The sequence below is a fragment of the Tursiops truncatus genome, chromosome 2, assembly GCF_011762595.2.
Source record: "Tursiops truncatus isolate mTurTru1 chromosome 2, mTurTru1.mat.Y, whole genome shotgun sequence".
NCBI lineage: Eukaryota > Metazoa > Chordata > Mammalia > Artiodactyla > Delphinidae > Tursiops > Tursiops truncatus.
The window spans coordinates 135241276-135313364 of NC_047035.1; the positions used below are offsets into that span (position 1 = coordinate 135241276).

Genomic DNA, 72089 nt, shown 5'->3' on the forward strand with positions numbered 1-72089 from the left:
TCTGTTTTGTTTGTTTGTTTTTTAGATAAAGACTTAGTGACAAGAGCTGTGAAGTAACATGCTCAAGGTCACACAGCTAGAAAGCAGTGGAGGTCACAGCCTTGTGCAAGGACTCCAGAAAGAAAGCTGACAGCTGAAGGGTCTGCCCAGCAAGGCAGTGAAGGGTACACAAGGATAGTAAAGATGAGTTTGGAGGTCTGCACAAATTTGTATGTCTCATTCCTAGAGCTGTGGTTGTGAAAGCATCCAGCTCATTCCTCTGCTGCAGGTTCCCACTTTTCCTCCACTTTAAGCTATCTCTTTACTCTAAAAGGGGTGATGAAATTCTCAGATATGGGAAACAAAGAGCAGTCATGGAAATTTCCTCTGGTTTTGCCCAATAAAAGTGGCAAAGCGTTGGGTTGCTTGCAGGTATTATAATCTGGGTCACCAAGCACTTCTCCACCAACCTGTCATGGGGCTGGAAATTCCCCATGAGAAATCCAGTCTTTGAGTCTTGAAGGTGTCTGGGCTTTCCTGTTAAAAGACAAACATCTTTATAGAGATGATCCTGCTCTCAAATACCTTCAGGGGCAAGGTAGGTAATTCACTTTCAAAAGGGATGGGGTAAAGTGAATTCGTTCCTATGGCAACCTGGGGACTGCTTGTCCTGCCCACAAGCATTTACAACATGGCATGGCCTATAGACTACGGACTTCCTGTCAAAGGGTAACCTGTCTTTTTTCTTCTTGATTGTCAAAGTTCATTGCAGAGGATGTGGAGATTAAAAACTACAAAAAAGTCTAAGTCTAGTCTAAAAAAATCCAAAGCAAATAGAATCATCAATATTTTCCTCCCTCATAAGTACTATTGATATCTTGGCATATTCCCTTCATTTTTTTATTCTTTCTTCATGAATGTAAAAATCTGCTGCATCAGTGGGGTCTGCACTAAAGAAAACATTCGAACCTCTGTGAAGAAATACCTGGGGTAAAAATAAGGAGAGCGCAAGATCACATTTTAGATTGAGAATTAGCTACAAATATGACTTCAGGAGGATAAAATCTGGAAAGTCAGGTAGAAAGAGTAGAACTTAAGAGGATAAATTGGAGAGGACAAGGATGCAGATTTGCCACAGGAAAACTGGCCAGATAAGAACTTCAGCAGGAGGCTGCCAGGGAGGGGCTGATGGAGACAAGGGGGCATGGAGAGCGCCTTTGGATGGAGAAGGGGGTGGAGGTGAGCTGTTAAATTAAAGGTCCTCAGAAGTCCTCTCTGTCCATTCCACCCCATCCTCCAACCAGTTTAACATAAACCAATCTGTTTCGGAAATTTTTTTTAAAAATTAAGGAACAGGAACTCTTTTTCCAAGGAAATCTTAGGAAGAAGCCATTGACATGAACAGACTAAAGTAGTACGGCTGGTCTGGGGATCTTCTCTGGCCTCCAAACCCTGAGCTCACCCAAAGGAATGTATGAAACCCCACATCTTCTCCTTCCTATGTGGCCTCCCAGAGAGAAGCACTGTCCTCCCCTCAGATCTTCTCAAACTCCTGCAAGTTGCAGATCCCGGTGACTCTCATTTCATTCTTTGGCTCCCCTCTACATTTGTTCAGCTTGATGGATCTCTTGTCGGGTTTCAGGCGCATATTGACTTCTGCAAAACTCCCAAGCCGTTCACGGAGAAAGATTGACTGATTTAGGGTAGGGGTTGGGGGAGGAGGTGTAGCTATTTTCGATGTTAGTAAACATGACAGCTTGTTGAAGATTAACAGAAAATGGTGAATAAAATCATTGGGATCTGATAAGGGATTTTTCTCTCAGACAATTAAAGACTTTTTTCTCGTTATCTCCCTCCCCCTCCCCCAGAAATGGGAGATGAAAGTCATGAGGATAACACATTATTAGTCTCATACCCTTAACATAGATAAAAGACAGAAGTTAACCTCCCACTGCCCATGCGACCTCCATGCACTGTTTTTGCCATTCTGTCTTCTTTTCAGCAGGCAATAGTTTCCTTTAATACCTCCTACCTAATCCTCAACTTTCTTTTAAACATCAGATATTGGATAGGCTGGAACCTCATGTAGGTAGTAAAGAAGTCCAGTGCTTTGTGGCCGGGACCAGCCGAGGAGAGAAATATTTTTGATACGAAAGAATAATTCATTAAAGGAGGTAATGAAGGTGATTTCAACCTTCCACAATCACATCATGGAGTGAATAAAGCTCATGGCTCTCAATTTAGGGTCATCGCTGAATGAGATGTTGTAAAAAGTGAAAAAAAAAATAAAACCAACTGCATAAATGGGTCAAAAATTTCAGTGGGGCTCAGTCAAGCCTGACAATTTAGAATTTGACAAACAAGTGGAAGAAAAGGAGAATTCCATTAATATTATGATAAAACCCTTCTGGAATAAAGCACTGAATTTCCATGTTATCGTTTCACTCACGTGTACTTTTATGGTCTTAGGAAAAAGTCTGACTTGGAGCTGAAATTTTGCTTATCCAGTTACAGCTCAGGGGATCTCTCTCTCACATGCTCGGCCAGAAACATAGATTGTCTCATAAACCAGCGTGAACAGTATGGATAATGGAGAAATGCAGTCGTGAGAGGGCAGAGCTGCAAGATGTGGGCGTTTGTTCCGGAGAGTCAGCCTGTTAGAGTTCTTCGGGGTACCTAGTCCACAGGGGTAGAGAGGACCAGGATCCAGAGAGTATCTATCTCCCCATCTACTGGGTAGACCTGAACTGGTCTGTCCGCCAACCCTGTAGGCAGAGGAGTTTAACATGAAAAGTGGTATATGTGGACTCTTGAGAGAGGTATCTTGGACCATTCTTCCCCTTTCTTTCTTCATAATGGAAAAATGAAGAAATCATTCACCCAACAGAGGGGTCTCATGGGAGGTCTCACGCAGGGTCATTCAACTAACAAGGGGTAGTCATGGTGTGAAAGAGGGGAAGGGAACTGTAAGAGCATGCTACTACAGCTCCCTGTCAGATGTAAGGAAGCCCTGTCCTCACATCCCTGCTGGATGGACTTCCAACCTCTTTCTGGATATTTTTGGTGCCACGTTGCTCATTACCACATAGAGACCAGCTCCTTCTTGGGTAGCCTTGAGCCTGAGGAGTTCCCTTCCTGGACGGAGCCAACCCCTTGATGATCTGGCTTCCGTTCTCTTTAGGTAAAACACCCAACGCATCTGTTACACATGGCAGCCTTCCTGACATTATGTCTGTTACTCAGGGTCCTCTCCTTTCCAACCTAAGCCTTATAGTTTGCTCAACCCAAATGACAATATCCCAAGTCTACTGAAGCTTAGGAAAGAGGAATGGAAATCCCGTGGATTTCCCCCCACCTCCTTTCTTCTCTCTCCCCACACACTATTATCCTTTTTCTGAACTATTTGAGAATGTTATAGACATTCACAATGGCGAATTTCGTAAAAACAAGAATATTCACTTACATAAATGTATAATAGTTTATCAAAATCTGACAATAAACATTTATACAATACTATGGGTTAATCTAAACACTTTATTCATATTTTACCAATTGCGTCACTAACGCCTTATGTAGCAAAAGAAAAAAAAATTGTTTTCTGGTCCAGGATCTAAATTATAATTATATATCATACTGACGTGCCATGTCTTTTTAGTCTCTGTTAGCTCAATTCCTGTTTTTTTTTTTTTTGCTTTTCATGACCTTGACATTTTTGAAAAGTATAGATTGGATATTTTGCAGCATGTCCCTCATTTTGGGTTTGCTGATTTTCCTCGTAGTTAACATTTAGGTTATGCATTTTGGGGCAGGAAAATCATAGAAACGATGCTGAAGCGATGCTAAAGGGATGCTAAAGTGGTGCTTAAGTGATGCTAAAGTGATGGTGGGTCTTTCTCGGGGCATCTTATCTGCTGATGTTGACTTTGGTCACTTGATTAAGGTGATATCTGCCAGTTTTCTCCACTGGAAAGTTATTATCATTCCCTTTATGATGGATTAGTATCTTGTGGGAGGTACACTGGGACATCCTCAGGCCGGTATGGCCAGCCTGTGATTGACATTGTCTTTTCCCATTGGTTTCAGAGTCTAACAGCCGCAGGGCAGTGAACAGAGGCTATGTCGCCATCTTGCTCCGGCTGCATCAGGACTGGCACAGCCATGACACGACCAATTCCTACGTGCTGATCCGCAGGGCGCTTCTGCTTTGCCTCAGGCATATTGCCAACCTCCGGTCTGGCAGGGAGGCCTTCCGGGCAGCTCAGGGCATGGAGATCCTTTTCAGCACCACACAGGTAATCAGCATGGGGATTATCTCTGCAGCTGGATGACACCTGGGTGATTCCTGAAGGCTGTCATTTAGGACTGACCTTCACTAAAGTTGGGAAACCTCAATATGTTTCTTGCTTCCTGCTCTGGGCAGATGTTCTGGACTCAAATCCTCATTCCTTCACTCACTCATGTACTGATTGACTCATGTATTCAATACATATTAGTTGGGTACACACTGGCTATTTCAGTGATTAAGAGTGTTGATTTTAAAGCTAGAGAACCTGGCTTCAGATCCCAGCCCTAGCACCTATAGCTGTGCAACTTTAGAAAAGTCACCCACCTTCTCTGGGACTCAAGTTTCTTCTTCTTAAAAAAAATAGAAATGATAAAATCTAGGTTTTTGCGTGGCCTGAATAAGTTAACATAGACATGTCTATGTTAGCAGCGTTCTTGCCATGACTTAACTGCTTTATGAGTGTGAGTGGTTATTGGAATAATAATTAGTTTTGGGGACCTGGTGGTGAATATGATAGACGAGACCCCTGATCTTTTGGGGCAAGCATTCCACCAGAGAGTTGGACACTAAGGAAGCAAAGAATTCAATCTGGAAGATAATTTCATATTGCTCTGTGAAATCAACAGAGGAAGGGCACAGGTCTACAGTGACTTTTACATATGCAGGGAGAAGGTCTTCTCTTAGAGGGGTCAAGTGTTCTCTGAGCAGGTGACACCTAAGCTGAGACCTGAATTATTGAAGGAGTCTGTCATGCCAAGTTTAAGAGGAAGAGCATCCCAGGCAAAGGGAGTGGCACCTATAAGGGCTGTCACTTACCTGCACCCCAGTGGAATAAGTGTCTAGGGTTTCCTGGATTTCAACCAAATAATAAATTCCTTAATTTCACTTGATTAGGGCTAATTTAAACACCATCATGCGAGGCTACCTATACGTTCTCCATGGATGATGTGAGTATCTCCCAAATACCCATCATCTGCTCACCAAACCTCTCCTGGGGCCAAGGCAGCCGTGTTTCACACACATCATGTTCCTTGCTGTCTTCGTATTAGTCAGTCTCTGCACTGCTTTCATTGGTCTTGTTGCTTCTCTCTGGACACCCTCCAATTTCTCTGTACCTGAGTACATCTGAGGTAATGAAGCGGTCAACGAGAGTGCCGTTTTCCAACCACGGCATCTGTAGACTCTAACCATTTTTTTAGAAAAGCTTTTTTCCCCTCCTCTAAACAATAACATAATACTGCACTGCAAACCAGTATCTAATTTTCTGTCTGCTATCGCCTCTGGGTTTCTCTCCATCATTACAGCTTTCAGAGCTTCTCGGTCATGAAATAGCTACATTTTCCATTCTATTCCTCTGGATGAGGAAGTGCTTTGAATTTTTCCATGCTTCACCATACTTTGTGAGCCTGTGTCCCCCAGATCTTGAATCTCTCCCAGCCTTCGTGAAACTCCCCGCGTATTGTTGATGCCTAGAATCCCCCAGCTCTGGCTCGTGTGCTTTAGCCAGCTCCTCTGCCCCCGCCCTCGGCAGTATTGACTGTTTTTCCGATCTGTGTTAAAAAAACAAACAAACAAACCAAAAAAAAAAAAACAATTAAAAGAGCAATACAGGGAAAAGATGGTGATCCCAGAGGTACAGGTCAATGACAAGAAGAGAGTGGAGAAAATACCAAGTGAAGCACAGGCATGAAAGGGGCTGTGAGCCCAGAAGCAGGCTTTTATAAGCAGTTCCTCAGCAGGACAATAAAGACCTCAACTGCTCAATTAAGCAAATTTACAATGAGCTCCTGGCCTCCAATTACTGTTGGGAATGGAAGCAGGATGTGAGCAGAGGCAGAATCTGCACTTGGTGGCCAGGTTTCTCCTGCCTGAAAAGCTTCCCAGCACGCGGGCTGAGTGCTCTGAGCACAGATGCCCTTGCAGCTGTGCTGGAGTTAGAGCTGCCCATCCATTCTCTCCCCTCTCCTGCCAGAGAAGATGTGTGAGTCACAGGATGGCCAACTGGGGAACCTTGGATCTAGGGATGTCATTTCAGTAGCTATTGCAAATTATGCTGCTTCTACTGCTGCTGCTGCAGCTGATGGAGATGACAACGAAAATGAAGGAGAAGAGGAGGAAGAAGAAGGAGGAAGGAGGAAGAGGACGAGAGAATGAGATTTGTCCTGAATGCTTACTATAGCTTAGGGCTGGCATAGCAGTTTATGCAGACTTTCTGATTTCAGCATTTCAAAGGATTTGAAACTGATGGTCTTACTCAACAGTCCGTATTTCTGTCCACTGGACCAGAGGTTCTCTAAGTTAAGTGTGATCAAAGCCACCTACATGGCTGCAAGGGCCCCATCCTCAGAGTTTCTGATTCAGTAGGTCTGGGATGGTCCTGAGAAGTTGTGTTTCTAACAAATTCCTAAGTGATGTTGATACTGCTGGTCTGGGTCACACTTTGAAAACCACAGTCCTTTACTATTTTTATTGGTGCTTGTGGTGTAATTGCAAGCCTACCGGGCATGAGAGTGACTGAGAAAGAACTCTCTTTGAGTCCTTCCCACAGACTTTGCCCATCATATTGTTCTTTGCCTTCCTGCTGAGGCCACTGCTTGCCATGATTCTCTCTCAATAACCCCACCTCTTTGTTTCCTGGGTCCCACAGCCTTTCCTCTGAGCATCCTTTAAACGTTCAGAGGATCAGATTGTCCATAATGCAGTGAGGCTGCTGTGTAACGTAACGGGATCTTGTTGGAGCTCTGTATGAGGAAGGACAAAGAAGGCTGACAGTTTGGATGTAACGTTAAAAACAAACCCCTGCAAGGATGCCCTGAAACAGTTTGAGATCGTTATCAATTCGGAGAAAGGGGTAATTGCAGGTGGAACAAACTTGTATGAAATAATCAGGTAAAGGGGCCAGTCTCTGGAGCTAGAACAGCTTCAGAGACCAAAAACATTGCCAAGATTGGTGGTTTTCAAACTTGACGGTGTGTCACAATCTCTTAGAGGGCTTGTTAATACACAGGTAGCTGGACCCCGCTCCGAGGGTTTCTAATCATTAGATCTGAGTAGATCTGATTCTACATTTCTACCAAGTACTCAGCTGATGTTAATGCTGCTGGTCTGGGACCCTCACTTTGAGAACCACTAGAATGAACTCTGATAGTCTTTGAAAAAGTTGCAGCTACTGTCATATGCTCAGAAAGCATGGCAGGCCAGGTCTTGATTCATCAGGACCCTTTTTGTCCACAGGACTGATTACCCCAGCATTGTGGATCTACAGAAGGAAGGGCTGAGTCCTAAAGGGAATGTCACCCACTTGGGAATCAGGAGCTCGATACTCTGGAGGTCAGGGTAATTGGAGATCATTTACTGTTTATTCAGTCAGTGTTTCCTGAGCTTCTGCTTTGTGAAAGGTATTGGGGTTAAGTAGGGAGTTCAAAGAGGAAGGTGATTAGAGTTCCCATCCTCCTCAGCACACCTGCTGTCCTACAGGGGAAATCAGGATCACTGCAGTATAGGCAGCAAGTGGGATGCCAGAGTGGAACTGGCAAAGCCATGCAGAGGAAGGAGAGCTCTGGGTGGTCTTGGCTGACCAGAGAAGGCTTCGAGAAGGACGTCATTGACATTTGAGTCAAAGCAGAGCGCTTGAAAAACTTGCTTTGTGCACAGAAGTGCGAGGAGTTAGCCAGGAGGTACAGACTGGAGAGGAAAGCAGTGTACAACTAGTGGAACCACTAAGACATTCTGGAGAGTCAGGCAAGAGGGAAATACCTGGACAAGAGTGAACCAGAAGGTCCCAAACCAAAGGTGTTTCCATCTAAGACAGTCCTAAATTGAAGCTACACCACATCTGTTCTGGACCTTAGAATATGCCCGTCTATGTTCAGAGAGTTTCTGGAGAGAGAGGAAGGAGAGGGGCCACTCTAAGGCTGGCATGGAAGAGTGATCTTCAGAGCTGAAACCTGAATGACAAGAAAGAACCAGTGTTGTGAAGGTCTGATATGAGGGCTGCAGGGAGAGGGTAAAAAAGGCAAATGTGAAGGCCCTCAGGTGGTGGGGTCGGGGGTGGGGCAGAAGCATGGGCAGGAAAAGTGGGGAGAAATGATGTGAAGCTGGAGACATAGGTGGGACCAGAGTGTCTAGAGCATACTGAACCATGATAAGGAATTTGAGTTTTATTCCATCAGATTTTAAGCAGGTACAAAGAAGGGGGAAGACAGATTTGGAGAGTTTGGGAAGACCAGATCATGTAGAGTTTTCTAGAACATGAAAAGGAATTCAGATTTTATTTTTTTTTTAGGTTTGAAGCAGGGGAGACAATATGATTTATGCTTTTTATTTTTCATTAAAAATTTAAAAAATTTAATAGGGCAAAATCCATATAACATAAAATTGACCATCTTAGCCATTTTTCAGTGTGCATTTCAGTAGTAAATAGCTTCAAGCTCTTGTATAACTAATCTCCAAAACTCTTCATCCTGAAAAACTGAAACTCTACACCCATTCAAACTGATTTATGCTTTTCAAGGATCGTTCTGGCTGCCCTTTGGAGAGGAGAGTCTCCAAGGGCACAAGAGAAGGAGGGAGAGGCAGGAGGGCAAGGGGAGGAGTCAGACTGTGGGAGCCGAGGCAGGAGATACTGATGGCTTTGGCTCGTGAGAAGCAGAGCTTAAACCCAGGACTCCTGTTTCTTCCTCAGGCTCCTCTTCCACTAGAATGTGTCATTTTTTTACTGTGGGGATTATTGCTAGGACTCTGCCCTGAATTAGCAGTGGTCTGCTAAAGTCCTCTTTTCAGATTCTTATACGGTTTTATGACTCTGATGATGCCTCCTGGCATCCTACTAGCTAAAGCTTACAGAATGCTTACTATTAGGCACTCACCTTACCTGTAACTCATTTAATTCAGACACAACCTTATGAGAGAGGTTCTGGTATGATTTCCTCTTTACAGATAAGGAAGCGGCAGCACAGAGAGGTGTAGTAACTTGCCAGGGTTGTACAGTAATTAGCAATCGTCAGCCCAGGATTTGAATTCAGGTAGTCTTGCTCTGGGATCTGAGCTGCGTGCTCTACTCTGTCGTGCGTATGTATCATGAAAGTAGGGTATTTGTCATCCCAAAGCTAATGCAAAGATGTTAAATGTGAATTGAATATTTTAAGCACTCTTGTATTTTATCATCTTTTCCAAGTAGCAGGTGGGTTATTGGGAATCATGGGAAGAGCGAGCCTACAAATCTCACCTTTGCCCCCAATTCTGAGACATTGGTCCACAGGAATCCTATTTCTTGGAGTCTTGTCATTTTATGATACTCAGCACAGGTGCTGACCCTGCACTCGTAGGAGCCTGAGAGTGAGTGCCTCCTTAAATTTTGTGTCCGGGACACCTCCTTGCCTCACATTAGCCCTGGTCCTGATCCATTAACACCAGGAAAATGTTGGCAAAGGATCTAGGCATTCCTATTAACTTGGACCCAACGATCATCTTTAAATTCAGAAATGTTTTCCCCTGAGTAGAGCAGACACCAGATATAACATTATCCCTAATGCCTAGGTTTCTGTAGATACTAATACTCCCTCCATCCCCCAAATTCAGTTCATGGTGCGGCCCAATCGAAACAGGACGCTTGGACTTGACTCCATCCTTTCACCTGCTTTCCACCTGCACCATCCCACACCAAGTAAAACATTACACTGTTACCATCATCAGCAATAGTACCAATGGCAATCATAGACAGACCTGGCTTCCAAAGTGCTGGCAGTTTTGACTGAGTTCCCTGGCTTGGACTTGGCTCACTGTCTCCTAAGGCTGAGGCTTAGAGCATTATCGCTGATCAGTCATCTACCTTACCATTCTTCATCCTCCATGCTCAGTTCTCTCTTTTTCCGATACTCATAATTTTCAGTAAGCACTTAAAACTATTTGACCAGTCCCAGCGATAAAATAGCCTCAACGAATTTATTTTCCTTGGAGAGTGTTTCCTGCTGTTGGTACAGGATACCTGATTGGTATTATTTGAGTACATGGAAGGGGAAATAGCATTCTTTTTTTTGGGGGCGGGGCTGCTAAGTAACATTTATTTTCCTCTTTTAATAATAGCATTTATTTATTTATTTTTAACATCTTTATTGGAGTATAATTGCTTTACGTTGGTGTGTTAGTTTCTGCTTTATAACAAAGTGAATACATATACATATGTTCCCATATCTCTTCCCTCTTGTGTCTCCCTCCCTCCCACCCTCCCTATCCCACCCCTCTAGGAGGTCACAAAGCACCGAGCTGATCTCCCTGTGCTATTTGGCTGCTTCCTACTAGCTATCGGTTTTGCATTTGGTAGTGTATATATGTCCATGCCACTCTCTCACTTTGTCCCAGCTTACCCTTCCCCCTCCCCATGTCCTCAAGTCTATTCTCTAGTAGGTCTGCATCTTTATTCCCATCCTGCCCCTAGGTTCTTTGTGACCATTTTTTTTTTTAGATTCCATATATATGTGTTATCATACGGTATTTGTTTTTCTCTTTCTCACTTACTTCTCTCTGTATGACAGACTCTAGGTGCATCCACCTCACTACAAATAATTTCGTTTCCTTTTATGCCTGAGTAATATTCCATTGTATATATGAGCCACATCTTCTTTATCCATTCATCGGTTGATGGACACTTAGCTTGCTTCCATGTCCTGGCTATTGTAAGTAGAGCTGCAATGAACATTGTGGTACATGATTCTCTTTGAATTACGGTTTTCTCAGGGTATATGCCCAGGAGTGGGATTGCTGGGTCATATGGTAGTTCTATTTTTAGTTTTTTAAGGAACCTCCGTACTGTTCTCAATAGTGGCTGTATTAATTTACATTCCCACCAACAGTGCAAGAGGGTTGCCTTTTCTCCACACACTCTCCAGCATTTATTGTTTCTAGATTTTTTGATGATGGCCGTGCTGACAGGAGTGAGGTGATATCTCATTGTAGTTTTGATTTGCATTTCTCTAATGATTAATGATTTTGAGCATTCTTTCATGTGTTTGTTGGCAATCTGTATATCTTCTTTGGAGAAATGTCTACTTAGGTCTCCTGCCCATTTTTGGTTGGGTTGTTTGTTTTTTTGATATTGAGCTGCAAGAGCTGCTTGTAAATTTTGGAGATTGATCCTTTGTCAGTTGCTTCATTTGCAAATATTTTCTCCCATTCTGAGGGCTGTCTTTTAGTCTTGTTTATGGTTTCCTTTGGTGTGCAAAAGCTTTTAAGTTTCGTTAGGTACCATTTGTTTATTTTTGCTTTTATTTCCATTTCTGTAGGAGGTGGATCAAAAAGGATCTTGCTGTGATTTATGTCATAGAGTGTTCTGCCTATGTTTTCCTCTAAGAGTTTTGCAGTGTCTGGCCTTACATTTAGGTCTTTAATCCATTTTGAGTTTATTTTTGTGTATGGTGTTAGGGAGTGTTCTAATTTCATTCTTTCACACATAGATGTCCTGTTTTCCTAGCATTACTTATTGCAGAGGCTGTCTTTTCTCCATTGTATATTCTGGCCTCCTTTATCAAAAATAAGGTGACCGTATGTGCATGGGTTTATCTCTGGGCTTTCATCCTGTTCCATTGATTTATATTTCTGTTTTTATGCCAGTACCATACTATCTTGATACCTGTAGCTTTGTAGTATAGTGTGAAGTCAGGGAGCCTGATTCTTCCAGATCCATATTTCTTTCTCAAGATTGCTGTGGCTATTCGGGGTCTTTTGTGTTTCCATACAAATTGTGAAATTCTTTGTTCTACTTCTATGAAAAATGTCAGTGGTAGTTTGATAGGGATTGCACTGAATCTGTAGATTGCTTTGGGTAGTAGAGTCATTTTCACAATGTTGATTCTTCCAGTCCAAGAACATGGTATATCTCTCCATCTGTTTGTGTCATCTTTAATTTCTTTCATCAGTGTCTTATAGTTTTCTGCATACAGGTCTTTTGTCTCAGGTAGGTTTATTCCTAGGTGTTTTATTCTTTTTCTTGCAATGGTAAATGGGAGTGTTTCCTTAATTTCTCTTTCAGATTTTTCATTATTGTATAGGAATGCAAGAGATTTCTGTGCATTAATTTTGTATCCTACTTTACCAAATTCATTGATTAGCTCTAGTAGTTTTCTGGTGGCATCTTTAGGATTCTCTATGTATAGTATCATGTCATCTGCAAACAGTGACAGTTTTACTTCTGCTTTTCCAACTTGGATTCCTTTTATTTCTTTTTCTTCTCTGAGTGCTGTGGCTAAAACTTCCAAAACTATGCTGAGTAATAGTGGTGAGAGTGGGCAACCTTGTCTTGTTCCTGATCTTAGTGGAAATGGTTTCAGTTTTTCACCATTGAGGACGATGTTGGCTGTGGGTTTGTCATATATGGCCTTTATTATGTTGAGGTAAGTTCCCTCTATGCCTACTTTCTGCAGGGTTTTTATCATAAATGGGTGTTGAATTTTGTCAAAAGCTTTTTCTGCATGTATAGAGATGATCATGTGGTTTTTATTCTTCAATTTATTAATATGGTGTATCACACTGATTTATTTGTGTATATTGAAGAATCCTTGCATTAGTGGGATAAACCCCACTTGATCATGGTGTATGATCCTTTTAATGTGCTGTTGGATTCTGTTTGCTAGTATTTTGTTGAGGATTTTTGCATCTATGTTCATCAGTGATATTGGCCTGTAGTTTTCTTTCTTTGTGACGTCTTTGTCTGATTTTGGTATCAGGGTGATGGTAGCCTCGTAGAATGAGTTTGGGAGTGTTCCTACCTCGGCTATATTTTGGAAGAGCTTGAGAAGCATAGGTGTTAACTCTTCTCTAAATGTTTGATGGAATTCGCCTGTGAAGCCATCTGGTTCTGGGCTTTTGTTTGTTGGAAGATTTTTAATCACAGTTTCAATTTCAGTGCTTGTGATTGGTCTGTTTATATTTTCTATTTCTTCCTGGTTCAGTCTTGGAAGGTTGTGCATTTCTAAGAATTTGTCCATTTCTTCCTGGTTGTCCATTTTATTGGCATAGAGTTGCTTGTAGTAATCTCTCATGATCATTTGTATTTCTACAGTGTCAGTTGTTACTTCTCCTTTTTCATTTCTAATTCTATTGATTTGAGTCTTCTCCCTTTTTTTCTTGATGAGTCTGGCTAATGGTTTATCAATTTTGTTTATCTTCTCAAAGAACCAGCTTTTAGTTTTATTGACTTTTGCTATTGTTTCCTTCATTTCTTTTTCTGATCTGATCTTTTTGATTTCTTTCCTTCTGCTAACTCTGGGGTTGTTTTGTTCTTCTTTCTCTAATTGCTTTAGGTGTTAGGTTAGGTGGTTTATTTGAGATGTTTCTTGTTTCTTAAGGTAGGATTGTATTGCTCTAAACTTCCGTCTTAGAACTGCTTTTGCTGCATCCCATAGGTTTTGGGTTGTCGTGTTTTCATTGTCATTTGTTTTTAGGTTCTTTTCTATTTCCTGTTTGATTTTTTCAGTGATCCCATGTTTATTAAATAGTGTATTGTTTAGCCTCCATGTGTTTGTACTTTGTACAGATTTTTTCCTGTAATTGATATCTACTCTTATACCGTTGTAGTCGGAAAAGATACTTGGTACGATTTAAATTTCCTTAAATTTACCAAGGCTTGATTTGTGACCCAAGATGTGATCTATCCTGGAGAATGTTCCATGAGCATTTGAAAAGAAAGTGTATTCTGTTGTTTTTGGATGGAATGTCCTACAAATATCAATTAAGTCCATCTTGTTTTATGTATCATTTAAAGCTTGTGTTTCCTTATTTATTTTCATTTTGGATGATCTGTCCATTGGTGATAGTGGGGTGTTAAAATCCCCTACTATGATTGTGTTACTGTCCGTTTCCCCTTTTATGGCTGTTAAGAATTGCCTTATGTATTGAGGTGCTCCTATGTTGGGTGCATAAATATTTACAATTTTTATGTCTTCTTGTTGGATTAATCCCTTGATCATTACGTAGTGTCCTTCTTTGTCTCTTGTAATAGTCTTTGTTTTAAAGTCTATTTTGTCTGATATGAGAATTGCTACTCCAGCTTTCCTTTGATTTTCTTTTGCATGGAATATCTTTTTCCATCCCTTCACTTTCCATCTGTATGTGACCCTAGGTCTGAAGTGGGTCTCTTGTAGACAGCATATATATGGGTCTTGTTTTTGTATCCATTCAGCCATTCTATGTCTTTTGGTTGAGCATTTAATCCATTTACATTTTAGGTAGTTATCTATATGTATGTTCCTATTACCATTTTCTTGGGATTGTTTTTGTAGGTCTTTTCCTTCTCTTGTGTTTCCTGCCTCGAGAAGTTCCTTTAGCATTTGCTGTAATGCTGGTTTGGTGCTGCTGAATTCTCTTAGCTATTGCTTGTCTGTAAATGTTTTAATTTCTCCTTTGAATCTGAATGACATCCTTGCCAGGTAACGTAATCATGGTTGTAGGTTTTTCCCTTTCATCACTTAATAATTATGTCCTGCCACTCCCTTCTGGCTTGCAGAGTTTCTGCTGAAAGATCAGCTGTTAACCTTATGGGGATTCCCTTGTATGTTATTTTTCCCTTGCTACTTTTAATATTTTTTCCTTGTATTTAATTTTTGATAGTTTGATTAATATGTGTCTTGGCATGTTTCTCCTTGGATTTAACCTGTATGGAACTCTCTGTGCTTCCTGGACTTGATTAATTATTTCGTTTCCCATATAATGGAAGTTTTCAACTATAATCTCTTCAAATATTTTCTCAGTCTAGTCACTTTATTTTCTCTTCTTTTTCTGGGACCCGTATAATTCGAATGTTGGTGCCGTTAATGTTGTCCCAGAGGTCTGTGAGACTGTCCTCAGTTCTTTTTATTCTTTTTTGTTTATTCTGCTCTGCAGTAGTTATTTCCACTATTTTATCTTCCAAGTCACTTATCCGTTCTTCTGCCTCAGTTATTCTGCTATTGATCCCTTCTAGAGAATTTTTAGTTTCATTTATTGTATTGTTCATGATTGTTTGTTTGCTCTTTAGTTCTTCTAGGTCACTTCTAAACGTTTTTTGTATTTTCTCCATTCTATTGCCGCGATTTTGGATCATCTTTACTATCCTTGTTCTGAATTCTTTTTCAGGTAGGCTGCCTATTTCTTCTTCATTTTTAGGTTCGGTGGGTTTTTATCTTGCTCATTCATCTGCTGTGTGTTTCTTTGTTTTCTTGTTTTGCTTAACGTACTGTGTTTGGGGTTTCCTTTTCACAGGCTGCAGGTTCATAGTTCCCATTGTTTTTGGTGTCTGCCCCCAGTGGCTAAGGTTGGTTCAGTTGGTTGTGTAGGCTTCCTGCTGGAGGGGAGTAGTGCCTGTGTTCTGGTGGATGAGGCTGTATCTTGGTTTTCTGGTCGGCAGGTCTGCGTCCAGTGGTGTGTTTTGGTGTGTCTGTGACCTTATTATGATTTTAGGCCGCCTCTCTGCTAATGTGTGGGGTTGTGTTCCTGTCTTGCTTGTTGTTTGGCATAGGGTGTACAGCACTGTTGCTTGCTGGTCATTGAGTGGAGCTGGGTCTTGGCGTTGAGATGGAGATCTCTGGGAGATTTTTGCTGTTTGATATTATGTGGAGCTTGGAGGTCTTTGGTGGACCAGTGTCCTGAACTCGGCTCTCCCACCTCAGAGGCCACAGGCCTGATGCCTGGCCGGAGCACCAAGACCCTGTCATCCACATGGTTCAGAATAAAAGGGAGAAAAAGAGAAAGAAAGAAAGAAAAAATAAAATAAAAGAAAGTAAAAGAAAGTTATTAAAATAAAAAATAACAAATAAATATTAAAAATAAGAAAAATTTTTTTGAAGTAATAAAAAAATAAAGAAAGAAGAGAGCAATCAAACAAAAAAACAAATCCACCAATGATAACAAGTGCTAAAAAGTATACCAAAAAACAAAAACACACACACACACGAAAAAACGGACAGACAGAACCCTAGGACAAATGGTAAAAGCAAAGCTATACAAAGTCACACACAGAAGCATACACATACACCCTCAGAAAAATAGAAAAAGTAAAAAAAAAATATATATATATATATACATATATATATATGTGTGTGTATATATATATATATATATATCATTGCTCCCAAAGTCCACCACCTCAATTTAGATGATTTGTTGTCTATTCAGGTCTTCCACAGATGCAGGATACATCAAGTTGATTGTGGAGCTTTAATCCGCTGATGCTAAGGCTGCTGGGAGAGATTTCCCTTTCTCTTCTTTGTTTGCACAGCTCCCAGGGTTCAGCTTTGGATTTGTCCCCGCCTCTGTGTGTAGGTCGCCTGAGGGTGTCTTTTCTTCACTCCGACAGGACAGGGTTAAAGGAGCAGCTGATTAGGGGGTTCTGTCTCACTCAGGCCGTTGAGAGGGAGGAGTACGGAATGTGGGGCAAGTCTGCGGCGGCAGAGGCTGACGTGACATTGCACCAGCCTGAGGTGCGCCGTGCGTTCTCCCGGGGAAGTTGTCCCTGGATCCCGGGACCCTGGCAGTGGCGGGTTGCACAGGCTCCCCGGAAGGGCGGTGTGGCTAGTGACCTGTGCTCGCACACAGGCTTCTTGGTGGCGGCAGCAGCAGCCTTAGCGTCTCAAGTCCGTCTCTGGTGTCTGTGCTGTTAGCTGCGGCTTGCGCCGTCTCTGGAGCTCCTTTAAGCAGCGCTCTTAATCCCCTCTCCTTGTGCACCAGGAAACAGAGGCAAGAAAAAGTCTCTTGCCTCTTCGGCAGCTCCAGACCTTTTCTTGGATTCCCTCGCGGCTAGCCATGGTGTACTAACTCCCTGCAGGCTGTGTTCACGCCGCCAACCCCAGTCCTCTCCCTGGGATCTGACCTTCAAAGACGAAGCTTCCGCTCCCAGCCCCTGCCCGCCCCGGTGGGTGAGTGCCAATCGGCACTGATCCTCTGTGTGGGAATCTCTCCGCTTTGCCCTCCGCACCCCTGTTGCTGTGCTCTCCTCCATGGCTCCGAAGCTTCCCCCCTCCGCCACCCGCAGTCTCTGCCCGCGAAGGGGCTTCCTAGTGTGTGGAAACCTTTCCTCCTTCACGGCTCCCTTCCACTGGTGCAGGTCCCGTACCTATTCTTTTGTTTTCTTTTTTCTTTTGCCCTACCCAGGTACGTGGGGACTTTCTTGCCTTTTGGGAGGTCTGAGTTCTTCTGCCAGCGTTCAGTAGGTGTTCTGTAGGAGTTGTTCCATGTGTAGATGTGTTTCGATGTATTTGTGGGGAAGAAGGTGATCTCCACTTCTTACTCTTCCACCATCTTGAAGCTCCTCCTCGGAAATAACATTGTTGATTTTATTAAGAAATTTCTGTTTTGAAAGTTGGCTTACTTTTTTTTTACTTCAGAGTCATTTGGGTAGCTTGAATCCATGGCTTAAATTTTATTAAATGTTTTTCCTCCATGTTCTTTCCTGTGGAGCAGCCCATAATGTGGGCCTGGAGGTACCATGCCTGGCATAATTGTCACTGCCCTGTGGCATATTGTAAGCATCCTCCATATCTCCTACTGTGACTTATTGGCCTTAAAGCTTAGTGGAAACCCCTTAGTAATACCAAAGTGGAGGCTTACATTAGTCAACTTTCTGTATCAAGTCAGTAGACAAAACATTTACTAAGAGACTGCAGAAAATGGCCATATTTTTGCCAAAGACATACTGACTACTCCCAACTCTCTGTCTCTCAATTTAGTAAACTTGTTCTTACATTTTTCACAGTGGCTGAAAAGAAGGGTCTTGTCATGTTCCATCAGTATCAAAATGTTACATCTGCAAACCCAGTTTTTCTTTGCTTTGTGTAGGTACCAAGAGAGATCACCACTGTGGGCTTTGAGAAGAAGCATGTTACTTAAGTTAGGTACTTGGGATTCTCTTAGTCTTTCTTCTGATTTCATATTTTATCTTTTTCCTTGATATTTTTCTCTTCAGATCATAGCTGAAAGAGAAAAGTAAGACTTCTATCAATTCAGCTACTCACTCTCTAATTTAGGCCATAATTCACAACGACACATGGATGGTTGAAGGAAGATGCCATTACCTCCTCTTCCCTAAGCTATTCTGGACAATGTTTTACGTTAGGTGCAGCATCCCTTGAAAGTCTCTGAAGTCTATTTTCAGACTAAATTCATTCCAATAATATATTAGCTGTAAAAGAGAAATAAAAATGCAGATTACACACTGGACCAAAGCAGATCCTGTGTTAGACAAAATTCTCCATTAGAATGTTCAGATTAGATGTTCTACATTAAGGATATTTACTGTCCATTTAGGCTGCGTGTAATCCATTACTTGAAATAACATTATAGCAGAGGGACTCCACACAAGATGTCAGTGTCTGATATGATCTTCTCTTTGTTCAGAACTGCCTGGATGACAAAAGTCTGGAGCCTGTCATCTCCCTTGTGCTTCAGATCCTGAGGCAATGCTACCCTAAGAGTCCACTTCCCTTGGTCACAGCCAGCAGTGCTTATTCCTTCCCAGCGCCTGGGAGCACCGCCTCTGAACCTCCACATGTTCTAACTGAAGGTAGAGTATGTGGGTAGCTCTTCTGTACTTAGTTTGCTCATAGTTATGAGCTTTATGATGAACTTTTGCATTTGGATAATATTTCAGAGGAATGTGGATGAAAGTAGAATCAATTTTTTAAAGAGATCAACTGTGATTATCTAATAAGTAATTAGAGACATGTATGAGAAAGCTAGTTTTTCATAATACCAAGCTTGTTAATTTTGTCCTGAATTTATTAACTGCTGGCACTTTGCCTGGTAGCTATGGAATGCCTGTAGAGGCATCTCAGCTGATTTAAAAAAATCTATTTGCAATCCCATGATGGAGTCCCTCCACCATACAGACTGGTTCTGGAATTAATTTGCCCTAAGGATGAAATTGAAATCAAACTTTTGCTGTTTTGCCACCCCATGCAAGTCATTTTAGAATGCTTGAAAGTATGGTTATCCAATCTCTGAGAAGATTTTGTTGTCAGAAGATACTAGTGCTTTTCAACCTTGTCCTCCTTCCAGGGAACAGATTTTCCATAGGCATCATCTTGTCACAATGACACTGGGTGCTTTCTGTGGACTTTTGTTTAAAATCAGTTCCTTCGTATTAAAATTAGGGAATCAGTCAAGGTGCTGTCTACATTACAACAGCTTTGGCATATATGTGATCACTAAACTCTGGCAATGTTAGTTGCATAAATACTTCTACATAGAAATTGCATAAATACTTCTACATTGGGTGAAGGAAGCCAGAATGGTATTCATGTGTCATTTTATCCTGCACTCATTTTGCATTCAGTGTGGGACAGCAGTTTAGACGTTATGATATAGTGCTCTCACACGCCTATGTGTGCGTGATTTACACATCCAATAAGTGTAAGCGTGTGTTGGGATCCTGTACACTTAATAATGGCCGCTTACTTGTGAGAAGTACTAACCGTTGGGTGGCGAGAATCTCAATCCAAGGCAAAGGGGAAGCCTCATCCATTTCACCTCTGTTTTTTTTTTCCCACTCAGAAGATTTTGAAGATGATGGCGAGGAAGAAGAGGACAAAGACTCAGATTCTGAAGATGTGAAAAAGGAAGTAGGTACACTAGCCCTTGCTTCTAATGATCTCTACATTCATAATTCTACAAAGGAAAATGTCCCTTTCTATGTTCAGCTAAGCCCAGGGTAAAATTCTTCTTTTAGAAATTTTATTTATTTATTTTTGGTTGCTTTGGGTTTTTGTTGCTGCCCGCAGGCTTTCTCTAGTTGCAGTGAGCGGGGGCTACTCTTCCTTGTGGTGCACGGACTTCTCATTGTGGTGGCTTCTCTTGTTGCAGAGCACGGGCTCTAGGCACACGAGCTTCAGTAATTGTGGCATGCGGGCTCAGTAGTTGTGGCTCGCGGGTTCTAGAGTGCAGGCTCAGTAGTTGTGATGCACAGGCTTAGTTGCTCCGTGGCATGTGAGATCTTCCCAGACCATGTCCCCTGGATTGGCAGGCAGGTTCTTAACCACTATGCCACCAGGGAAGTCCCACCCAGGGTAAATTTTAAGGACGGACTTTTGCGTTTCCACTTTAAGGCGGGGCAGATACTGATGCTCACTAAATGATGGCTACTGTTACTGATTTCCAAGTTGTCATTTTTGTCTTGGTAGGCCCGGTACAATCCCATCGTCAAGTCAGAGGCTATCTATTATCAAGACACTAATATCATCAGGATAAGCCTGAGGTAGACACTTAGGGTTGGTGTATTTAATGAATGTGAAGGATATTCAGGCAAAGAGACCATGGAAAGATTTCCTAGGAAACTTTTTCTAGTAGATCTCCACTATCTTAGTAATAAGTCACTCTTCTTATCTACCCAGTCTATGCACAGGACCACTGAGTTGTACAATTCCACTTACCTTGGAGTTTTTGTGAACTGTGCTCCTTTGGGTTGTATGGTGCATATATCCTGGCCAGCGAGGAAGTGGTGCCTTTTGGTCTCTATCGATAATAACCTATGCTATAGAATGGAGGTCAGCCAACTCTCTAGGAAAGGTCAGATAATCATTATTCTACGTTTTGTGGACCATACAGTTTCTGTCACAACAACTTAACTTTGCTGGTGTAGCACAAAAGCAACCATAGACAATGTGTAAACAATAGGGCATGACCGTGTTCCACAAAAGCAGACAGTGGAGCATAGTTTACTGACAGCATTTCTAGAAAAAGGTTTCTAAACCTTGGCATTTTGGCTGGATAATTCTTTGTCATGGGGGGTTGTCCTGTGCATTATATGATGTTTAGCAGCACTCCTGACCTCAATCCACAAGATGCTGGTGACATCTACCCCTTTGTACCCCAGTCATGAATCAAAACTGTCTCTAGGACTTGCCAAATATCCCTGTGGGGCAAAAATCACCCTGTGGTTAAGAACCACTGCTCTAGAATAATGATAATTTATCTATGAGTTATAATTTTGTCTCCATCTCTGTTGGTGGACATCGACTTGGACAAGTCCCTTCAAGTTATAGTTCCTTAGTTTTGACATCTGCAAAATAAGACTGAGAAGTAAATGCTACTTTTTATGACATTCCTGGAGATGAAATCTGGATTAAAAAAATCTATCTATCTATCTACCTATCTACTTGTCTATTTATCTATCTACTATCCATCCATTCATCCTCCTCTCCCCCTCCCTCTCTTCCTTTCTTTTTACATACCATTCCATCTACACATCTGCGTAGGGAGAAAGAGAGTTTTTGCGTTCTCTGTCATAATAATCACTCACCTTGCTAATGGTAGTAGCAGACATAGAGGGACTGCCTCTTAGCCAAGTCTCTAGGTTCAGGCTGCTGTTGCTATTCTGGTGTGCTCAGGGTTTTGTTGATAAATAGAATCATTTCTGAAGTCATCAGTAGCAAATTGGCTCTTTGCTGTGACTTGCCAATGCAGGCCTATGGAGAACGTGCTGAATTATTTGAATAATACTGTGCTGCTACAGTCATTCATCAGTGCCACTTTCCCACCCCTCTTGCTGGCTCTTTGATAACTGAATGTTTGATGTGCAGCATCAGTCACCTCTTGTATCTGATGTCGAGGGACAAGCTGCAGGCTGGTGCTCGACTTCACACAGCACAGGGTTGGGGGAGAGCTTTCAGACCGTCTCCTTACCCCCACTCTGCAATGATGGTGGGTTGGGGTGGAGTGGAATCTAAACAAATAAATCAATCCAGCTGGGAAGGGAGCATAAGACAGATAAGTGAGGGCCTGGAAATAATTCATCAAGAGCCTTCGACCTGAGGAGAAGGTGAGAAGTAAGTGTGTGAGCATGCATTATAGAGAAACAGGAACGTCAGAGTAAGGGCTTGATCCTGGGGTATAGCAGGATTCAGGGAACCGGGGCCCTAGAAAACTGGTTTTCCCCTGGAGAACCCAGCAGCATTTGCTGCAAGTTATGTGGGCAAGAAGCCAAGAGTATTTATTTCTGGTCAGAGAATGGACGCAGGCCTTTAACTTGTGGCCTTTTCCTTTGAAAATCTTAGTTAACAATTGGGAGAAGCCTCTTAGAAAGAATGGAACTTATATCTGTAAAGAGTCTTGAGAGTGTATAGTTGGGTGCTGTTCTTTGATTGAAAACTGTGAATGTCATCATAAGGAAAGAGAAACTTATAACGAATATAGACTAGAAGTTGGCCATGTTTGTTTTTTTTTCTTAATGAACACAAACATTAGATTTGGACAGACTCTGAAGAAGAGGAGGACAGAAAGGGTGAATTCAAGCTCTTCCTTCCTTTCTTCCCTCCTTTCCTCCTCTTAAGCTTTTTATTTCCTTCAGGTATTTTCTTGGATATGATCCATATGTGAGGCAGCATGCTAAGTTCTTAGCGATGTTAATATGATACAAAAGCAAATAAGACATCGTTTTTATCTGCAAAGAATTCAGTCTAGTAAACTTGGGGATTGTCTCTGCCAGAGTTTGAATCGGCACCTTCAAAAGGGTGTTCAATTCAAATCTAAGGCTGGGGAAAGTCAATATTGGAAGGGTCGAACCTGAGGAGGGAGGGAGTTATCTGGGTTAGATGGGTACCAAAATCCTAAATGATGAAGCTTCTCTGGGTTGCCGTGAGGACAGAGAAGCTGGACCACTCCTAAATAAATGTAAAGGGTATTTATAAAATACAGAAGTAGTTGACAACCTGCTTGAGTGCCTGGAGATTCAGAGGCCAAGATTCAAGCTTTGAGGACCAGAGATGGTCTCTGTTACAAGTACTCCACTTTGCTGTTATACTGAGAAAGCCATCACAGGCAGTATATAAATGAATGGGCATGACTGTGATCCGATAAAACTTTATTTACAAAAACAAGCAGTGGGCCATAGTTTGCTAACACCTGCTCTAAGGCTGAGTAGGTCACCTAGATAGGCTGAAGCTCATGGGTTACCTGATGCTCCTCAGTCCAGACGTACCAACCTTACTTGCTGGTGGCGAGATGCTTCTCAGTGCCTGCCAGGTTGCATTTCTATTGGTGCCACCTTGGGGCATGGCTGAGGCTGTAGCAGAGATGATGAAAGGAAGGAAGATCTGACAGATGAAGCTGGAAAGGATAAGTGTTGGGATCTCCAATATTAGACTAAGGAGTTTGGGCCTGGTATGTGCTGTATCTGAAAATATCATTATATCAGCCTCATGGGATCTATATTTCTTTTAATTTAAAGCTTGGAGGAAAATTGCAGAAGATGGATGGAATATTGCACTTTATCCTCTGAATCAGGAATATAACATTTTTTTAAAATGATTTTTAAAAAAATTTATGTTAACCCTCTTATTTATTTTTTGGCTGCGTTGGGTCTTCGTTGCTGTGTGCGGGCTTTCTCTAGTTGCGGTGAGCGGGGGCTACTCTTCGTTGCGGTGCACGGGCTTCTCATTGTGGTGGCTTCTCTTGTTGAGGAGCACAGGTTCTAGGTGCGCAGGCTTCAGTAGTTGTGGCTCACAGGCTCTAGAGCACAGGCTCAGTAGTTGTGGCACACAGACTTAGTTGCTTCACAGCATGTGGGATATTCCCAGACCAGGGCTCAAACCCATGTCCCCTGCACTGGCAGGTGGATTCTTAACCACTGCGCCACCAGGGAAGCCCAGGAATATAACATTTATTTTCCACATTTATTTGATTTCAGGAAGAATAAGCCAGGCTTTCAGGACTATCAGGTTTTTCCTTAACTAACAAAATAGATTCCTAAAATATAGGGTGGATTCCCCCCCTATTTTATTAGGGAAACTTGATCTAGGAGAGGCACAGAAAGATGAAGAGATTGAACTATGTCCTTTCTCTGTAACATTCTATAACCTTTGAAAAATACAGAGGTGTTTGGAGGAGAGTCACCATCACTGTTAAACTATTATGAAATGATGATCTAGAAGAAGAAATAAAAGGTCTGGTATTATTTAGCCCAATGAAGAAAAGGCTGGTGGTGACTCGGTAAACTTTTCAATGTACAAAGGTATAAAGGTATAGTAGGAGGTTACGACCTCCTCCCCAGAGCCTGGAAGGCTCAGCATCATACCTGCTTCTGGAATCTTGACTCCTACAGTCTTCCTCTTATTCTTTATGCTTCAGCCACTTTCTATTTTAAAAAAATTTTTTTTAATTTATTTTATTGAAGTATAATTGATTTATAATGTGTTAATTTCTGCTATTACAACAGTGATTCAGTTATATATATAAATTCTTGTATATGTGTGTATACATTCACCCACCTTCTTTCTGTAAGCAAATTTAAGTTGCTTTTTTTTTTTCTTTTTCTGTTAGTAATTTCTTCCCCCAAGTCTTTGCCTTGTTGGCCGTTATTGTTAAAATGTGTCCTCCAGGCTTCCCTGGTGGTGCAGTGGTTGAGAGTCCGCCTGCCGATGCAGGGGACACGGGTTCGTGCCCCGGTCTGGGAACATCCCACATGCCGCGGAGCGGCTGTGCCCGTGAGCCATGGCTGCTGAGCCTGCGCGTCCGGAGCCGGTGCTCCGCAACGGGAGAGGCCACGACAGTGAGAGGCCCGCGTACTGCAAAAAAAAAAAAATGACCTCCTTAACTTCTTTGTACCCCAGCCTCACTCACAATCACTTCACCACCTCTCATTCTTCCCATGACATTTATCACTGTTTGAAGTTACCTTGCTCATTTGTTTGCTTTCTGTCTTCCTTTTCTCACTAGAAGGCAAGTTCTATGGAATCATGGACCTTGGTCTGTTCAATTATCAATGAGTCTTTAGTACCTAGGAGAGTGCCCACTCATAGTAGGTGCTCATTAAACGTTTGTGAAAAGAGTGACCTAAATAGGTAGATAGATGAATAGGTATGACAATTACAGTTATGTCAAAGACAGTGGTGATGAGATAAAAACAATTCTTTGGTATTGTGCTTCATCGTTTACATAGTTCATCTCATTTTACATATATTATTTATGATGAAGGCTGATAAATACTAACATGAACACTGAGAAAAATTATAATCTTTCTTAGTATTTAAAAAATACAGCCTTACCTATTAAATTATCCTTGACTAGGCTAGCACTATAACTTGGAGGCCAGGAAGCCGTGTCCCAGGATTCTGAAAAGCCACATCTGTAGCTTGTCTCGATATTTCTCAGGATGGCTCTCCTGATTGTAACATATTTTTTGAATGTGCCATTGTAGGATGATGACTTGGAAACAGATGTGAACAAGCTGAGCTCCAAACCTGGTCTTGATCGACCTGAAGAGGAACTGATGCAATATGAGGCGATGTGTCTTGAGCTCTCCTGCAGTTTTGAGGTAGAACGTATGCCGTGGTTCTACTCCTCGGTGATGCTAATGGGTTCTTTGCAGACCCTGGGAATCCAAACTGGTCTCCAGATGGAAAGCATTGCTCATCTTTAGCAATCTGCTTCTGGGATCTTTCTGAGAGGGAAGTAAAAGGCTAAACAAAAATGTGACAAGGTGGCAGAGATAGGATGCATGCAAGGGTCCTATCAGTACAATCTGACACCCATCACCTCAGAAGGAAGTAGGATGAAGGTTCACATTGCTGCCTGTTGTCTGGTGGGCAAGGTGCCTTACTCTCACGTCCTGGGAAAGCAAGTGAAAATTCATGGTGATTTAATCATTCTCTTGTGAGAGTGGGATGGTTGTATGAGATGGCTTTCTGAAGGTGACCAGCCTGACTCTAGGGTTTCTTTGTTAGCAGAAACAAATCAAGCACCTTATACCTGGTCATGTTAATCCAGTGGTTGGTTGCTGCTGCTTCTTCTGCTGCTGCTCCCACCAAAATTTAGACCTGCTTTTGGACCTCCATTATTTTCTTATGATTCTTAATAAACCATGAATTTGGCCATATCTAAGGGTACACGCTAAGTCATGTATAGAAGGGAGCTGACGTATTGTATTTCACTCTAGAAAGCAGAAGGGCATTGGTGGGTAAAAGTTTCAGGGAAGGAAATTTTAATTCAGAATAAAAAAGAATTTTTCTTAAACAATCAGAATGATCCTCAAATAAAAGGAACCACCATGGGATACAGGGAAGTTTCTGTAAATGAGTCGTTCAACCAGACCGTAAATGATTGGGGGTGTTGTAGGAGGCGTTCATGTACTGCATAGACTCATACTAGACCCACCAAATGCCCCTTCCAAGTGTGCGTTTCTAGGATTCTGCCATTTCTTTGACTCTTGAAGCTTAGTCTTTCCTTGACTGACCTTGGAAAAAGTTTTCCAGTGCTCAGGATTTATGCTTAGCTCTGTGCCCAAAGAGTGAGGACAGGGTTCAGATTGTATTCTCTACTTGGAAAGAAACACTGACGTATTCTTTTCCACTTTTAACCTGAAGGAACTGGAGTCCAAACCTGGAGATGGTTTGAACTTTGACAAGACTCAGTATGCCAGTCACCACCACATTCTGACTGCTGCCTCCCCAAAAGGGCTTTGCTTGAATAAGGACCAAATCTCCTGGGGACAAGAAAGAGAAGTCCCTGTCCAGACCTCCCTTCTGAGCAGAGTGAAGATGGGGAGGTCCAACATACATCTAACCTCCAAAAAAGGACCTGGAATGAACCCATACCGAAATGCACAATCCAATGGTCTTGGGATAGGTTCTTCTGGAAGTGAAATCTCAGGCATTCAGGCGTCCTTCAAAGAGGATGCTTGGGACATCGATGCGATTTCCTGCCCAAGGATAAGTGCCTCCTTTTCCAATTCCACTAGACCCAGAGAAACTGCTGAATTAATAGATAAGCTCCTGCAGACACATCCGACGCATATCGCCTTCCATGACCCCTATCTTTATATGGCCAAAGCTAGAAGAACCAGATCTGTGTCTGACTTTACAATGACAGCATTTCCTGATTTCTGGGGGCATTGTCCACCTCCCTCTGCCCAGTCCATGTTGGAACGTAAATGTGGAGTCCAAAGGTGATGGTGCTACTACCTTGGGAGCTATATATATTTTTTCTTCTCTAGTATTTTTGTAGGTGGGATGGTTTGTACAGATAATTCTGTTATCTTCAGGGAAGTGAGCATTAGTCAGGAGCATGTTAAAAGCCTTAAGGAGGGCTTCCCTGGTGGCGCAGTGGTTGAGAGTCCGCCTGCCGATGCAGGGGACACGGGTTCGTGCCCCAGTCCGGGAAGATCCCACATGCCGCGGAGCGGCTGGGCCTGTGAGCCATGGCCGCTGGGCCTGCACGTCCAGAGCCTGTGCTCCACAATGGGAGAGGTCACAACAGTGAGAGGCCCGCGTACCACAAAAAAAAAAGCCTTAAGGAAATTTTCGCCAAATTTACAAGCTTGCCTCCCTACTAGGACATTTCAGAGCCCAGGGTAGGGTGGTGGTAGACATGTGTTTCCACAAAAAGAATTTCTTAGATGATTCTAACGCAACCCCTTACCCCATATCCATTGCAAATCCTACAAAATGGAAAGATTGTCCAGTTTCTCCAAATACTGGGATCATTCCTTAAGGGAAGGTTCTCAGGAAAAAACAAGTATGGATTATTTGGGATCACTTTTCTCATTTACTGCAAATTGGAATCTGATCTCTTGTTAATGAGAGGAGGTGGTGGACCTCCATCCCACAGTCCCAACCTTATAGAACCTGACTTGGCTCGGGGAATAGTTTTGCTGCATCACTGAGGATTGTAAGGAAAAGAAATGCATCCTGCAGGGAAGAAACGTTGTGTGATGGATTATTCCCAGGATGCGTGAAATGGAGCTTTGCCTTTGGATAGGCATAGCGAGATTAAAAAGAAAATTACTAAACTCAAGGAGAAAACTATTTTCCCAGAAAATATACTAAGTATGCATACACTAAGTCTATGGAGCAAAGTGTGCACAGCAGTAAGTTTTCTTAACTTATTAGCAAGTTCATCAGCAAATTCATGGTGGATCCCAAGAACTGCTCCCACTTGGTCTCCTGGCTGACATCTCTGACCTCACCCCTCTGACCTTATCTCCATGCTCAAGTTCCTGAGAGACACACCACAGGGGCTGGCCCAGCAATAGCTCCCCACTGGACAGGACACCTTTCCCCTGAGTCTAGGCCTCATTTTGACCTTCCCTCCCCCTTCTCCTATCCCTCCCGGCCCCAGAGACCTGGATCAGAAATTCAAGGAGGGAATCTGAAATATCCCTTAGGTATCCTTCCTCCCTCTTACTTAAATCTCCCAAATATTGGTGTTTCTCAGAGAGAAGACTGACCATAGTCTTCTGGAGCAAACAGAACGAAGGACTATAAATGACACAAGAATTCAAAGGCTTATTGGAGCCTCCCAGACCATCAGCAATCCTAGTGTCTCCTTCAAAACTGTCTTAGTGCAGATGGCCCTCTTATTCACACAACCAGAGGCTTCAAAGCCCCTCAGCCCAAATGCTCTTGACAAAACTCTGCTTTGAGTAGAGAATCCTCCTAAAACTAAACTCTGGCATCACTGCTTCCTACATTCCTACTGCTCAGTGTAGTTTTATTTTTTGATAAAGAAGAAAAGGAAGGAGGGGTGGTGCTTTTTGTACTCATTCAGCTCCAGGTTGGAGCATTATTACATTTTTCTTTCATAATTCTCTGATGAGTCCCAAGGCCCTTCCCACATGACCATAGGATGAATGGGGTAAGGAGTGAGGGCCAACCCTTAAAATGTTTCTGATTTTCTTTTCCAGGATCAAAATATTTGAGGATGTCCGGAGGCTCATCCAGCCAAGCGATATTATAAATAAAGTTGTCTTCAGTCTAGATGAGCCTTGGTAGGTGGTCTTGAACATCAGTGGAATGAGGGGGGTGGGAGTATAGAATATCCTTTTAATGGCATGAGCATAAGGATGTTTTAAGTTAGTAATCCATTCCTTCTCCTAAAATCAACACAGTGAAAATTTGGGTTAAAGATCTGTAAGAGAAAGCTTATCTCTAAGAAATGTTAAATAAACTGTGCCCAAGAATAGCAATAAGTCCTATGTTCAGAGGTTCTCTATTTCATTACAGGCCTTTGCAAGACACCACTTCTGACTGCTTACAGTTCTTCTCCAAGTTTGAGTCTGGAAATCTTCGCAAAGCCATCCAAGTGCGTGAGTAAGTAAGGAAAGCTGCAGGGGCCATACTCAGTATGGCCCTGTTTTGTATCCCCCTCCAAGGAGACATTTTCGAAGTTTTCCCTTTTGGGGACGTGGTGAGTGGTAAGTAATTTTTTCTGATACATGAAATATTTCAAGGAAGCCCAACGTATAACAAATACAAGTGGAGCTGTTTGGGATGGAGAAGGGAAAGGCAGGCATGTTAAGATTCCTCCTCAGCCTCCTTCTCTTTCTTTCTTTTTTTTTTTTTTCTTTTTTTGCGGTACGCAGGCCTCTCACTGTTGCCGCCCCTCCCGTGGCACGTGGGATCTTCCCAGAGCGGGGCACGAACCCGTGTCCCCTGCATCGGCAGGCGGACTCTCAACAACTGCGCCACCAGGGAAGCCCCTCCTCTTTCTTGTTTGCTATCTCAGCCTCTTCTTCCTACAGCTCCTGCTTTTATTATTTATTCTCTTCATTTATCATGTTCCAAGGATCCAGGAGGGAAGACCTGATTAGGAATCTCCTAGTGAGAAAATGAGCAGTCCAGGATGTGCCTAAGCTCCTGGCCTTACTCAGGTCTTTCTCTTTATATCTGCCTTTGGCCAGAGTGTAGAATCCTAAACTCATCAGTTGTGGTCTGGGTGACAGGGTCAAATGACAGAAAACAAACCTACTTACAGGCAAGGATTTTTTATGATCACTTTTTGGAGAGAGCGTTGTGGGCATAGCAGACAATTTGAGGGTCATAGACTTCCTGGAATTGTTCTCATGAGTGTCTCTATAGTGCCAACTATAGCTTCATTCATTGTATGGTGAGTTCAGTGGTTAGAGTGTGTTGCTTACAGTGATGATGGGAGGGGTGGGGGGCACCATCTGCTCTGCTACGGCTTCAACAAAGCTCTCCCCTTCCACAAATCTCACTACACACTGCCATTTAATCAGAGGGCCAGAGTAGGTGAGTATGAATGAATCAGGGCAAAACCATTGCCCTTTCTAGAAGAGCAACTCAAAGAGCGTGCCAAGGGGATGGGATAAGAATATTTCTGAAAATGAAATATCCTGATGATAATGTTTAAGTCAAAGCTTTATTGCTAATTCTGTTGCTCAAGCTTGAAAAAGTAATTTTTTGGAGACATAGTGATTGGGTGGGGACACATAAGGACTTTCTGGGGTGCTGGAACTGTTCTACATATTGATCCAGAGAGTTGTCACACAGGTGTATCCAGATGAATTTGCTTAAACTCGTTGAGCTGTACATTTAAGATCTGTGTACTTTACTTCATGTAAACTAAATCAGTTAAAAAGGGAGAAAACAAACAGACAGATCTTTCATTGCCAGTCTAATTCATGTTTGTTGCCTTGCTGAAGATTTACATATATTATACTACTTAATCTTTACAAACAGTACTGCAAGTTTAGGCACTACTTCTTTTTTTAAAATTTACTTATTTATTTATTTACGGCTGTGTTGGGTCTTTGTTGCTGCGTGCGGGCTTTCTCTAGTTGCGGACAGTGGGGGCTACACTTCATTTCAGTGTGCGGGCTTCTCATTGCGGTGGCTTCTCTTTGTTGTGGAGCATGGGCTCTAGGCGCACGGGCTTGAGTAGTTGTGGCACGCAGGCTCAGTAGTTGTGGCTCACAGGCTCTAGAGCACAGGCTCAGTAGTTGTGGCGCATGGTCTTAGTTGTTCTGTGGCATGTGGGATCTTCCCCGACCAGGGCTCGAACCCATGTCCCCTGCATTGGCAGGCAGATTCTTAACCACTGTACCACCAGGGAAGTCCCTAGACACTATTTCTAGTTTTCATTTGAGGAGACTGATGCTCAAAAGTCATGTCTAACATCAACTTGTAATGGCATATCCAACCAGATGTGACCACATTTTCTCCAGGATAGAGCACACTTGCATTTTTCCAGCTGGACAGAAACTTCATTACCATTTAATAAAAAGATAGGCTATAATTGTATAACTGACTCTTCTAATACCAGGACACTGCTCCCCCCTCCTTAAATTTCCAAAGCCTCTGTCCAATATTGTGAGATAAGGATGATAACTATAACTTACCAGCCAACCAAGATCCTGGATTTTACATCTATCATCCAGAACCTGAGATGTGTAGATTTCTCAGTGTTGGAAGTTCTCTTAAAGGCTTTTAACCCTCTGATCTTGCTTCTGACTTTGCAGGTTGGAGTACGACTTACTGATCAATGCTGATGTGAATAGCACACAGCACCAGCAGTGGTTCTACTTCAAGGTGAGCGGTATGAGGGAGGCGGTCCCTTATCGCTTCAACATTATCAACTGTGAGAAGGCCAACAGCCAGTTCAATTACGGTATGAGCTCTTGGGAAATAGAGACTTTCTCAATAACACCAAAAATGATGTCACTTTTGAGTGCTAGAATTATTAGCAGAAGCCCTGCTTGGGTTGCAAAGGGTTTGAAGTTGGACTGACACGTTTTGGTTGCCAGGTATCGCAAGATGGCCGCCAACCTATGGTAAATTGCTGCTATGGGAGGGGAAGCTTGAAACTCTCCCTCTGCTATGAACTGTTAATACGTCACATAACTTTCCACCGCTTCCTGCCTCCCTTGACCCACCTTCAACTTTTTGAGGCCAGTGAGCCCTCTCATTTATTCCTTCTCTCCACCTCCTAAATCCCATAGGAGCAAATGTACTGATCTGTTGATATTTGTCACAGACAGGCAAATGGCACAATTCCATTGGACAACACCGATTTACACTCTCAGAAAACTCTGGAGAAAGTTTAAATTCTCCTGAATACCTGTGGCAATTTTAGAGGGGGCGTTCAAGGGACAATGACTGACTAGTAGCCCATATTTATTTTGAATGTTTCTAGAAATGGGAAATTCTGCGTGTTATTGCTGGCTCACGTACTAATGTATTAGTGGCTCTGAGTAAGGAAAAAATATTCCCCGTAGCTCCAGGTCCGAGCATAGGACATTACCTCTATTTTGTACTGATTAAATAGACTCTTGCTGGTATAGAAAGAGAAAAGGTGAGCCTTGACTCTTGTATTCACTTGACGCAGCAGCTATAACAAATTGTCACACATTTTGTGGCTTCAAAGAAGATGAATATATTCTCTTACAGTTCTGGAGTCCACAAGTCCCAAATCAGTTTCACTGGTCTTAAGTCAAGGTGTTGGAAAGGCCATGCTTCCTCTGGACATTCTAGGGGATTATTTGTTTCCTTTCCTTTTCCAGCTTTTAGAGGTATGTTCCTCACATTCCGTGGCTCATGGCCCTTTCCTCCATCTTCAAAGTCAGCTGCATAACATCTTCAAATCTCTCTGCTTTGGCCACATTGCTTTTCCTCTGTAGTCAAACCTCTCTCTACCTCCCTCTTGGAAAGACATGTGTGATTGAATTTAGGGCCCACCAGGATAATCTCCCCATCTCAAGGTACTTAATTTAATCATATCTACAAAGTCCCTTTTGTCATATAAGGTTAATATACAGCTTCCATGGATTAAGACCTGGGTATCTTTGAGGGCCATTATTCAACCTACCACAGCTCTCCTTTTCTATTCCCCGCCCCCTGACCTAATGGATTAATCCTGCCTTTATTTTGTGTAGGGATGCAGCCAACTCTGTATTCTGTGAAGGAGGCTCTTCTTGGCAGACCTGCCTGGGTACGGACAGGCTATGAAATCTGTTATTACAAGTAAGTTAGAGTGTTGTTAGCTTCCTTTGCTCTTCTGTTCTCTCTCAATTTCCTGCTTCTCCATGTTAATCTTATAAACCTGAGCAATCTGTGCTTGTCTGCTGTACTTGTCACTCTTCCAGTGGCAAACGCTCTGTCCTTCAGAAGCCTAAGCGTGTTAAATGGCACCCACAGTAGACCTCAAGAAATATCTTTTGATTTTCTGAAAAGTCACCTATTCTTATTTAAACACCTTAAAACCTTTAGACCTTACTGTTGGATATTATTATATAGACTCAACCTATGATTAGTGCATCAAGCTTCAGTTCTTTTCCTGTTTCCATTGGTCTCAGTGAACAAAAAGTGTGAGATATTCTAACTTATTCTTATCCATCCCATGCTTCAGTTTTCCAAAGCAGATAAACATGAATATGTGAGAAATATACTTAAGTAACTGTTCTTCCACAGAAAGATAAATTTTGGAAAAAAATAGAAGAGAAACGTATTTTCAGAATTCATCTTCAACTCTTGATCAGTAGCCACTTTCATCAATGTATCCTGTAAAGTTGTAATGAAATTTGAATTATCCATATATTTTGATAAAATACATGCATGCACTGCAGACCCATGATTTGCTTATTTGTGCATTTTCCTTTGCTAGAAAATAAAATACAAATTCATAAGACAAAAAAAGGATAGGGAGTGTGGACAGGTAGAAACTATGTAGCTAATTATTAGCTTGTTGCTGGTTGCTTATAAAAAACTGATAGGCTAGTACTTATTTTCTTGGATAAAGTAATTTATATCTCTTGCTGAGATTACAGGAGGCCCCTAAAAATATTATCAGGCATTCTTGAGTTCAGGATAGTTGCAAATATCAAAAAGAAAGCGTAAAAATGCTTATGCCTCTTGGCTTTTGAGACTGTAAGGACAGGAGCATTGACAGATAAGAAGGTCAAGAATCTTGTTGCTCTATCAGATACAAGGGCAATCATCACCATAGAAGTAAGGATAGTCTATAAAGCACAGAGATGAGCTAACAGTTTGTAATGAAAGAGTCAGCAGTCTTTAGTCTTGGATGTATTAGAATATGGACCTGGGTAGTATTTTCATTATATTCTTCAGAACAATAGCAAAGCCATACAATATTGTTGGTTTTCCATAGCAATGACTTTCTGACCCACCTATCTACAGACTCTCAGGATCCTCTTATGGTCCAAAGAGATTGAGACTAAAATCATCTCAAGGTGACAGGGGCCACAGCTGTAGGGGAAAATAATGGAAGCATAAATTTGGACTTTGGTGTGTCAAGAATAACTTTTAGTGTCCTTGAGAAATAGTAATTCTAAATAAACATGAAAGACCCAGCTTGCAGTGGGCTTGGATCTGGAGGTTAGTAAGAGATTGGATAAACATAACATTCAGCATCCTCTGGGGGAAGAGGGGGGGAATAGCTCTCCCTGGAGGCTGCTTCCTTGGAGATGGGGGATCAGGCATGGGCTTAAGGGGATTTAGAATCTGCCAAGAGGAAAAGGAAGAAATCAAACATCCCAAAGCGGAGGCTTGGCCTGAAGAATGACAATGTTAGTGTTAATAGCTTTTAGATTCATTAACAATTGTTATGTGATTAAAGAGTAACAGAGGGGTAACATGAAAACCATGAATGTGTAATGTAATTCATTTTTCATCTTCCAGCCGTGAATACAACAGAGATGAATGGATAAGACTGCTACATTATAACATAGTTTGTTTTACACCAATTCACCTCATTGTGTTAACATATTTCCAATAATGTGATCTAACAACAAGATAGATACGTTATGTGTGTCTCTATTCAACTGCAAATCAGAGTGCCTTTCCCTACCATAGAATGCCTTAGATTATACAATGTATTTATTTCTCTCTTTTACCCATCACATTCTTTGAGTTGATCTGCTTTTGAAGGTTTTGTGGCTTTATCCCTGACTTTATGCTCTCTAATGTATTAATTTGGGAGAACTTTAATGGGATATCCATTTCCTTCAAAAAGTGATAGCAACAGTGATCAGTTAAGGAGGTGGGCTGACTGCTTTGTGGGTCCGAGCATCATCACTTAGAAAGTGAGCTCCAGACTATTTTGATAAGATATACTAATGCATGTAATTTAAATATAGAATTGTTCATAATTTTAAAAAATCAATTATGCACGCCCTACTATACTAATATATTATGCATACCAGCAAACATGCAGAAAGTTTAGAATTTTAAGACATGGGGAAAAGATGAGAAAAATAATTTTAAGTTTAAATCTTTAAATTTTAAATGTAAAATTGTTATATATATTTTTTACTATTGGTAACTCGGGGCATCCTATACCCTTAAGGTTTACCATGAAAAATATAGTTGTAAATTGCCTTTTGGCTAATTTTGAAAAATTGTGGTTAACTTCTCCAATCTAATTAGATAATTTTTACACAAATAAGAATTCTTGAGAAAGAGCTAATATTAAGGTAGGAGGTAGGTCACGTCAGTTCTTTCATTTTCTCGGTCATTTGTGTTTAAAATGTAATATTATTATCCATCTCTGAATTCCAAGCAGAATTTAGAAAAAACTAATTATCTATATTGCAGGGTTTAGTTTAATTTAGATAATATAATCTGTAGATCCACTAGAGAAGGCTTCTGCAAGTTTAAATACCTTGCCAGAAGCTAAAATCTAAAGAATGAGAGAGATGGTGAGCTATTCTCATCCCTCCCTCAGGAAGCCTACTGTACAGCAGTCGATACTAAACTACCTGACATATGAAAACCATAGATATAAAATGTAATGCATTTTTCATATTCCAGCCCTGGAAAACAACAGAGAAGAATGGATAAGACTGCTGTAGTGTAATCTAGCTTGTTTTATAATTATTCATCATAGTAGCTTGACTTGGACAGCATAAGGGCAGCGTTGTCCATCCCCATATTAAACTTTAGACAACTTTCTTTCTTCCTTATTAGATCATAATAAATTTAAAGAGAAATCCTAATATCTTCTCCCTGTGTTCAGCAGATCTGATCTTCTTGCCCCTCCCCTGGGGTACCTCCTCCCCCACCATCCCACCCCCTTGCCCACCCACCTGGCAGATCCCTAAGCCAGAAAATCAAAAGGGATCCTCCAGAGGGAAGAACAGAATTGGGCAGGCTTATTTTTCCATGCCTCTTGTAAAAGCAAGCAGGGACTGTTTTAGTTCCTGCTTTATTTACTTCCCTGCGGTCTGCTTCTCCCTCTAATGTACACAGCCTCACACCTTTTTGAATTTTCTCCCAGCTCTGGTCTAAAGTAATTTTGGTGCTGAAGGGCAGAGGGAGGGAAGCTGCATGCTCAGAGTGGCCATGTAATACACAACAGCTGATCTCTTCTGACATTTATCTCTGCTCGTGAGAGGAGATGGAACAGCTCACTCATGAAGATGAATGTCATACAAGAGCTCTGCCATCATGCATCCTTCCCAGGGATCTCAGGAGAGAGATTTGGTGCTATACAGAATATTAGAAACTCTGCAGACACAGGGCAGCCTGGTGACTTGACTGCCCTGCCTTATTAGATCCTGTTAAGTGAAATGATGCTCCCATGTTAAACAGAGCCATCGTCATTATAAGGTTATCTAATTCACTCTCTATCTTGGCATTTGCTTCTTTCATGCACACACAGAAAAAAAAAATACTTCCCAAAGATAAAATAAAAAAAAATGACTTCCCAGCATATTTTAACGTACAAATGGAAGGAGACTGAGTTCATAACCATGCATTTGTGTACTTTGCTCCTTGCTTCATTGAAAGCTTTATGATTTTAAAAGTGCAGACCCTTCCGAGGATAAAGTGTTCAGGGAATGGAAAAGCAAAGGGGAGCCTTTTAACTGTGGAATGGCTGAACTATCCATATCATCTTTGACCCAGCATGCATCTAGGATCTGGCATATTTGAGAGCACACTTGGTTTTCACCAGGCTTCTTCTCCACCAAGAAGAGCAGACCAAGGAGAGAAAGTTTCTGGAGTGAAACTTCTACCACTCATTAATGATGTGACCTTGGGACAAATTATTCCAGCCTCTCTCAACTTCAGATTCCTCATCAGTAAAAGGGGATAATAATGGTATCTACTTGATAAATCTGTGCTGAGGATGAAGTGAAATGAGATAAAGCACATGGAAATCTTACAACAGTGTCTGGTGCATAGTGGATGTTCAGTGAGTGTTAGCAATTATTAGTAATTAGTAGAAGCTTCTTAGTGGCATCAAATACCAGTGACATAAAGAATCATAGTGGTATGAATAATTTTCTCACTAGCTATCATCTGGATTATTTTACATTCCTTCTGTTATTTTAGACTTCAGATTTATAGGTATCTCTGATTTATGAAAACTGAAACTTCAAATTCTTACTTGCTGAATTGAACCAAAAGACCTCTTGTCCTTTTATCCATTCTTATGAGACAGGTGATAAAATGAAAAATAATCTTGCTTTTGGGGTAAGCCCACACCTAGGGTTGAATCCTGTTTATTGTGCTTGTTGTGTGGAGTTCCTCAAGACACTTAACATCTCAATTTTCCCAGTCTGTAGAGTGTGCATAATAATACCTTGAAAGGATATAATTAGGATTAGAGATAAGATACGCCAAGTATTCTAATTATTACTTCTAGAGTCTTAGGTCCATTTATTCTACAGGCCTTAGCTGAACAGCTGCTAAGTCCAGGTACTGTGCCCAAGCGTGAAGATATACAGACAAATAAGCATAATCCCTGACATAAAGCATGGGCAGTGAGGGAGAGGCACCATGTGATAAGAATTATGTAAAAGGGTGGATATTGGGGAAGACTTCCTGAAAGAGGAAACACTTGCGTTGAGTCTTGAAGGAGGAAAAAGAGTTGGCTAAATGAGGAAGAAGGAAAGCATTTCTATACAAAGGAAGAACATGGGAACCATTTGAAATATAAACGATGAATGTTACTGCCTTGCAAACATCCCTCAGTATGTTCATAATTGGGAAAACAAAAAGAACTTGATAGGATCTCACTTTATCATGGACAGATCTAATTGTAGCAAGCCAAGTGTTTCACTTTGGAGATTTATGGAACACTTTACTTTGAAGAAGGTGAACTTGGGAAAGTTTAAAGGTTTCTGAAGAGGAAACCTTTGCTAGAGGTGGAGTCATCTCCGGGACTCTCCCACTACAATGCAGCCACCAGGAGACTCCAGTGGGGAAGCCTGACGTTTGCTTTAGTTTCACCTACAGTTTAGACCCTGGATTAGGGTTGCAAGTGAATCTCCTTTAGCTGAAACTCATCCTAAATGAGGTGATTTTCATTTTCTTAAATTCCAGCCATCAGCAACCATCCTGAAGAGGGCTGGATTATTAGTGGGGAGCTTTTAGTCTTGCCCACGACAATCTTGCCCATGAAGCTACAGCAAGGGTGTGTGTACAACAGGGGGTGTGTGTGTGTGTGTGTGTGTGTGTGTGTGTGTGTGTGTGTGTGTGTGTGTGTGTGTGTGTGTGTGTGTGTGTGTGTGTGTGTGTGTGTGTGTGTGTGTGTGTGTGTGTGTGTGTGTGTGTGTGTTTTGGGAGGGTGAGGAGGTAGATTTTATAGCCCAAACTACCATTCTAAACTTTCCTTAAATCACTAGAACCTTGGTCCACAGAAGCTCAAAAGTTAAAAATTATTCTATTTTATTTCTCTCTCCATTTCACTGTAGCTGTTCCCTGCCTGGCATCCAGTTTTGGTTTGAATGGTGGAAAGAGCCTAGGGATGGGAATTTCATAGTCTTTTTTTTTTTTTTTTTTTTTTTTTTTCAGAGAGAGCAGCAACTAGGGTGAATTTATTTCCTCCTGGGCCTGGCAGGCTGGGAGCAGAATACAGACAAAGACACTGGGGCATGTGGCCTGTTATGGCCTGGAGTTCAGCTGCCTGGGTGGTAACTGAATGGGTGTGCCAGGGTGTGTAGCGACTGGAGTGATCCAGAACTGAGAGAAGGGCCCTTGGGGTGTGCAAGTAACACAAACGTTGGGCTTGGCACAGATGCAAGAGAGGGGTTATGGAGTAGATGTGAGATGGGTGTGCTGGGGCAGGGTGTGTTGAAGCATGTTGGGCCCTGGCTGTTGACTGAGAATCCGGGTGCCAAGGGCTAGGAGAACAGAAAGGCCTGTGGGTCAGCAGGAGCCATGAAGATGTGACTGCAAACAGGATCAACCCTGGGGGAGACCGAAGAGTCCAAGGTGACTCCTACAGCGAGGTGATGAGGGGGCAGGTCTGGGACTCCCGTTCAGGAATACATGGTCAGCTGTAGCCACTCCTGGGTGTTCACCTGGGTTTGTCCAGTGCCATCTTTGTCAAGAGATTTGAAGACACGGAACATGGCATCCAGTCTTACCAGGCAGCTGATGAAGTTGTCAAAGTCCATGTTCCCTCCCTCATCTGAGTAGCGTCGGATGATCATGTTGTAGAGATGCTCATCATTCAGGCGGAATTCTGCTGCCTCAAAGGCCCCTGGGAGTTCACTGCTGCCAATGGTCCCTGAACGGTCAATGTCAAACTGTTTGTATATGGCCTGCCACTTTTTGATGTTGTTCCACAAGTACGTGAATTCCTCGAAGCCCAGCTTGCCGGTCGTGTCACTATGCATAACAGCCACCATGCTGCGACATGTGTCAGTGCCAAAACCATCGGTCTTCAGATCAGGATGTCGGGTCACGACTTTGTTGAGAATGCTCACGAGTTCTGTGGCACTGACCTCCATGTCCTCTCCAGCCAGCTGGGCAAAGAGCCTCCGGAACTGCCGGGCCTTCTCACTCTCATTGGCCTCCATGTTGGAGTAATGGGTGCGAGGGGGCGGAGGCTCTGGGTTGTACTGCGCCGCCGCATCACTAATGGCGCTAATGACCCCGCCCACGATGCGTAGGGAAGTTCCGCCGCCGCCGCCGCCGCCGCCATTGCTTCCTTCTCTTCTGCCGCCGCCGCCGCCGCCTCTGGCCGGCTGAGCAGGCCTCCGAGCACATTCCGTAGGCCCCCGCCTCCCCCGCAGCCTCTTACACCCTTCAAGAACGAGTTAACCAGGAACATGGCTGTGACTCAAGATTCCGCCTCGCTCGCGCGTCGGCCGGTCAGCTAGTTTCCATATTCTTATTTTTACTCTCTCTTGTTCTCTCTGGTGGCTGGTGGTGTAGCATAGAATTTGCTTAGGATGAATGTGCCTGTGATGTGACTTCAGTGTACTTAGTACAGTGGGAAGCCTAAAAACAAGCAAGGCTCATATCAGATGAGACCACCCCCACAGGCCTCGGGGGCATCTTATTAATCTTGAGGAAAGATGCAGGCTCTGTCTCCACTGCATGTAGGTGAAAAACTTGGGGATGGCAAGGCACTAGATGTATGTTTCCACCTGCTTTTACCTTCATGAATATATATGTGTGGTGTGTGTGTTTTCACACTCGTGCATGTGAAGCTCTATTCCACATTCTGATTGGTTGTCAAAATGTTGACCATTTGACCAAAATGTTGACTGGCTCATTTCACTTAGAAGAGAGATGTAATTGACTAGGTTCAGCTAGGTGTAAACTAAATGTGTGATTGCAGTGGAGCCTTGAAATCAGAATGAATAAAGGTAGAGCATATGTGGTTTGCATGCTTTCTGAGTTACCATCTGCTTCTTTACATACTTGCTAATAATCAGAGCCTTAGCTCCGGAGAAACTATAGAACTTTGGGGAAATCTGGAGAAAATAGACTCAATTAGGTAGCAAGATCCGGATGGCACCATGGGTAAAGATGCCGTTTTGGGGACTTGCCTGGTGATCCAGTGGTTAAGACTCTGCTTCCACTGAAGCGGGTGCAGGTTCAGTCCCTGGTGAGGGAACTAATATCCTGCATGCAGAGCAGTGCGGTCAAGGAAAAACAAAAAAAAAAGTTGCCTTTTTGAAGTTTCTAGTCCTGTAGTCACAAAGGATATGGGTCCTATTAATAGGTTGCTGAAAAGCTGGTACATCGTTGGGGATTTCCTTCCTTCCCTAGGATGACTAAGGATCCAGGGTGCCATATTGGCAGAAGCTGATACAAGAGAAATGTATAGCCTGATAGGTCATAGCCCATGGAACTACCAATTTCTCTTACTCCCATTCTTAGTTTTATGACTATTGAAAAAAACCACAAAACCAGACAGTAGGTTTTCTGTTTCTTCCTTTCTTGCTCACTTGATCTTTTTGCTTTGGTGGGAGGTGTCATGAAGGTAGCAAAAAAGGCAGAAAAGAATAATCCATGTTTTTTAGATTTGCAAGAACGCACAGAATAATTATCTGCTATTTCTTCCCTCTCCCCACCCTTTCCCCCAATGAAACCCCAAAGCACAATGGACAAGAAAGCCAACATTGTAAATGTTCAAAGGTGAAATTACATCTTTTGGTGTCCTGGTGTATTTTGCATTATAATGCAGCCTTGATGATAACCTTTCTCAGGAAAGCCTTCACAGCTGTATCTGCATCAGGAGGCAAGGAGGGAGTGTAACTGGCAGTGAATGGGGAAAATATTGCTTGGAGTGTACTTCTGGGTGCAGATTACTTTGATACTGTCCTCTGAAGTATCAACATTGGTTCTTCATCTTTGACAAAGGAAAATGTGCATTCTCAAGCTGTAAGAAGCTGAACCACATTTGGGGTGACAAATGTATTCCTTTGGGAAGAAAGTATTGTGTAGTGGAAAGAACAAAGGCCTTGCGGGCAGATCTGGGTTTGAGTCCTATATTGGCCACTTATTAGCCTTTTGACCTTTGACAAATGGATTTTTCTAAGCTTTTGTTCTTTCGTCCACACAATGGGTTGTTACAGTGATAACAAGATGACATACATTGTGTTGAGTTGGAACTCTGTATAGAGTAGTGATTGCTAATAAACCAGCTGGCAGGCAGAAAGGAAAGGAGGAGCTGGACTCTGTTATCTAGAGAGAGGGAGGGGTTGAGGAACCCAGATTTGGGTAATAAAATATATGTCTATAATAAAATCCCAGGAAGAACAGAATTATTCACATTTTCCTCTGTTTTCTAGTTCAGTGACTCTGTAGCCTTCATTTTCAGACACAGCAAGGAAAGGCCTGTGGCATAGATGCCACAATTAGGAGACAGGTGGATTAGCCCAGGTGTTGGGTGATTTGGGCTCATGACCTGGCAGTAAGCTCACTTCTCTATTTCTCCGTTTTCTAAATTTTGCTCACCAGGTGTTTCAAGTGAAGGACGTTTTGCTAGTATATAACACCAAAGGTTTATGGCATCTCGAACCCTAAATGACTGTTTTCCCCAGCTTTCCCTCATTCTCGTCTCGTCTCCTTTCTCTTGTAGAAATCATTATCGCCAGAGCGCAGCCATCACAGGGGCAGAGTCTGGGAAGTGCTATTACACCCTCACCTTTGCCGTCACCTTCCCGCATGCCGAGGATGTCTGCTACCTGGCCTACCACTATCCCTACACATACACCGCTCTCATGGTAACTTCCTCTCTACAGCCTTATGGCGGCCCAACTGAAGGGGCTCTGTGAGGTTTTCCTGGAAACATTCAGGAGACCCTGTCATCCTGGTGGGGACTTCAGCCTTCCAAGGGAGCCAGGGTTTGTTGTCACTAACTTGGTGGCTTTCTGTTTGTCCCTTTTCCTTCCTTGGACAAGAGTTCGAGGCTGAGGTCATGACCAGTGACATTCTGGAGGCCCCAGTGGCGTATAGTGCTCTTCGTCTGCAGGTTGAGTGTGGGAGGTGGAGGGCAGGGGGACATTTCTTAGGGGCTCTATCTTTAAAAAGCCTTCAAATTAAGCAAAGAGAGATGAGATTGGAGTGAGATCATTCCGTTGAAATGGGGTAAAACCATGCAGGTCAGCTGAGATGCAGATTTAAAGGACATAGACGCATTGAGAGGAGTGAAGCAGAGGCTGAGGAGGTGAAGCTTGGAAAAACTCCCTGAGTTCACCTGACAGCTGCTTCCCCATTTCCAGTGGTTCCCACGGCCATGGGCTGGAGGCTGTTAGAAGGATCCAGGGCAGACAAGAAGGGTGGAACAATAAAGCATTGACTCACTGCAAATGAGGGTCACAATCTTTTTATGAGAGGAGGGTAGTGTCAACCTGTCCAAACTCGAAGTCTGCATTCCGATGTCCTATCAGGCCCTGCACAGGGCTCATTTGACCAATCTGAGCAAACTGCTTAAACCATGCAGTTTCCTGTCATTTGAAAAAGTTGGCAAACCATCCCTTTCCCCTAGCTATTTCATGGATATCCTGAGGATTAATGAGCTAAAGTATCTCTCTTTATTTATTTATTTATTTATTTATTTATTTATTTGTTTGTTTGTTTATTGCTATACGCGGGCCTCTCACCGTTGTGGCCTCTCCCGTCGCCGAGCACAGGCTCCAGACGCGCAGGCCCAGCGGCCATGGCTCACGGGCCCAGCCGCTCCACGGCATGTGGGATCTTCCCGGACCGGGGCACGAACCCGTGTCCCCTGCATCGGCAGGTGGACTCTGAAACCACTGCGCCACCAGGGAAAACCCTAAAGTATCTCTTATAAAATACTTTCACCCTCTGCATTAATGCAAAATGTTATTAGCATATTTATAATAATATGTTTGTAAGCAAATGGATATATCACTTAGCCTGAAGGATGAGCATTTTCATTGCGAGTCTGTGATAAGGGGTTGGAAAAGATGATAACCAAGAACATCTTTCCCCTGAGAAGGAATGTTCAAGTATAAATACAATTTTTTCTCCATTGAGAAGGCATACCTTAAACCACTTGGCTAACTGCCTCATAAAAGTACATCTGCCCTTCTCTCCATATGTTGGTTTGCCTAAAGAGAGATTCTTTTTTTTTTTTTTTTTTACTATTTCCCAGATTGCAAAAGATATACAACTAGTATTATTTGCGTACTGCACTTAGAGATCTCAAGAACTTAATCCAAGAAATGTGCATCACAAGCTTTGCTGTAACAAGGCATGTTTGTTTTAAAACGTGCTCATTGCCTTTAGGGACTTACAACAGGCAAGATTCATGATCCCCTTCAACAGCTGTTCTTATTGTCTGGCCTGTGAAACCCTGCACATGAAAAGTCTACTGGGGAAGGGGATTCCTTTTTGAATGAGGGTTTGCCTTTTCCGTCGGGGGCGGGGGGATGATCCATGGTTCCAGGACAGTATTCTTTACCCTTGTTAGAATATCTTTGACCTCCTGGAGACTCTCAGTGGCAATTAGTATAAAAGTTTAGAATACAAAGGGGCTTGGGGAATTGTCCAATTCACCTTTATCATTTATAGATGCAAAAACTGAAGCCTAGAAATCTCACATTTAGCTAGTGGCCAAGCAGGGAACAGAGTACTGGCCTTTGACATCTATTCCTGTCTGAATAGAAAGTCTGAAACTCCTTCAGCTGGCCTTGACTACATCTGGCTTCTTACTTTGAATTTCAGACTTTGAATCAGCTTGTAGGCACTTAGCAAGGACCCATCAAAGCATCTTGGAATAAAAATGGGATCATGTTTGGGGAACAACACTCTTCTCACCTGAACCACATCCATAGCACCCAGAGTTATAGACAAAAATCTTGGGTTGATGACTTGAACTCAACCATTCGAGGTTATATAATCACACAATCTGATGATTATATGCACATATAAAAGTGGGCTGCCATTGCAGTAACTGCTGTATGTCATAGCTTTTGTCTTTGGGACCACTCAGTACTCTTGTCAGACTAAAGCACAAGGTCTAAAGTTTACAATCAACAAATAGTTTAGGAGCCACTGAGGTCAAGTTGGGGAAAATTTCATATTGAGGGGGGACAAAAATTCAAGAAAAGAAGACCCCACCATCACTTGATCTCAATGAGAGGAAGAGAGAGGTCTTGTTCATTGATGCTTATTGGCTTGTTACTTTGCCTATTGACTGAACCTCTTCCCACTAGGAAGAGGAGAGTTAATGAGAAAGAGAGACAGGAAAAGGGTAGCTTTTCATTTCTTTTAAATGAGTAGAACAGAATAAGAAAGACGATTTGTTACTTGAAGTAAAAAATATATATACTCAATTTTAGGTTTTACATTTCCAGTAATGGGCTTTGTCTTCTCCAGGTTTAAGACAATAATTGACTCTGTGACTTCTCTTAAAAAACTCTTCCTCCCATCATGAACAAAATAAGTACATTCTGTAATGCACACTAGTCATTTTTATTTTTGGACATGTCCTAAGGAGAAACAGTTTTCTTCCAACAGATCAGTGATAAATGTGAATGATACCCCAAGGGCAGAATTAACTGGATGTTACTTGGGGGTTGTGCTGAGGGGTGGAAAATATATTTCTATGTGGAATTCACAGTTTTGTAAATCACTTATAATATGGATTACACTCACTAATTATAGACATTTTTATAGCAGAGGACATGTATTTTGGAGGTTTTTCAACATGAATATAATTTTGCAACCTTAAAAGTTTTATTCTTCTCTTGTAATAAGGGAATTAGTATTTGGATCTTTCAAATTGATGTCTTCCAGATGCTTGCCAGGAACTCTGTTGGATAATTGTCCAAATTATAGTATTAAAATAAAGCTGAAAGAAAGAAATACAATATTATTGTAATTATTGCAAAAGGAGTTCTATTTAATCATCCATCTCAAGGTGTCAATAACTGCAATGATTGTTAAAGTGTTGTTAGCAATACTTGTTAAAGTACTTGGATTATGTTCTGGATTGCCCCTAGGTAGCCAGGAGTATTGGTTGAAAATGGCGCCCCAAGAGAGTTTCTGATGGACATTTTAGAGAGTGAGAAAATGGGACCTCACTGAGAACTTACAACTGCATGAGTTGGCAAGAGATAAGAAAAGTGATCAGAAGTAGGGTACATGTGTTGGGAGAGCTTAAGGCTTTTTGAAGGGTAGAGTAGGGTTTTCACCAGACGCATATACCCACTGTGGTAGATGCTACCACCATCATCTTTAGAGATAAAATGGAGTGTACTGTGGGGAGAGTAAGGGAGGGGAGGGGGAGAGAGGGAGAGAAAAAGAAAGAATTGACAATTAGAATGCCATATTCACAACCTCTTATAAAGGGCTCACGTTTAAAATGTGTCAAGTAGGAAATATCGACTTACATGTGGTGGATCAAAGATGCAATGAGCAAGTCATAAATCAGTGTTGTCACTTAATCAATAGACAGACACCTATCTTTGTATGGGCCAAAAGAAAGAACAGGCACCAGTAAAGGGTCCTGATGTTGAGGAGTTGAACACAAAGAGCCATTCTGGAGGAGCTGAGGTGTGTGTGGATGGTGAAGTCACTGACCACAGGAACCCCTGAATTCCAGGGTTTTGAGCACAATGTAAGAACAAGTTTTGGAGCAGACAGGCCTGGATTTGGGTCTAAGCTCTGTGTTGTCTTGCAGTGTAGTCATGGGCAAGCTATTTAACTTCTTTTAGCCTCAGTTTTCACATCTGTAAAATTGGAACCATTGAAGTGGTTATTCTACGGGTTATCAAGATTACACGACTTGATACATAACAAGTGTTAGCCAAGTGCCTACAACTAGTAAACAATATTAGGTGGTGACCATTAGAACGCTTATTTTCTCTTTTTTTAAATTAATTTATTTTTATTAATTTATATTTTTGGCTGCATTGGGTCTTTGTTGCTGCGCACAGGCTTTCTCTAGTTGCAGCGAGCGGGGGTTACTCTTCATTGTGGTGCACGGGCTTCTCACTGCGGTAGCTTCTCTTGTTGCAGAGCACAGGCTCTAGGCGTGCAGGCTTCAGTAGTTGTGGCTCGTGGGCTCTAGAGAGCATGCTCAGTAGTAGTAGTGCACATGCTTAGTTGCTCTGCGACATGTGGGATCTTCCCGGACCAGGGATCAAACCCATGTCCCCTGCACTGGCAGGCGGATTATTAACCGCTGCACAACCAGCGAAGTCCCTATTCTCTTTTTTATGATGATGTGTGATTATTTTCTCTGTTGGACGGATTGGAAGATACGCATTCCACAATACATAATAAAATTAAAATTATGTAAAAAAAAATCCCAATAAAGGACCAAAAAGAAATAAATACAAAATCTACTGATGGTTTTCTTAGGGTGGTTGATTATAATTATTTTTTCTTTGCTCTCTTTTCCAAATCATCAGCAATATAACTTGGTTTATTTTTAGTGGAAAAAGGGTATTAAAGTCATTAATCAGCAAATCTGTGAATACACATCTAGAGACTAATCACTTCTCTCAGTCTCAAAGTCAATCTATATAACTTAGGGAGAATGGTATTGGCAGACTGGGGCAGTTTGAGAAAGCTCATTAGAACCTGCTTACAGCATGTTCTCTTTTTATTTAGCTTAAAGGTGTCATTTCTTCTTCTCTTGTGATGAGAAGCCTTCGATTCTCTGATGAGTGTATTTAAGTGACAACTGAGAACTAGGCAGTACGCAAATAAAATAGGCCATCTCCTTAGGGGTGAGCTTTCTTCTGAATTAGGGGGGACAGGGAGTGTAGCAGTTTAGGGGATAACAATGAGAAATGAACGATTTTTGAGTGTATAGTGCTTCCTACTTTTTCAGTAGCCACCAGCAGGGTAACCTGCTGAGGTCAAGTGAAGCCTTTTATGGAAGTTTTAAGGGAGTAGCTGATAAAGCAGAAGGGGCAGAAGACTCCTGCCGAGAGACACCAATGAGGCTGCAGGCTAAGTTATCAGCTGGATGTCTTTCATGGGCAGGTAGGATTTTCTTTTAAGACAGCCTCTCTGGGGGTTTCCATAATTGCCTTGAACCCATTCCCATTTTTATAAAGAAACCCACCCCTGTGGCTTCCGCAGGGCTGTTATTACGGTTCGTTGTTGGCACACACATTCAGAACCTCTGCTTCTCTCATCAGTGATCCCAACAATATCCAATTAGACATGGCCTTGCTGGACCTGAGATGGGGGTGTTCACCTAAAAATCATCTTCAGGAGAACAATACAAAGGCATTTTCGCAAAAGGCAAACCAACAGAAGTTTATAATTGGTTTACTTCCGGAAGTTGTCTGTGTGACTGGAGCTAGAATAATGCACTAAGCACAGAGGTGTTATGTATTCGTTGGCAGGTGGAATAGTCAAAGGGACAGAGATTTCATTGAGGGGCACAGGGAGATGGCTGCATGAACAATTACAGAAAATGGGCTTAAGCTAAAAGATATTAGGCATTTGTTGAATTGTAATATTAGTAATCATGAAAAATGTCATAATAAAAAGTTAACAAAGAGCTCATAGGAGAAGAAAACTTTCAAACTTTGCTTCCTCCAGCATTGCCCGTTAACGTGACAGTGTTTTAAAGCAGTGGTCCCCAACCTTTTTGGCGCCAGGGACCAGTTTCGTGGAAAACAATTTTTCAATGGGCTGGGGGCTTGGGGATGGTTTTGGGATGATTCAAGCACGTTACATTTATTGTGCACTTTATTTCTATTATTATTAGATTGTAATATATAATGAAATAATTATACAGCTCACCACAATGCTGACAGGAGGTGGAGCTCAGGCTGTAATGCAAGCGATGGGGAGCTGTTTTAATACAGATGAAGCTTCCCTGGCTCGCCCTGCCACTCACCTCCTGCTGTGTGGCCCGGTTCCTAACAGGCCACAGACCGGTAGCGGTCCATGGCCCTGGGGTTGGGGACTCCTGTTTTAAAGGACAATGTACGTGGGCAAAAGATGGTTTTTCTTTCTTTTTTTTACATTTTTCTTTTGTATCTAATTGTGTTTGATGGCTTCTACAGACAAAACTGCTTCCAAGCCTCCTTCCCTTATCTGATTTATAGAATCTAGATTTTATTTTTTTTCAAGATTTGGCAAGAAGAGCTACGGCCTGTTTGTAACTTTTGTGATATCACAGAATGATGGCCAGTACTTTTCTGGAGAAGGGTCTCTATCTCTCCCCCATCTCCCCCACATCTTGTAGCCATAATAAAATGTGAAACAAATAGCTTTGATGGCAAGAACAAAACAAACAAACAAAACAAAACCCCTCAATTCAGCAGAGAGTGTTTCCCAAAGCATATTCTACAACACTCATGATCCTGAGATCTTTAGAGAAAAAGGGTTGAAGAGTCACATAAATTCTTGAAACACTGTTTGCTACTTTTTCTTCTAAGAGTTCAAAATGTGTATTGGCATGTTAAAGAATCTGAACAGTTCTGCAGCCATGAAAATGTTTTCATTTTCGTTAATTCACCATATTCCAGGTGCCTTGTCTATGAATCTCCACCCCTCTATACCCCAGCACTTAATAACATCCTGAAGATTACATTTTGGGAAATGCTTCAGGAAAGGGTATTGATTTCGTAGTTTGGGGGCCTGGTATCTTGATAGTAATTGTGAGGCAGAGTCTACTCAGTTCAGATTTCAATAATTAATATTGGGAGCAACTTTCACCCAGAAATGTGTGAAAGTGATTAAAATAATTTGATTATGATCACAGAGTATCATCTAAATCCAGGGTGATCTTGCCTCTTTATAAGGGTGCTGGAATTTCCTTTTACCAGCGTGGCTGAGACAGGCCGATATTCTGATGGGATCATTTTCATTCTTGTCCTGTGCCTTCTCTCCTGGGTTGCCAGATGGACACTTCTTCCATCAGCGCTTTAATTACACTGATTTAATATTTATTTTCTTTCTAATATATGAATTTCTTTCATGAGCTTCTTTTAGGAGGATGTTTTTCTATTCCTTAATGGTTTTATTTTTCCTGTTTTTAAAACCATTTTTACTTAAGTCTAATTTCATTCAATTATTGTCAGAAAATGTGGCTTGTATAATATCTGCTTTTTAAAAAACTTTCAGTGAATATTTTTTATAGTCCTGCATATGATTAATTTTTGTTATAGTTCCCTGAATGTTTGAGAAAAAAATAAAGGATGCTCTCTGTAAAGACAGCTTGACATATATCTATAAAAAACAATATTGTTCAGATACCCTATATCATTTTTTTTGCAATTGATTTATTCAAGACTGAGGTACTGTTTTAAAGCCTCCCACTCTTAGTACAATTATTTCCCTTTGCCATTTTTGGGCTGTACATTTCAATTCTGTGTTATTTGATTCTTAAGAGTTATGAGTTTTTTATGTTCATTGTGCCCTTTATCGAAATAAGATTTTTAAATCCCATTTAATGCACGTGGTCTTGAATATGACTTTGTCATATATCACTATTGCCAGGCCTGCTTTAATTTATGTTTACTTAACCATTTAGGGTCCTTAGCCATGAACGAGTGAGACAAAAGAGTCAGAGTCAGAGAAGGAGATTTGACCACGGAAGCCAGGGTAGGAGTGATGCGATTGCTGGCTTTGAATGTGGAGGAAGACACCATGGGATAAGGAAAGCAGCTGACCTCCAGAAGCTGGAAAAGGCAAGGAAATGAATTACCTTAGAGAGCCTCCAGAAGGAGCGCAGTCCTGCCAAGACCTTGAGTTTTGCACAGTAAAACCCATTTTGGACTTTTGACCTCTGGAACTGTAATACAATAAACTCGTGTTGTCTTCCTCCACCAAATTTGTGGTAATTTGTTAGAGAAGTGATAGGAAACTAATATATTTGATAAAGGAGAATGTGACAGAATCTTGATAGTGTCTCAAAGGGGGAAGGGCAAAGCTGGAGTATTTATTAAGACTTTAAAGTTTTGTTAAGTTCAGGTATTTTAATGAAGGGGCTTGATTAGCACTGGGTAAAGATCATGATATAATGGTTAAAGATTGGTGGACAGTAAGGCAAGAAACTTGAGGAGAGGGGTTCAAAGGGTCTTGGATCAAGTCATTGATACCTTCTATTGAAGAGTTGATGAGATGTTCCTGAAGAATAATAACTTTATGAAAAATAAATTTATTTGTAATTTCTATTTTCCTGGGCAAGAGTTTACTAGGACATGAAACTTGTGTTGATGCAGACAGGGAATAATAAATTCATATTAATCTAGGAAACAGGCTGTGTGGAGGCAGATGAATTGGGGTCTCAGTTGCAAGGAGGATATGATTCAGGGTCAAATTTTCAGGTATCCCTGAAGCTATAGGAAAGGCCACAGAATCATCTGGTAATCTTTTCTTTCCTTGGAACTTTTTCGTTTTCCTTGTAAGTCAAATGTTTCCATAGAGTACAAGTAGATTTTAGTCTATTCCTACCCAGATGCTAAGATTTTTACTTAACTTAGGAAATTCTTTCTCTTATTTCCCAGTGTATTGGTTTTCTATTGCTGCGGTAACAAATTATCACAAATTTGTTAGCTTAACCAATTAAAAAAATTAACTTACAGCTCTTTTGGTGAGAAGTTCAACATGGATAAAAATTGCTGGGCAAAAATCAAGGTATTGGGGCTGTGTTCCTTCTGGAGGATGGTGGAGGAGAATCTATTTCCTTGCCTTTTCCAGCTTTTAGAGGACACCGCATTCCTCAACTTTTTACCCCTTTACCCCCCAGCATGGCAGGCTGAGTCCTTTGCATGTGGTTCTGGTCCTTTGTGGCTGGGGAATGTTCTTTGCTTTTAAGTACTTTTGATTAGATTGGCCCCAACTGGTTAATGCAGGATAATCCCGCCACCTCAAATAGACCTCAGTCTTAAACATATCTGTGAAGTCCCTTTTGCCATGTAAGGTAACATATTGACAGGGTCTGAAGATTAGGGCATGGACATCTTTGGGGGAGCCATTATTCTGCCTAGCACCTCTGTAGTAAATCTTTTTCACACATAAACACTTCCTCTACCTTTTGAAGGCATTACTCCATGTTTCATAAGATATATTATGAATCTTATAAATATTTTCATAGGAGTCATGTTTGTTTCATTTGTCTAGCAGACATGTTATTTGTTAAATAACAAGGTGGGCAGTTTCTCCTCGGCCCTCTTAATACCTATTTGAATGTGTTAACACCTATTTGATCTTGAGCTGGAAGGACGATTGTGTGCACTGACGTTCTTGTGTTGGAGAAGGACAGCTTCCCTTTCACTGGTTACTGAAGTCACCGTGTCCCTGTTGTTAGGGTATGCAGTGTGGTTGGGAGGCAGTCTCTTAACATCTTTATGACTAATTCCACTGTTTGGGTTATTGAAAGTGTCTTCAGAGGTCTTAAAGATTGTTGACCAAGAACCCTATTTTCAATGGTTACCCCATTTAGGTATCTTTCTGCGTTTTAAATGAGTGTTTAAATGGGAAGGTAGGGTAGGGCCAATCAATTGCTACCAGTTAGTGGTTCTCTTCGCTTAGCATTCTCCCTGGATCAGTTGCTTTCTATTTTCCTTCAGTATGCTCCTAACTCTCCTTATATTGCTTGATTCTAAAGTAATCTGCACTGCTGAAGCTCTGTCTCATGTTCCCGAGTGTCCTGCATGTACTCTGTCTTCATGGTAACAGCATTCTTTACATGCAACTGTCATGGGAAGGATGTTGTCTGCCCCTGCTCTTTTGCTTTCAGTGCAACTTGAAAACAGATATTCTAGTGTGCAGACACAGGCAGGCATGATGCTTCCTGTTCAGCCTCGCTGAACTTCTTCCGGGGAGTAGGAAGAGCACCCCTTTTAAATCACTTAATGCCCACGGTCAGGCAGATTAGGTTAACAAAAATACTTCTAGGGGCTTCCCTGGTGGCGCAGTGGTTGAGAGTCCACCTGCCGATGCAGGGGACATGGGTTCGTGCCCCGGTCCGGGAAGATCCCACATGCCGCGGAGTGGCTAGGCCCGTGAGCCATGGCCGCTGAGCCTGCGCGTCCGGAGCCTGTGCTCCGCAACAGGAGGGGCCGCAACATTGAGAGGCCCACGTGCCGCAAAAAAAAAACCCAAAAACTACTTCTAAACTATAAGGAGTTAGATGAATATAAGCTTTGTTGCTGCTTTCACCTATTGTTATTATCAAAAAATTTTAATATACACTTCTGTTTCATCTCTGCTCCAGACTCACCTTGACATTCTGGAAAAAAGTGTGAACCCCAAGCAGGTCTACTTCCGTCAGGAGGTTCTCTGCCAGACGCTAGGAGGGAATTCATGTCCATTGGTGACCATCACTGCCATGCCCGAGTCTAACAGCGCTGGCCACCTGGAGCAGCTCCGTGAGTAAACAGCAGACCCTCTTCTTTGAAGATTTGGTGGTGAGGGTGGGGGTCTTCAGAGTCTTGGAAGCACTCTGTCCTTGGAGATCAGAAGCTCCATAAAGTGTTGGGGACTGGTCTACCTTTATAGAAACCCAACTCTTCTTGATATGACAAAAGGGTAAATATTCATGTTGCACTGTTATCAAAGGGAGAAAACAATAAATTGCAAATTGTCAGAAAGATGAAATGACTTGTTGGAATTGAGAGCAGTTTACAAGTGACGGTCACTTGTGCTAAAACAGAACCAGGACTGGAAAATTAATCACATTTTGCGACTTCTAATCCAGGGACTTTTCTCACCATGCTCACTCCCGTTATACTACACTCACGGTCAATCAAGGTTAGGAAAGGAAGGCAGTTGAGGGTTGGAGCACTGGCTGAAGAATTCCCTTGATGACTTGGGTTACAGTTTGGATCAGAAGAGCTGACAGTGTGGAGGAGGCTCTAGCCAAGAACTGTAAAACCAAACCAAAACACACAGGCATACACACACACACACAGACACACTCTCACAGACACATGAATGCCCATTTAATATTAGAGTCCTGAGCACAAATGTGATTTGCTTGTAACCAACCAGTCTTTTTCTTTTTTTTAAATATCTTTATTGGGGTAAAATTGCTTTACAATGTTGTGTTAGTTTCTGCTGTATAACAAAGTGAATCAGCTATATGTATACATATATCATCATATACCTTCCCACTTGCATCTCACCCCACCCTCCCTATCCCACCCCTCTAGGTGGTCCCAAAGCACAGAGCTGATCATCCTGTGCTATGCAGCTGGTTCCCACTAGCTATCTATTTTACATTTCGTAGTGTATATATGACAATGCTACTCTCTCACTTTGTTCCAGCTTACCCTTCCCCCTCCTCGTGTCCTCAAGTCCATTCTCTACGTCTGTGTCTTTATTCCTGTCCTGCCCCTAGGTTCATCAGAACCATGGTTTTTTTTTTGTTTTGTTTTTTTTTTGATTCCAGATATATGTATTAGCATACGATACTTGTTTTTCTCTTTCTGGCTTACTTCACTCTGTATGACAGACTCTCAGTCCATCCACCTCACTACAAATAGTTCAATTTTGTTTCCTTTTATGGATGAGTAATATTCCATTGTATATATGTACCACATCTTCTTTATCCGTTCGTATGTTGATGGACACTTAGGTTGCTTCCATGTCCTGGCTGTTGTAAATAGTGCTGCAATGAACATTGTGGTACATGTCTCTTTTTGAATTATGGTATTCTCAGGGTATATACCCAGTAGTGGGATTGCAGGATCATATGGTAGTTCTATTTTTAGTTTTTTACGGAACCTCCATACTGTTCTCCACAGTGGCTGTATCAATTTATATTCCTACCAACAGTGCAAGAGGGTTCCCTTTTCTCCACACCCTATCCAGCATTTATTGTTTGTAGATCTTTTGATGATGACCATTCTGACCTGTGTGAGGTGATACCTCATTGTAGTTTTGATTGGCATTTCTCTAATGGTTAGTGATGTTGAGCATCCTTTCATGTGTTTGTTGACAATCTATATATCTTCTTTGGAGAAATGTCTATTTAGGTCTTCTGCCCACTTTTGGATTGGCTTGTTTGTTTTTTGATATTGAGCTGCATGAGCTCCTTATATATTTTGGAGATTAATCCTTTGTCAGTTGCTTCATTTGCAAATATTTTCTCCCATTCTGAGGGTTGTCTTTTGGTCTTGTTTATGGTTTCCTTTGCTGTGCAAAAACTTTTAAGTTTCATTAGGTCCCATTTGTTTATTTTTGTCTTTATTTAAATTTCTCTAGAAGGCAGGTCAAAAAGAATCTTGCTGTGATTTATGTCACACAGTGTTCTACCTATGGAATCATCTAAGAGTTTTACAGTGTCTGGACTTACATTTAGGTCTTTAATCCATTTTGACTTTATTTTTGTATCCGTGTTAGGGAGTGTTCTAATTTCATTCTTTTACAGTTTTCCCAACACCAGTTATTGAAGAGGCTGTCTTTTGTCCATTATATATTCTTGCCTCCTTTATCAAAGATAAGGTGACCATACATGTGTAGGTTTATCTCTGGGATTTCTATCCTGTTCCATTGATCTATATTTCTGTTTTTGTGCCAGTACCATACTGTCTTGATACCTGTAGCTTTGTAGTATAGTCTGAAGTCAGGAAGCCTGATTCCACCAGCTCCGTTTTTCTTTCTCAAGATTGCTTTGGCTATTTGGAGTCTTTTATGTTTCCATACAAATTGTGAAATTTTTTGTTCTTGTTCTCTGAAAAATGCCATTGCTAATTTGATAGGGATTGCATTGAATCTGTAGATTGCTTTGTGTAGTATAGTCTTTTTCACAATGTTGATTCTTCCAATCCAAGAACATGGTATATCTCTCCATCTGTTGGTATCATCTTTAATTTCTTTCATCAGTGTCTTATAGTTTTCTGCATACAGGTCTTTTGTCTCCTTAGGTAGGTTTATTCCTAGGTATTTTATTCTTTTTGTTGCAGTGGTAAATGGGAGTGTTTCCTTAATTTCTCTGTCAGATTTTTCATCATTAGTGTATAGGGATGAGAGAGATTTCTGTGCAGTTATTTTGTATCCTGCTACTTTACCAAATTCATTGATTAGCTCTAGTAGTTTTCTGGTAACATCTTTAGGATTCTCTATGTATAGTATCATGTCATCTGCAAACAGTGACAATTTTACTTCTTCTTTTATGATTTGGATTCCTTTTTTTTTTTCTTCTCTGATTGCCATGGCTAAAACTTCCAAAACTAGTTGAATAATAGAGGTGAGAATGGGCAACCTTGTCTTCTTCCTGATTTTAGAGGAAATGGTTTCAGTTTTTCACAATTGAGGACAATGTTGGCTGTGGGATTGTCATATATGGCCTGTATTATGTTGAGGTAGGTTCCCTCTATGCCTACTTTCTGGAGAGCTTTTATCATAAATAGGTGTTGATTTTTGTCAAAAGCTTTTTCTGCATCTATTGAGATGATCACATGGTTGTTATCCTTTAGTGTATTAATATGGTGTATCACATTGATTGATTTGCATATTGAAGAATCCTTGCATTCCTGGGATAAACCCCACTTGATCATGGTGTATGATCCTTTCAATGTGATGTTGGATTCTATTTGCTAGTATTTTGTTGAGGATATTTACATCTATATTCATCAGTGATATTGGCCTGTAGTTTTCTTTTTAGTGACATCTTTGTCCCGTTTTGGTGTCAGGGTGATGGTGGCCTCATAGATGAGTTTGGGGTGTTCCTCCCTCTGCTATATTTTGGAAGAGTTTGAGAAGGATAGGTGTTAATTCTTTTCTCAGTGTTTGATAGAATTTGCCTGTGAAGCCTCTGGACCTGTTCTTTTTTTTGTTGGAAAATTTTTAATCCCAGTTTCCATTTCACTGCTTGTGATTGATCTATTTATATTTTCTGTTTCTTCCTGGTTCAGTTGGAAGGTTGTACTTTTCTAAGAATTTGTCCATTTCTTCCAGGTTGTCCATTTTATTGGCATATAGTTGCTTGTAGTAATCTCTCATGATCCTTTGTATTTCTGCAGTGTCAGTTGTTCTCCTTTTTCATTTCTAATTCTATTGATTTGAGTCTTCTCCCTTTTTTTCTTGATGAGTCTGGCTAATGGTTTATCAATTTTGTTTATATTCTCAAAGAACCAGCTTTGGGATTTATGGAACTTTGCTGTTGTTTCCTTCATTTCTTTCTCATTTATTTCTGATCTGATCTTTATGATTTCTTTCCTTTTGCTAACTTTGGGGTTGTTTTGTTCTTTCTCTAATTGCTTTAGGTGTAAGGTTAGATTATTCAGATTTTTCTTGTTTCCTGAGGTAGGATTGTATTGCTATAAACTTCCCTCTTAGAACTGCTTTTGCTGCATCCCATAGGTTTTGGGTTGTCATGTTTTCATTGTCGTTTGTTTCTTGGTATTTTTTGATTTCCTCTTTGATTTCTTCAGTAATCTCTTGGTTAATAAGTAGCATACTGTTTAGCCTCCATGTGTCTGTATTTTTTACAGATGTTTTCCTGGAATTGATATCCAGTCTCATAGTGTTGTGTTTGGAAAAGATATTTGCTATGATTTCAGTTTTCTTAAATTTAGCAGCGCTTGATTTGTGACCCAAGATATGATCTGTCGTGGAGAATGTTCCATGAGCACTTGAGAAGAATGTGTATTCTGTTGTTTTTGGATGGAATGTCCTATAAATGTCAATTAAGTCCATCGTTTTTAATGTATCATTTAAAGCTTGTTTTTTCTTATTTATTTTCATTTTGGATGATCTGTCCATTGGTGAAAGTGGGGTGTTAAAGTCCCTTACTATGATTGTGTTACTGTCAGTGTCCCCTTTTATGGCTGTTAGCGTTTGCCTTATGTGTTGAGGTGCTCCTATGTTGGGTGCATAAATTTTTACAATTGTTAAATCTTCGTCTTGGATTGATCCCTTGATCATTTTGTAGTGTCCTTCTTTGTCTCTTTTAATAGTTTTTATTTTAAACTCTCTTTTGTCTGATATGAGAATTGCTACTCCAGGTTTCTTTTGATTTCCATTTTCATGGAGTATCTTTTTCCATCACCTCACCTTCAGTCTGTATGTGTCCCTAGCTCTGAAGTGTGTCTCTTGTAGGCAGCATATATATGGGTCTTGTTTTTGTATCAGCCAGTCTGTGTCTTTTGATTGGAGCATTTAATCCTTTTACATTTAAGGTAATTATCGATATGTATGTTAGTATTATGATTTTATTAATTGTTTTGGGTTTGTTTTTGTAGGTCTCTTCCTTCTCTTGTGTTTCCTGCCTAGAGAAGTTCCTTTAGTATTTGTTGTAAACCTGGTTTGGTGGTGCTGAATTCTCCTAACTTTTGCTTGTCTGTAAAGGTTTTAATTTGTCTGTTGAATCTGAATGACATCCTTGCTGGGTAGGATAATCTTGGTTGTAGGTTTTTCCCTTTCATCACTTTAAATATGTCCTGTCACTCCCTTCTGGCTTGCAGAGTTTCTGCTGAAGGATCAGCTGTTAACCTTATGGGGATTCTCTTGTATGTTATTTGTTGCTGTTCCCTTGCTGCTTTTAATATTTTTTCTTTGTATTTAATTTTTGATAGCTTGATTAGTATGTGTCTTGGCGTGTTTCTCCTTGGATTTATCCTGTATAGGACTCTCTGCGCTTCTTGGACTTGGTTGACTATTTCCTTTCCCGTGTTAGGGAAGTTTTCAACTATAATCTCTTCAAATATTTTCTCAGACTCTTTCTTTTTTTGTTGTTTTTCTGGGACCCCTATAATTTGAATGTTGGTGTGTTTATTGTTGTCCCAGAGGTCTCTGAGACTGTCGTCAATTCTTTTCATTCTTTTTTCTTTATTCTGCTCTGCAGTGGCTATTTCCACTATTTTATCTTCCACGTCACTTATCCCTTCTTCTTCCTCAGTTATTCTGCTATTAATTCCTTCTAGAGAATTTTTTATTTCATTTATTGTGTTGTTCAGCATTTTTTATTTGCTCTTTAGTTCTTCTAGGTCCTTGTTAAACATTTCTTGTATTTTCCGCATTCTGTTTCCAAGATTTTGTATGCTTTTTACTATCATTACTCTGAATTCTTTTTCAGGTAGGCAGCCTATTTCCTCTTCATTTGTTTGTTCTGGTGGGTTTTTCCCTTGGTCCTTCATCTGCTGCATATTTCCTTGTCTTGTCATTTTGTTTAATTTACTGTGTTTGGGGTCTCCTTTTTGCAGGCTGCAGGGTTTTAGTTTCCGTTGTTTTCTGTGTCTGACCCCAGTGGGTGAGGTTGGTTCAGTGGCTTGTGTAGGCTTCCTGGTGGAGGGGACTGATGCCTGTGTTCTGGTTGGTGGGGCTGGATCTTGTTTTTCTGGTGGGCAGGGCCACATCTTGTGATGTGTTTTGGGGTGTCTGTGAGCTTAGTATGCTTTGCTAATGGCTGGGCTTGTGTTCCTGTCTTGCTAGTTGAGTGTCATGGGGTGTCCAGCACTGTAATTTGCTGGCGTTTGGGTGGAGCTGGGTCTTAGCATTGAGATGGAGATCTCTGGGAGAGCTTTCGTGAATTGATATTTCATGGGGCTGGGATGTGTCTGGTAGTCCAATGTACTGTACTCTGCTCTCCCACCTTAGAGGCTCAGGCCTGACATGAAACCGGAGCACCAAGACCCTGTCAGCCACACGGCTCGGAAGGAAAGGGAGAAAAAAAGAAAAAAAAATTATTAAAATAAAAAAATAATAAAAATTTAAAAAAGGAGAGAGCAGCCAAACCAATAAACAGATCCACCAATGATAACAAGCGCTGAAAACTATAGTATGATAAACATAAAAACCAGGAACAAATCAGTCATAGACAGCAGACCCCAAGTCTGCCGTTGTTCCCAAAGTCTGCTGCCTCAATTTTGGGATGATTTGTTGTCCATTCAGGTCTTCCACTGATGCAGGGTATATCAAGTTGATGGTGGGGATTTAATCCGCTGCTTCTAAGGCTGCACAGAGAAATTTCCCTTTCTCTTCTTTGTTCACACAGCTCCTGGAGTTCAGCTTTGGTTTTGGCCCAACCTCTGCATGTAGGTCACCCTCAGGCATCTATTTGCACCCGTACAGGATGGGATTAAAACAGCGGCTGACTAGGGGGCTCTGGCTCACTCATGCCTGGGTGAAGGAGGGGTATGATATTTATAATGGTTATGTGGGGCGAGTCTGCGGCAATAGAGGCCAACGTGATGTGGCAACAGAGGCCAGCATGGCGTTGGAGCAGCCTGAGGCACAGTGTGTGTGCTCCTGGGGAAGTTGTCCCTTGATCATGGGACCTTGGCAGTGGCGGGCTGCACAGGCTCCTGGCATGGGGGTGGGGGTGTGTGGATAGTGACCTGTGCTTGCACACAGGATTCTTGGTGGCTGCAGCAGCAGTGTTAGAATTTCATGCCCGTCTCTGGGGTCTGAGCTGATAGCCACGGCTTGTGCCCACCTCTGGATCTCATTTAGGTGGTGCTCTGCCTTCTGTGGGCAGACAGGGTAGGAATCCCCTGTCCTTGTGCACCCCGAAACAATGGTCTCTTGCCTCTTAGGCAGTTCCAGGCTTTTTCCTGGACTCCCTCCTGGCTAGCTGTGGCGCACTAGCCCCCTTCAGGCTGTGTTCACCCAGCCAACCCCAGTCCTCTCCCTGGGATCTGACCTCCGAAGACTGAGCCTCAGCTCCCAGCCCCCACCCACCCCAGCGGGTGAGCAGACAAGCCTCTCGGACTGGTGAGTGCTGGTCGGCACCAATCTGTGTGGGAATCTCTCCACTTTACTCTCTGAACCCCTGTTGCTGTGCTCTCTTCCATGGCTCCGAAGCTTCCTCCCACTGCCACCCTCTGTCTCCGCCTGTGAAGGGGCTTCCTAGTGTGTGGAAACTTTTCCTCCTTCTAGCTCTCTCCCAGAGGTGCAGGTCCCGTCCCTATTCTTTTGTTTCTGTTTTTTCTTTTTTTCTTTTGCCCTACCGAGGTACATGAGGATTTTCTTGCCTTTTGTGAAGTCTGAGGTCTTCTGCCAGCGTTCAGTAGGTATTCTGTAGGAGCTGTTCCACATGTAGATGTATTTCTGATGTATTTGTGGGGAGGATGGTGATCTCCGCATCTTACTCCTCCATGTTGAAGGTCCCCCTGCTAGCCACCTTTTAAAGTTGGCTCCTGATATAGTGTTCGACCAAGCAGAATAAGGAATAGATTTCATTAAGGAAAAGTTTGGGAGATGAAAGAAAAGACTGGGGAATAAAGATCTAGCCAATTTATCCAGATGCAGCCTTACCTGATGAAGTGCTAACTGCATTAGGTGAATCTTTGGTGGATAGGAAATGTACTTTCTCACAGTTCATCAGCATATGACAATGAATGCTTAACTATCTGGCTAATCAACAACCGATTATCCCATCTGAATTCATAAGACCTTAAAATGCTTTAATGAATGATATTGGATTTTCTAAAAATTCTCTTATGTGTTTTATGCTTTTGAGAGCAACTTCTGTAACAGTTGCCAAGTCCTTCCCTTGCAAATGAGAAGTTCTTGGAAGTTAGAGACAGTAATCCTTCCAGGGTAACCTTCATAGAACAATAATTTATTTAAGAAAGTAGATCTATGTATGTCTTCATTGTTCAGGCTCAGTTTCTGAATAGGAGCTGAGTGGTACCCAATGTGTAATTATGACATGGAGCTGCCTCTCTTTTTGCATTTTTATTTATGCTGACAATGGTGCTTTTGTTGATACTATAACCACAGAGATCATTCTTACTCTAAGGAGAGGACTTGAAACATAGTAAAAGCCCCTAAATAATTTGGCACTCCAAAATAGTTCAGTGAAAAAAAAGAAAAGATATCTCTTAGCACACCTTCATATGAATCAGAGGAGGCTGGTTTCTGTTTATGCTCTAAGATTGGTAATAATAAATGTATACTCTTGATTCTGGTGTGGTGATTCTGGGTGGTGGTGGTGAGATGGCTGGAAGCAGGACCTCGGTTCTTGTCATGTTTAAAGAAATAATTCAGTAAAGAGACCAAGATTGTGAAACAGATAAAGCATTTATTAGAAGCAAACCACTCGCGGAGTGAGTTGCTCCCAATGAAGGTGACTTAGATTGCTTATATGGGAGCAGTCTTCTGGGTTTGTCTCTGGCCAACCATCTTGCTTGTGCCCATATTTGCCCTGACTCAGGGTCCTTCCTGGTGGCATACACATCTCTCAGCCAAGATGGATTCCAGCATGAAGGTTTCTGGGGGGTTTGACAGGAGATGTTGTGGACTGGTGTTTCTTTCTCCCTTTGACCCCTTCGCTAGACTGAGGACCTTCTCTGTGCATGTGCAGGCTGGGATATCCCCTTGACCACAAGAATGAAAAAAATGTGGTCGATTTGTCTTTCACCCAATCAAGACCTGATGCTCCTTCTAGTATCTTATCTCGAAGTTTCAACCGACTGGTTGCAGCTGCTCAGCCTGGGGCCCACCTATCTTCTACCTCCCTCTAATGCATCATTACAGTGTTCTGTCTTAAATGTGTACCAACATGTCAGCAGTTGTTCATCTCAAGATGGGCAGGCATGGAGAGGACCCAGATAGTGGTGAAATGAATGCTGTTCATTTTCTTTTTGGCATAATTGACTTGCAAGTGACAATCGTTGAGCTGAATCCTGAGGAGAAAAGACTAATGAGGGATGTCATTATAGGTGTGTCAGCTGTACAGTTGCACAGGTCCCATGCTTAGAAGGGCCTTGAACTTCGTTTAATGTTCTTCTGTCACCAACTTGAAAATCTTAAAAGTTTTGAAGGAGGGGCTTTGCATTTTCATTTTGCAATGGGCCCTCACATTGAGTAGCCGGTCCTGGGACTAATCTAAGGTCTTGTAGCTAAAAAGTGAAAAGGCTAGTGCCCTTCCCATGCTGCTATCCTTTACTTCTAAGTATATACGAAGAGTTCCAACCTATTTCGCACGTACTCTGAAAGTCTTATGTGTTATCGGTTATGTAGCTGATTGGTATCTTTCATAATGGGGCTGAATTCAGGACTCTCCATTTTTACAAATGAGGTAAGTGGGGCTCAGGGAGGTTAAATACCACAGTCAGTGGTGGTGCCTGATTTCTGATTTTCTTTTTCTGATTCCTGGGTCCATACACACAAGAAATGTGCTCATGCAGTCATCAGAACAGGTATTCAGCATCACTATTCAGGCTCCTCTGTGATCCAGAACTTCCTCTCCTCCCTGTTCTATGTCCTCACACTATTGCAAGCTAGCTTAGGTGTTAAAACAACTCACACTAAATTGACCACAAATGAATGTATTACCCACTTCTTGCTCACAGTGAATTTTATTTTCCTCTCCTAACCCAAAGGAGGCATTTTCATGGTGGATGTTTCAGACACTGTGGCAGGAAGGAAAGTGGGAGGGAAGATTCAGAACCTCCAGACCCCTCAGATCCCAGCACAGAGCTGCGATTGCATGTCTTGGCCCTCAGTGCTGGGAACATAGTCCCAGACGGGCTGCAGAATCAAAAATTTGTTTAGCAGGTTTCAGTACATACCTGAACCCAGGCCATTGCTGTGTTTCTTAAAAATAAATAAATAAATGAATAAAAATTAAGAAAACCACACAATATGAACATCACCTACCCTCCAAAATGCAATTAAACATGCCTATAAATCAGAAATAAACCACTTAACTTTCTTCGAACCGCAAAATATGACGCATTGTTTTAGGACAAGAAAATAGCAAATGAGCCAGCAGCTCAAGACTCTCCTGCCTCCAAGCTTCCCTGCAGGTGAACTTCAATTGTCTTACCCACTTCCTCCCTCCCAGGGACCAGGCCAGCTTCAGTTTGCAGTTGTATTTAGCTGTGATTTGGCTAGTTTCCGACTCAGTGGCTGCCACTCACCTCTCATAAGGAGGTTTTGTTCACTGAAAGACTTTCTTTCCACTGTGCAGGATTATCGCTTCAGTTTTATTTTAGAACCCCAGGAGATAAGAGCATGGCTACAGGGCCCTGGGAGAAAGCCCCTGCTGGAGACTGATTCCCCAGTGGTCTGGCCTAAAGTCTGACCAGGGGATTGTTCAGAACAGTTTATTGGTTACTTTTAGTCCTTCCTAGGGTCTGGGCTCCAGAGAGTCTCCTGGAAGGATTCATTTGGTTTGATTTATTCTTCAAAAGCATTTGTAAAAAAAGATATTTTCCTGGAAACATTTAGCCTTACCTTCTTGATAAATATATTTCCGGTTCAGTAGTACCCAGATTTGCCTGGCGTAGGCTTTATTGGTCTCCCGGGAATTGAGGGCAGGTGCCTTCTCACAATGGTCCTAAGAGAGAAGGCGCACTTTACACTTGGAGATCTGAGCCCTCAGAGCCAAAATGCTGGCAGGTCACCAAGAGCAGAGTCACTTTCTGCCCTTTTCAGTGGGACAGTGAAAAGGGAATTTCTCTGAGAGATTGTCATTGATGCCATAATGGAAGAAACATGATAAAAGGGAGCTGTTACCAAAGGATAAATGGCTCATCCTAGCATCAGAGACTCTCAGTGGATGAGGCATTGAGGAATTAGAAAGTCCAGGCCCTTCTTAACCGGTAGGATTCCAGAGGTCAAAGGAACCCTGTTGAAGTTTGCAGAGCAGAGAGTAAGTGAGGAGTGAATAGAATCCAGGAAGATGGGATACAGGCTCCAACAGGTTGGAATAGAAGGCAACGGATGAGCAGGTCTGGGGGTAGGTTTGGTAGGCAAGATCCATCCAGGATGTGGATTCTAGTGCTTTGTGAGACTGCTCTCCATTGGTTAATGGTGTTCTGGCATCATTGCACTTAGCCTAGTTAAATCCTTTCACACATCGTATGTCAAGAGGTACTTTGATTAGCAGAGCCTTTGAATATGCAACTTCCAAGTAAAGAATTGAGAAGTCATATTTTCTTTAGTTTGTGTACTCTTCAGGAACGGTGTATGTTTGTGTGTGTGTGTGTGTGTGTGTGTGTGTGTGTGTGTGTATGCACGTGTGTGCTTTTTGGATTTGAACTGAGAAAAGATACTGAATTTACACAGAACTAGAGAACAATTCAGAAGGAAAAAAAAGCCTTGGGGTGGGGAGCATTGTTTCCTTAAACCCTAGTGGAGGTGGATGAAAAACCTAGAAGGGAGAGTAGTTCTACCTTTACCAAGGCTCAGCCATTCTCCAACTCAGGCCTGCTTCCTGCTTTTGGCACAAGTGCTGCCTTTGCTGTCATGGGTCTCCATGTACTTGTCATTATCTCCATTTTGCAGATGGCCAAGGTAAGCTTCACTAAGGGTAAATAACCAGCCTGAGGCCCCATGGTAAGTGGTTACCCAAGGAGGAGATCCCAGGTCTTCACCCCACAGTTCCAGAATGCCCCCCCTCCTTAGGGTCTGCTATCACTGGGAAATTCCCCAGAAATGCACACAATCAAACACACAGCTTATTAAAGACCGTCATCATTTTGTTACATTTTCTATTTCCTCCACATTTCCCCCATCACCTCACATTTTTTTTTTTTAATCTTTTTTAAATTTTTGTTTGTTTTTTTGGCCATGCTCTGCGGCATGCAGGATCCTAGTTCCCCGAACAGGGATTGAACCTGTGCCCCCTGCAGTGGAAGCATGGAGTCTTAAACCCTGGACCACCAGGGAGGTCCTTCACATTTTCAGTAACCATTTCAGTCCAGGGAAGGTTGAGTTCCTTTTTAGTTTGGGGAACTACAGCTCTGTGATGGATGCTTCATTTTTTTCTCAGGAGCATTTTTTGCTCATTCTTTTCCCCTTTGGATATCTATCCATCCAGACCCTATAGCAGTATTGTCTTGACCATCCTCAAGAACGACCTGAGAGGGGAACTAATTTGTGGGAATTTTCCGACGGCAAATGTCATTCTCTTATTAGAAACTCTCATTCTCCAGGTGAAGAGTGGCTGACTGACTCACGGGCTGGTGAGAAGCCAAGAAACAACAAAGGTGGATGGAAGGGGGCTGGGTCTGCTATTTTTGCCCTCAGAGACACCTCCACCCTGCATTTATTGTAACCTGAAAGAGCAGAGTGTAACCTTCCTGTGTCTCAGGAGGTGAGGTAATCTCATGGCACTGCCTCAGCCTCCTATGGCTCACATACTGTTCTTTCTAGGGGGCCTGAGGTGGAGGAAGCAGGAGGCTGCGTTTGCAGTTGTGAAAGAATACCTTTCTCTTGTTCTTTTTCTTAAAAATATTCTTACGAAAGCAGTGTTCTATTCAGCTTGACATTATGCTAAAAGCTTTTCCTTGGAAGACAATAGCTGTTCTCAGAAAAAAAGATTTACACGGAGTCCCAAGGGTGTAATGAGCTACCCCACGGCATCTGCCTCGGGTTGGGAGTTGTCACTTGTAAGTGGTTTTAAATTAAAATGGAATGGAAAAATACACAGTTACAGAATTCCCCTTTTGGCTTCTTTGCAAGTCATTTTCCATTCTCTCTGGCCTTTGTCTCTTTCTGAGACACCTGATCAGGTATGAAGAACAGAGCTTTCCCGTGGCAAGAGGGTGAAGGGACAGTAGTGATCCAAGGAAGACAGAAACCCAAAGTGGAAACCTCTCACTCCTGGGAATTCCTGTTTCTTTTATGCCTCCTACCCCCAGAGGCACGTGGAGCCAAGTATTATTAAGGGGTCATTGAATTCTAGAGCTTAAACATCCGTAAAGACTATGGAGTCCAGATACCTCAATTGCTAGTAAGGGATTGAAGGTCAGGAGCATGAACTGACCTGTCTCGGTCACCTTGCTGATTGATGGCAGATGGGGTTCTAGACCTCAGACCTCTTGTCTCCTGGTTAAATCATGTGCTTTTCTTTTTTTGTAAAGCACTGCTTCTGAGAAATGTTAGAACTTAAAAAAAAAAAAAAAAACCTACAAGAGTATGAAAAGACCTCTCTATGGAAATTTTTAATAAAATGATTTAGAATTAGAAAAACTGAATTGTACCCTTTTCTTGTTTTGAGATTTCCATCTCTTCAGGGAACCAGGACTAGGAACCATGGTAGATATTAGGAATACAGAGATGACTAGTATGTGATCCTAATCATTGAGACACCCATGATTGGCATTGTGTGTGTGTGTGTATTTGTGCATGACAGTCATGTTAACACGTCATTATGGTACAGCAAGTTATACCAGAACAAAGTTCAGTGGAAGCACAGAAAAGAGAGCATTTGTCTTCATGGTAGAATCAAAGGGGTAACCACGAGGGGAAGCTGTGTAAATCCCATGTGCACAATGATCCTATATTGACACATCTTTGCTTTCAAAGAAACCTCAGTGGAGAATCCCAAAACCATTTTAAGAACTATTTGAATCTTTCTTCAGAAAACATGAAAGGGGGAGTATGTAAAACCCATTCAAACCATGGTAAATTCATCTTTCTTCCTCCATCTTACTATTATCAATCTGCACACACAAATAGTGGTTCACAGTAATCCCACCTTTTTTCAGTACAAACCCTCAAAGCTATGACATTTAGACCAGTTGAGTACCTCCTTTTTACTTCCCATTTTGGCCCAGTCACTCCAAGAAAAGGAAGGTTAAGAATTCTTTCTCCTTCCAAGGCTGGTTGGAGGCGGGGGATGGGAAAAACTGTAAAACCTTACAGTTGAATAGTTTTGCTTATACCCAATCACGTAGTCTACTCTTACAAAGTTTTTACGTAATACATCATTTTGTCCTTATAGTTCCCTTGTGAGCTGAGGAAGAGTGTAATTACGACGCCCATTTTATAATGATGCAACTGAGGTTCAGTGCCAATGCCATATGATCTTCTTCTTGAAGTCAGACTGCTACTTGCAGAGAAGTGGAGGAGTGTCTTTTCAAGTAGGAAAATAGCTTTTGCAGAGACAGGGAGACCTGGAAATGATGCTGTGGACATCTCAGGGTGCCAGGACTACAGGATGGTAGATTGATTATAGGGTCAGACCGTAAGGTGGGAAAGGTAATTTGGGCTGAGTGGTAAAGAACCTTATTTTTCATGTTACTTTCTCCCGAAGGCAGTGATGAGCGAACAGGATGTTATTAAAAGCAGAGAAACAACAAGATCAGATTTGTTTTGGAGGAAGGTTTTATGGCAGCAATGTGGGGGAAGTCTGGAGTGAGAACATGGTGACATGTTGCCCAGCACAGAGGAGTTCTTAAGTGCTTAGACCCTAGATTCAGACTCACAGGGGTTCTAATCTTGACTCTGCCGTTTAGCAGCTTCATGACCTTGGAAAAGATGCTTCAATACTCCACGCCTAGGTTTCCCCATTTATAAATTGCAGATAACAATAGTACCTTCTTCATGTGGCAATCGGAAGCTTGTAGAGGACTTAGAACAGTGCCTGGCACATAGCTGATTCACTTTGTTATACAGCAGAAACTAACACAACACTGTAAAGCAATTATACTCCAATAAAGCTGTTAAAAAAAAAAAGAAATGATAACAACTGTTAGTCCTCTATCTGGACGATGAGGTTCCCAAGGAAGGTAAGTCTGTGGAAATGGGAGGGAAGGGTCTAAATATAGGTGACATGTCTAAGTTACAAGTGAGAGGTCTTGGCGATTGATTGGGAGTACGGATAAAGGGGAAGGAGTTGAAGTATTTCTCCTTTGGGTGATGGGTGCACCGTTTAATGCCAACAGAAGAATATATGAGAGAGTAAGACTGTGGTGGACGGATACTGAGTTCAGTTTCGGGAATGTTCATTTCCAGAGGCCTGCAAATTATATAAGAACTCAGGCTAAACATAATTATAAAGCCAATATTCTATAAAATATAATCTATTTCAGAGGGAAATAAAACAAAGTTTGCATTACCTGAATAATTCTCTCAATTAACAAGGATACTAAAAATTGACTATATGTGGTTACTGTAGCAGAAACATATATTTCATCAGAATCAGTGCCAAACATTCTGTCCTATAAATATGTTCATGAGATATAACAATTTATATCTTTTTAAGGGAATTAACTGTTTACAGAGTGTTTACATGTGATTAACTGTTCCACACAACAACTCTGAGGTAAAGAAAAAAAAAAGAATTACAATTTATGGTGTCCAATTTTCGATGATAAAATTGAGGCCCTAAAAATTCCTATGGTTAGTAAGAGTAAAGCTCAGATTTATCCCCAAACTCTCTGAATCTTAAGCCTCTTAATCCTAAGCCCCAAATTCTATGACCTCTTTCCGCTGTGTAGTAATGAGAGAAAATCCTCTATCTTCGAGATGCAATTCCCTATATGTAAAAATATTTTTTTATGCTACAAGTAATATGTTCTAGGCTTCTCCAATGTGTGAGTACACATGTGGTCATGTTAATATTAATAACCCTTGTAATTTTAGTAAAATCTAAATCTTATGCCTCTGCAAGACCCTGCATGCCCCTCTTGTTTTGTATCTTACCCCTTTACCACTTTGTACCCTCAGCCACACTAATCTTTCTATTCCTTGAACATAGCAACTTAATTATATCCCTTGGGCCTCTGCATCTGCTGTTCCCTCGAGTGGAATACTTTTCTTCCATAACTTGGCATGGTTGATTTCTTCTTGTCGTATGTTATCCTGGCTCAGATTGAGGAAGCCTTCCCGGGTCACCATATGTAATGTTCCCTCACTCAGAACCTCATTATCACATACCTTGTTCTATTTTCTTCATAGCCCCTATTACTGGGCTCCATGAGGGCACAGATTATATGCTGTATTTTTCCACTCTTGTATCTCTGGGAACTAACAGTTCCTGCACAAAACTGGTGCATACTCAATATTTATTGAGCAAATAAATGAAAATTTTGCATCTCTTCTTCTACTCACAATTCAGGGCCTTTAAACCTCTCCTAAAAAGTTACTTCTTTCCTAGGTATTTCTTGGGGTACCCACGGGTAGCCTCAGTTGTACTCATAAAGTAGCCATTGGTTACAGTCACCCTTATGGGCGCGTCCATTCTTCCCTGATGCTTAGGCTTCTTTTGGTGGTTGTCTGCTGTCCTTGCAGCTACTAAAAGGACTCTTGCTACTGCCATTGCTGGGTTTTCAGAGAGTTGCTGGATTTCATGTAAAGATGGGGGGGGTGGGGGCTTCCCTGGTGGCACAGTGGTTGAGAGTCCGCCTGCCGATGCAGGGGACACGGGTTCGTGTCCCGGTCTGGGAGGATCCCACATGCCGCGGAGCGGCTGGGCCCGTGAGCCATGGCCGCTGAGCCTGCACGTCCAGAGCCTGTGCTCCACAACAGGAGAGGCCACAACAGTGAGAGGCCCGTGTACCACAAAAAAAAAAAAAAAAAGATGGGGTGGTGGGTGGATTAGCATTCTCCAAAACTCTGTACCACACCTCAGTGTTGCTTGGCACCAAAGCTCCCTAAGTTTCCTATGAAAGAAACTCCTTCTTCACAGCCTGGGCAGGGACCAGATGACAACCCATGTCTCCATTATTCAGATGTTTTTCTCTCTCAGAGTCCCTGCAACTAAGACATGAAAACCTAACCCAAACTCCTCGCTTGTCTTCTAGCCTCAGATGCAAAGGCTTCTCTACCTACCAACACATGTTCTCAAGTGTGGGTCAACACCACTGCCAGTTCCAAAAATAGTCAAACTCAGATTACCAGGCTGCGCTAACCAGATTGTACTCTGATTCATATATTTCATGGAAGCCTCACAATATGACCATGAATTTTTTATTAAAATTACCTATCGTTTTAATATAACAGGACAATACATTTTCTTGTTTATGGATACTTAACGTGTATAGAAAAAGTATAAAACCGTGCTGAAAAAAGATAACACCAGATGCAAAATAGTGATTCCATCTGAAGATGGAGGAGCAGAAAGGGAAATGGGTTTTAAATCTTTGGGGGAGTTTGTATTTCTTAAAGAAAAAGAGTTCTAGGGAAAATATAACCAAAAGTTAACAGCTTTTAAATCTGGATGGGTAGGTACCTGAGTCTGTCCTATTATTTTTTGAGTGTCTCCAACTATATTCGTAATTCATGTTTAAAATTTAAACTAAAATTTAATTAAAAATTAAAATTAATTAAAAAATTTAAATGTTAACATATCATCCTTATTTAAAAATTGATATGTTAGAGTAAAACATGAAATTAACCATATATTTCTCATATTACTATTCCTTAAGCAATTGCTGTTAACAGTTTCATGTTTTTCTCCAGTGCACAAACACACACACATACACACATGCACATACACACTCACATAAACACATGAACTCATGCATGCTGAGTCTTGAAATTTAGACGAAATGAACTTAAATTAGCCTTCCTGACAATTCTGTCCCATGGAAGTCCAAATCTCTTCCCCATGAATTCTGAGAATTGACAACCTTGCATTACCAAGTTACACTCCCACAAAAAGTATAGGAGATTATTTTCCTCCAGGGACCAACCAACAATAGGTTTACTAGTCTTCTACATCTTCCTACCTGTTAGTTAAAAAAATTAATCTCCCTCTCTCAAAACACCATTTCAGTGTTATTTCAATTTGAGTTTCTTTGAGCATAACTCAAATGGTCCATATTTTTAAATGTCATTTATGTATCTTCCTTTTAAATTGCTTAATTTTAAAAATCATTTGTCTATTATTTTATTAGATGCTTTGTCTTCTTCTAAATGATTTATTAAGGGCTCTTTATATATTAGAAATATTCTTCTTTGTTAATCATTAATTGATTTATTTAGCGTTTATTAAGTATTGATCATTGTTCTAAGCCTAGGACATTGAGTGGCTGATGTTTTTTCCTAGCCTGTCGCTTCTTTTTAAATTTGTTAACTTTTTTTGCTTAACTTTCATAGAGTCTAGTATAATAATCTTTTCCTTTATACTTGTGAAATTAATGTGTTAGGGAAAAATTCCCATTTTAAAGATGATGGAAGTAAGGCCCAGTGAGTTAAAGTGACTTGTGCCTGGTTGCATAGCTATTAAATATGGAGCCAGAAATTGGAATCCAGGTCTTTTATAATAAGACAAAGTGCTTTATTTTAAATGCAATACTTATAAAAGAATTCATATAACATAAAGAAAAGAAAGATTAAAGAAAATAAAATGGACACCAGGTATATAATACCCAATTTAAGAAATACAGCATTATCCATATTTTAGACCCTGTAACCCTTATTCCTGTGACTCCCCACTATTTCTGCCTTAAAGTAACTACCATCCTGGATTGTGTGCTAAATTGTCTCTTGCTTTTCTTTATATTTAAAAATCACATTTATATATCCCTAAACAACCTACTGCTGAGTTTGCCTATTTGGAGCTTTAGGTAAATGGAAGCATACTGTATATGTATGTATACAGCATATATATGTGTGTGTGTGTGTGTGTGTGTGTGTGTGTGTGTGTATATATATATATATATATATATATATATAGTATTGTGATTGGTTTATTTTGTTAAAAACTTTGAGACTGAACCACATGACATGTAGGAGTTGAGATCTAAGTCATTCATTTTCGTGACTGTATAATACTCCCATGTATCAACTTAGGTCAATCT

The 72089-nt window shown here is 41.6% G+C and overlaps 1 pseudogene; it reads right to left on the minus strand.

Annotated features, from left to right (window-relative positions):
• Window positions 1-39031: 39031 nt before the first annotated feature.
• LOC117311136 (calpain small subunit 1 pseudogene) lies at window positions 39032-40072 on the minus strand (annotated as a pseudogene).
• Window positions 40073-72089: the final 32017 nt, after the last annotated feature.